General features: G+C 37.7%; 7 protein-coding genes and 1 non-coding gene across 9 annotated transcripts; 3 read left to right on the forward strand and 5 right to left on the reverse strand.

Moving 5' to 3' along the window:
- The first annotated feature begins 3,084 nt into the window (after positions 1-3,084).
- On the forward strand, positions 3,085-5,251 carry LOC137728783 (arabinosyltransferase RRA2-like). Its single transcript, XM_068467548.1, has 2 exons — positions 3,085-3,334; positions 3,920-5,251. Exons 1-2 carry the CDS (start codon positions 3,155-3,157, stop codon positions 5,030-5,032), a joined length of 1,293 nt encoding a protein of 430 aa, XP_068323649.1. The 5' UTR covers positions 3,085-3,154; the 3' UTR covers positions 5,033-5,251.
- A 256-nt stretch (positions 5,252-5,507) lies between these two features.
- LOC137728784 (transcription factor HBP-1a-like) lies at positions 5,508-8,567 on the reverse strand. Its single transcript, XM_068467549.1, has 7 exons — positions 8,517-8,567; positions 7,858-7,954; positions 7,565-7,734; positions 7,433-7,472; positions 6,932-7,009; positions 6,041-6,166; positions 5,508-5,926 (listed from the first exon to the last, which is right to left on the reverse strand). The coding sequence occupies exons 2-7, from the start codon at positions 7,891-7,893 to the stop codon at positions 5,810-5,812; spliced, it is 567 nt and encodes a 188-aa protein (XP_068323650.1). The 5' UTR covers positions 7,894-7,954; positions 8,517-8,567; the 3' UTR covers positions 5,508-5,809.
- A 7,601-nt stretch (positions 8,568-16,168) lies between these two features.
- LOC137729445 (deSI-like protein At4g17486) lies at positions 16,169-19,877 on the forward strand. 2 transcript variants are annotated; one of them, XM_068468393.1, is made up of 5 exons: positions 16,169-16,348; positions 17,920-18,173; positions 18,728-18,786; positions 18,865-19,015; positions 19,364-19,877. In XM_068468393.1, the coding sequence occupies exons 2-5, from the start codon at positions 17,963-17,965 to the stop codon at positions 19,606-19,608; spliced, it is 666 nt and encodes a 221-aa protein (XP_068324494.1). In that variant the 5' UTR covers positions 16,169-16,348; positions 17,920-17,962; the 3' UTR covers positions 19,609-19,877. The 2 variants fall into 2 exon arrangements, with proteins under 2 accessions (XP_068324494.1, XP_068324492.1); XM_068468391.1 differs by having other exon boundaries at positions 18,728-19,015.
- Positions 19,878-20,421: 544 nt separating this feature from the next.
- Positions 20,422-22,527, reverse strand: LOC137729747 (probable NAD(P)H dehydrogenase (quinone) FQR1-like 1). Its single transcript, XM_068468766.1, has 2 exons — positions 21,913-22,527; positions 20,422-20,935 (listed from the first exon to the last, which is right to left on the reverse strand). Exons 1-2 carry the CDS (start codon positions 22,482-22,484, stop codon positions 20,677-20,679), a joined length of 831 nt encoding a protein of 276 aa, XP_068324867.1. The 5' UTR covers positions 22,485-22,527; the 3' UTR covers positions 20,422-20,676.
- Positions 22,528-31,823: 9,296 nt separating this feature from the next.
- On the forward strand, positions 31,824-37,442 carry LOC137729155 (dolichyl-diphosphooligosaccharide--protein glycosyltransferase 48 kDa subunit-like). The gene is made up of 13 exons (XM_068468000.1): positions 31,824-32,215; positions 32,349-32,485; positions 33,271-33,396; positions 33,690-33,743; positions 33,895-34,008; positions 34,650-34,705; positions 34,785-34,826; positions 35,413-35,488; positions 35,694-35,765; positions 35,864-35,989; positions 36,056-36,160; positions 36,687-36,770; positions 37,201-37,442. Exons 1-13 carry the CDS (start codon positions 31,945-31,947, stop codon positions 37,246-37,248), a joined length of 1,311 nt encoding a protein of 436 aa, XP_068324101.1. The 5' UTR covers positions 31,824-31,944; the 3' UTR covers positions 37,249-37,442.
- Positions 37,443-39,144: 1,702 nt separating this feature from the next.
- LOC137728135 (uncharacterized) lies at positions 39,145-39,927 on the reverse strand. The gene has a single exon (XM_068467012.1). It carries the CDS (start codon positions 39,925-39,927, stop codon positions 39,145-39,147), a length of 783 nt encoding a protein of 260 aa, XP_068323113.1.
- Positions 39,928-41,651: 1,724 nt separating this feature from the next.
- On the reverse strand, positions 41,652-41,784 carry LOC137730395 (small nucleolar RNA snoR83). Its single transcript, XR_011068154.1, has one exon. It is a non-coding gene; the product is annotated as a small nucleolar RNA snoR83 (small nucleolar RNA).
- Positions 41,785-45,767: 3,983 nt separating this feature from the next.
- On the reverse strand, positions 45,768-46,088 carry LOC137728136 (putative lipid-transfer protein DIR1). The gene has a single exon (XM_068467013.1). It carries the CDS (start codon positions 46,086-46,088, stop codon positions 45,768-45,770), a length of 321 nt encoding a protein of 106 aa, XP_068323114.1.
- Positions 46,089-70,882: the final 24,794 nt, after the last annotated feature.

Raw genomic sequence — 70,882 nt, forward strand, 5'->3', positions numbered from 1 at the left:
AATCAGGAAGAAAGGAAAGAAGGGGAAATGAGGGAGAAAAGAAAAAGAGAATCGGACCCTCCCCTTAACCCGTGACCCGACCCATTTCTGGGAGATTTTCCGACAATGATAGTCCGTTTTTTCGGCGACTTTCATCAAACCACCACTTGGAAAACCCTTCATGACCTTCCCCCTTCCTGTTACACCCCAAAAATCAAGGGATTTGACCTTGAAATTGGGAGAACCCGCAAGGTGGGGTGCAGCGGTTTTGGGTTCAAATCACCAAAATTTGAAGCTAATCCCATCGACTACCACCCACCAATAGACTCCCCTCAACCCCAGGAACAAAGTCTAAGAAATGGTTGAGGCGTCGGAGCTTGTTTGGAGTTGAATCAAGAACACACATTTCAAGGGTTTTCGGTGGATCGATGTGGATTTCAGGTGTTTCTTGGCCAAATTGGACTTGGCCACATGTAAGAAAATTGTTCCCTTTACTGAGCTCTACTTGTCTGTAAAATTTGGTAATTTTTGGAAATAGTTGATTTTTCCTTCGAGTCAGGGCGGCCCGCCACCTGTAGCGGTGAGTGGGCCGAGACATCCCCTGACCTTCCTAGACTAAATTTAATTACCCTGATTCCATTTGTAAGTCCGATTGACGAAGTTCTGTTGTTTGAACCTAGTTCCATTAAGGTCTGCCACTTGATTAGAATAGTAATTGACGATCCGACCGTTGGATCATCACCAAACTTTAATACATTATAGTACGTAATATTTGAGGACCATAGAAATTTATGGATTGGGAATCCAACACACGGGTCTTTTCGAATTGAATTTGTAAGTTCGTAAAATAAAACGTCGGCCGCCACTTGGTTTTGGCAATTGGTGAAGATCCAACCGTTGGATTGTAATGAAACTTTAGTATGATATTTTAGAAGCATAATGTGGATTCTGGACATTATGAATCGGAAATATGAGGTGCGGATCTTCCAAATCGAGTTAGGGTTGTAGACCCTATATTCAATCTTTGACCGATAGTTGACATTTGGTCAATGGGTCTCAAATCATTCTAGAACGTCCTTGGGGATGTGTTTTATGTAAGTTATGTGTTATATTGATAAGGATTCTGAGATGTGGTTTGATAATTGTTCTAGGTGCCGATCGTTCGTGACACTTCGATGTTTGTGCTAGGGAGTTGTAGCGTGGACTCCAGGTAAGTGGGTCTTCTTCCTTTTTATACTGTGTGTGTATATATATATATATATATATATATATATATATATGCTTTACGGTTTCCAGAAACGTTTTTATATGAACTATGCTTTGAATGCCATGTCGTGAATGAATTATATTTTTAGTATTTCATTACTATTGTTATGCATTATATGAAATGATGCTGCGGAGACTCAGGTAAGCTTCAGGTGAGTTAGTATGTGAATGATTGGTTACATTACATTGTTATGCATAGATACACTTAGAGCTCATTATCCTGCACCCCGATGTTAATTCTCCCGCCGGATACCAGGGCACAGCCTTCACGTGATCATTCACCTCCTGCACCACACGTTCACCTTGGATTGAAGTCTGGTGCCATCCTGTCATATAAACCACAATAGGTGGTTCCGACTCGTAGGTGACACGCGATTCATCACACAGCCTTCACGTGATCATAACACTTGAGCTTACTTATTTACACCCAGCGTGTCGTACAGACCACATTAGGCGGTTTCGACTTGTGTGCAGGCATAGGTTGATAAGCTCTAGGTTCAGCCGTACAGGTCACTTAGGTGACTCTAGCTGGCATATTATTTTACCTTGATTTTCACACGTGGCTTACATATTTCAGTGTTGAAACGTTATGACATGGCATACTTGGTTTTTACTATCTTTGTGCATTGTTTTACGTATATACGTAGTATTATTTTCTAGAAACTATATGGGTTTTATAGCGAGGGGTTATAACGTTTTCAAAAAGTTTTTATTAAAACTTTATTTTTCGCCCCTCCAGGTTTTAGCTACTGAAAGTTCGTATCGACGAGGATTCTTAGCGAATCTCAATATAGATGGCTACCTCTGAGGGTATGATCGTTACCCACACTAATGTAGTTTACTTATGCTCTGACGTCACGTGTGAAATGGGTTCATTCCCACTCACAGCGCACTCTTTTCTTTAGGCACTTTTAGGTTTAAATTTATTCACATTTTCCACATCACTATACTTTATGGCTTCGTCACCTTCTAGGTGTCGGCCAACACAGCTCAATTCGGAGTCCTAGTGGACATTCCGGGTCCGGATGTGTCTGCAATTGACGATGTGCGAATAATAATTTTGAGTTTAAATCTCATAAACAACTACTGTTAATTTCAAAGACATCTATTGAATTAGATAATTTATATTAGGGTTTAGTTCGGATAACTACCCAACGTTTAGGGATGATTCCAAATTGGTCATAATCTTTTAAAACATTCCAAATAACTACCTAAAGTCTTAAAAATGGGTATTTGTTAGGTTCATTAACGTTAAGTGATGACAACTGACAAATATTAAAGCGTGTTTTAACTCTCAAGTTATCTATAAAGTTTCAATCTCCAAATCGACGCATTTTAGCTAAACAAATTTAGCATTAATTAAAAAGATTCGATTTAGGAGATTAAAGCTCTAAAGATGGCGTTAGTGAAAATCAACTTTAGTTTTTGACCATCTCATCATTTAATGGTTTAACGTATTCACTTATGTTACTAAAGTCCTAGCTTAACACCGAAGGTCTAACATATGTCTAATTTTTGCATGTTAGTTAATTATTTAGGTTTTAAGAGGTCTTAGGTTTGATTGTCACCAAAAGCGAATTTGAATCACATTATTGGTAGTTCATTATGAGGCTTAACTCAATCCTCCGATTCCTTAGCATAAATAATATCGTTTGTTAAAAAAAAAATGTTAAATACTAATTTAAAATCAACCCAATATTTAGTTAATTAACTTTGATTAAAAGCCTCAAAATTAATTTAGTTAATTAACTAAGTATCATTTTTCCATTGCTCCAGTCAACCGCTGTTTTTTTTTTTTGGACAAAGTCAACCACCGTCTGAAGTTAAAGTTAAACAACAGCAACTTCCCCTCTCTCTGCTTGTCTCTCTCCTCCCTCTCAAAGCATAGCTGAGAAGAGAAAACAAAGGCATGGCGGTGGTGAGTCGCAGAGAGAAACCGCAGTCTCTCAGAAAATCGAAGGTCGGCGCCGCCATAGCAGTTGGAGTCCTTCTCGGCTGCGTCTTCGCTCTCTGCTTCCCTAGTGGCTTCCTTTCTATTTCCAATCCGGCCGCCATTCTCAATCGCAACTTCGCTAAATCGATCGCCCAGGTTCCTTCTCGTCCTTCTTGGGTTTTTATACTTATCTGTTTGGGTGATTAGTGCTTGAAATTTTTTATAATTTTAAATGAATGGGTGATTAGCGATTGGGATTTAGGCAATTCGATGCGAAATGATGCCCGATGACTTGAGCTTTGGATGCATTTACTTTTGATTCAAACCCAGAAAATGTAATTGATTTGCCTGTGCTCAGAACTTGACAAATGACGGTGTTTGGAAATACTAAAGCTGATAATTTGACATGCTCAAAGTTTTGTTTTTCGTTTAATAAATCGATATCAGATTTGTACGTGTTAGGCATAATGAGGAATAAGCTTGATGTGAACTATGATGCGTGTTTTCAAACCGGCTTTCATTTCCCATTTGGGCATTTGTTTGAAGCTTTGACATGAGGTCGAAATCGTTTGTGCGTACTCTTTAACATAATCGTTGGCGGTTCATATAGCTCTTCTTGCACTACGAAATCAAATAGCTAAGCACATAACAGATGGTTTAATATTTTCGGGTGCAATTTGCGGTTCTTAAAGATGTTGATGTTGATGTTGATATTGATATTTTTAGTTATTTGTGCACTAGGTTGGTTCTTCCCTTTGCGAGTCATCTGAACGGATCAACCTGTTGAAGTCAGAGTTTGTTGCAGCATCTGAGAAAAATGCCGAGTTGAAGAAGCAGGTTAGAGAATTGACTGAAAATATTCGGTTGGCTGAGCAAAGGAAAGATCAGGCAGAGAAACAAGTTCTTGTGTTGGGAGATCAGAAGAAAGCTGGGCCTTTTGGTACCGTCGAAGGCTCACGAACCAACCCCAGCGTTCTTCCTGATGAATCAGTGAATCCGAGGTTAGCAAAGATTTTGGAGAAGGTTGCTGTTAACAGAGAGCTTATAGTTGCTCTTGCAAACTCAAATGTGAAGGAAATGTTGGATTTGTGGTTCACTAATATTAAGAGAGTGGGCATATCTAATTATCTGGTTGTTGCTTTGGATGAAGAAATTGCCAGATACTGCAAATCGAAAGATGTTCCAGTTTACATGAGAGACCCAGACAAAGTCATTGATTCAGTTGCGAGGACCGGAGGTAACCATGCCGTCTCCGGGTTAAAATTTCGTGTTCTGAGGGAGTTTTTGCAGCTCGGGTATAGTGTTCTTCTGTCAGATGTCGATATTGTGTACTTGCAAAACCCTTTTAATCATCTATATCGCGATTCGGATGTAGAGTCCATGACTGATGGTCACAACAATATGACTGCTTATGGTTACAACGACGTCTTTGATGAGCCAGGAATGGGTTGGGCTCGATATGCTCATACAATGCGTATGTGGGTTTATAACTCTGGTTTCTTCTACATTCGACCAACAATTCCTTCAATTGAGCTATTGGATCGTGTGGCCAATCGACTCTCTAAGGAGCAGGCTTGGGACCAGGCAGTGTTCAATGAGGAACTCTTTTTCCCCTCTCATCCCGGGTACGATGGACTTCATGCTTCCAGGAGAACTATGGATTTCTCTCTCTTTATGAACAGCAAGGTCCTCTTCAAGACCGTGAGGAAAGACGCTAAACTGAGGAAGTTAAAGCCGGTGATTGTTCACGTTAATTACCATCCCGATAAGTATCCTAGAATGTTAGCAGTTGTGGAATTTTATGTCAACGGGAAGCAGGATGCACTGAAACCTTTCCCTGATGGTTCAGAGTGATGGAGATTGTTCCCCCTAATCATACATAAACTCAGGACATTTTTACTTTGTGTTCAAAGGAATTGTAACGTAAATGTTCGAAAGTCATACTTTGTGTTCAAAACAATATCCATAGAGTTGTAGGATTTAAGGCCAATTTTTGTATGTTTGAAATCGTTTTAAGAATTGAAATCCTGTGATATCATATTTACGCTTAGTATTTTTCAATATTCTTAAAAATGCCAAGCACTAGTCCGGCGGTGAACAGGGGCTAGTGCCTAGACCTTTGCCCCTAGTGCCTAGACCTTTTTTTTTAATCTAGTTAAGTTTATTATATAACTTATTAATAAGCGTTTACTTATACTTAAAACATACATAGTTGTGTTTAGGATCCATAAATTGCAAAGTAAATATAAATTATAAAGCACTAAAACATATTGAAAACATTGGGAACAAGCATATAACGAATGTTAATTAATTGAAAAATAAAATGTCAAATAAAACTTATCTATTTTCTGACTAGCTGAAAGCTGCGATCTAAGACATTTTGTTAAATAAAGCAAAAAAAGTTGCAAAACTACCCAGCTCGCCTAATCAGGTCTAGGCGTCCTTTCTTATTCTTTTAGACGCCTAGGACTAATCACAGTGGTGCCAAGCCACCCAGCGCTTAGGCAGGAAATTAAAGAACACTGGTGCTACTTCTTTATCCACAAGTAGGAATTTTTCTGGAGCTTTCAACTACATGAAACAACAGCAGAGTGATTACAGACCCGAACTGAGTGATGGAGGATTAGGACTTCAGCTGTCTCTGCTCGGCGTCTTTGGGTCAGTGTCTTTGCATTTACCTTCCAAAGAGTCCTTCACAGCTCTCAGATCAGAAACTGCATCTGCACCATACTTCTTCTCTAGCTCATCCTGTTCCATTGGCAAATCGATGTTGTGAATTCTTTCTTTCTTCCAGAAGAAAAAGGTAAACTGAAGGAAAATAGGGACAGAGGATAAAGAAAAACTAGAGTTTAGATGACTAACAAATATGCTGTCGTTTTCTTCCTTGAGTTTCTCAATTTGCTCAGAAAGCCTCCATATATCGCGTGGGATCTGGGCAATCTCGCTCTCAAGAATCTCTGCGGTTGCTCGTAGTTTCTCACATTCTTGCTGGAATACAAAACCAATATATCATATGAAACACAACAATAATCGAGTGAAAAAGTAACTCCTCTATCAAATGCGAAGAGTCAAAAGTTCATCATCTAAGAAAGAAGAGATACATTACAATCAACGCATGAGAAACGCAGAGTAACAGAGCTTAGAATGTTTGCTAAAACATCTTTCAGCTGAGGTACCAACTCCTGCTGGTCGGGTAAACTAATCTACTTATACGGTACCATAATTTTAAGGCTAACACAGAATTAGATGGAGGAAAGTTTGATTTTTACGGATTAAATTCTACATTAGTTTCTAAATCATGACACCAGGAATGTGAAAGGCGAAAAAGTTCAGGCCTAGGGAACCTTGAATAACAATATGTACTGAACTTATCCGATATCTGAAACTTATCTCATTTCCCTTAAATTTTGAGTCTCCACTCCATGCGTTGTTTACATCCACGATTAAGAGTTCAAACCTAAAAGAAGGTTCTTGCATCGACGGTTAAGACTTCAAACGTCGTTGTACTTCTCATCATCCCCATCAAATCCTTGAGACACATAAGCAAGTTCTTGCATAGAAACCAAGACAGTGTTTTCCTAGAGTGACAATTATTGAATACAGAGATCCAAGTAGTGTTTGACACCTTATATACTGTATCCTACTGATGTCGAAAAAGGTAAGAAAAAAACTCTGTTCACAAAATATCGCACCGTCTACTGCAAGGGAAAAAAGCTAATTAACGAATGAAATTATGAAATCTCTATATATTACCTGTCTGCGTATTCTTGACCTCCTAGCAGCTTCCCTGTTAGCCAGTCTTCTTCTTTCCATTCTCTGTTCATAATCTTCCTGTCAAAACAATAGAAATGAATAGAGGGGAGTACTGCAAGGGAGAGAACAAAAGTTGCATTGGCATATACCAGACACCATAAGTGAATAGCGAGGAGAACAGAAAGGAACCGAAACATTGGAAGTTTCCGAAAATGATAACTAATCCCAAGGATGATAGGTTCAACTGTGCAAATGAAGATGATAAGAGCATCCTCACTTCTTTTGCACATTTGATGTTGTACAAGAAAAAGAAAAGCATTGGCGAGTACGCTGAGCGACATAGTATGCTTGAAACGAGATCATAGCTAGTAAAGGGAACACACCAAAAAGAACTGAAGGATTCATGAAATCAACTGGGAAAATAAGAATGTATCCATTTATTAATGCACATCTCATACAAGCATCAATTTATTGAGCATAAACTTAAGTAGAATGGCATACTCGGTTCTTGTCAGATGAGTCCTCACCCCTGCTTGCAGCACTGACGAAAGGAAACAATGCAAAACATGAATAGACTTGCAAAATAAAAACATGTTACCGAAGGCGTTGATCATAGAGACAAATTAACAATACCTTTGAGAAGCACCATCACAATTATTTCCAGAAATACAAGTTGTCTTTTCGCCTTCAGCAACTCTTTTACCTACGAAATCCGTACCTACTGAGCCTCCCTCGTATATTATCAATGACTCTGTGTACTCATCGAGAATCAGTTCTTGTTTTTGCATTTCGAATGCCACAACCTGGTCATTTAGTTTAATTGGTTACAAAATCAAATGTATTCATCCATCAATATGCAAGTAAGTTGAAGGTGCATAATGATCTGGAGAGAGATGGGGGGAGAGAGATAGGGAGAAAGAGAGCACCTGAGTTGAAGCTGCACTGCTTTCCCTAGTCCCCATTTGTTTGGAAGGTATTGCAAATTTGCAATCCTGCTGGTTATGAACTCCAATAACTAAAAGACTGAAACAAGAAAACAAACCTAAATTAGCAAAAGCATACATCTCCACTTGTTCATCAGAGTTAGAGCTCCATTAAACAAAAACAAGGGGGAGAAAAATGGGTTCTCAATTGAACACAGAGTTCTAAGCAAGGGGCTTGTAACTCAGCTGACTAAGAGTATTTCCACCTGCACCCGAGGTCCGAGTTCGAATCCCCATTTCCCAATATCGATTGTATTAAAAAAAAAAAAAAACACAGATTTCTGAGTTCAAATGCCCATTCTTTATTTATCGGAGGTAACTTTCATAGAATTAATCTTGCAATTTAATTTTAAAATAATTGCTCTAAGAGTTTAAGCTAATCAAAAATAGCAAATAAATAATAAAAATAAATGAAGAATTAATTGAATTAATAACTGCATACATTGGCATCAATTTTCTGACACTAAATTCATGATTCTCAACGGGTAAATTATGACTAAGAAATTCAAGAACCACATACCCAATTGAATTTAATTATAACTAAGAATTTAGCGCCATAATTTAGTTGCAAGAAAGCTAGAGAGAGAGAGAGAGAGAGAGACCTGTGGCTGTTCTAGCTGTGGCGCCAAACGAGAGAGTGCCGTGAGTATGGGTTTTGTTGGTTTGGTTCACACTGTAGACCTTGGGCTTTATACAGTGGACGATATGGGTACTGGAGCTTTCCTATTCGAACATGGTTCAAATACGACGGTTAGGATTTCTTCTGGACGATATCTACGGTTCAGAATAGTTTCGTTTCCACCGTTCTATTTCCTTCTACTTTCCGTATCTTGTCCTGCGATGATTATAAAATACACGTCGCGAGTCCCGCCCTTTTCTTTCGTTTATTCAATTTTTTTTTTTTTTAATGTTGTTTTATTTTTTCGGCTCTCATTCCTTATCTTACAATGTTTCATAATAATTGAACATTTTACATACGCAAAAAATCAATTAACTTGTCACTTAATAATACAGTTAAGCGGTATTCATTTTCACTCATAATGAAAAGTTTTAGATTCGATTTTTTTTAAAGGCGAATTTGAATCATATTATTGCTAACAAATTGTATGGCTTAACCTGCTCCTCTACTCTCTTAGTGCAGATAATATCGTTTGTTTAAAAAAATCAATTAAATTAACAATTGTTTATTAATTGACGGTGTCCAAATTTTAGTTTTTAACTAAATAACATGATTCATCTATTTATTGAATAACTTTAGATGAATAAACGATTTCTTATTTAGTTAATTTCTAACACATTTGATTCTTAAATAGTAACTTTAAAAATAGACGATTATAGTCATCCTACAAAACTTTAGCTTGAAAAGAGAGTCGAAAAGTTAAAACGAAAAGGTTTTTAATGAAGAGTGAGGATCCTCACTGGATCCTCCTTGTGAGGATCCTGGGGATCCTCAATCACATCCGTTCATCGTACATCGTGAGTCAAAATTATTGTAAATTTATTTGTTTCAAATTGAATATAAACAGTACCTGACAAAAACTAGCCGCACGATGTACGATAAGCTAATGTGATTGAATGATTCTCGGGATCCTTACAAAGAGGATCCCGACGAAGATCCTCTCTCTTTAATGAAGAGGTTACTTGAAGAATAGTAATCTATGATGATAAATAGAATATTTAGAAATATTGTTGTCTTCTCAATGTTGTCGTTAAACCATCTCTAATTAATATCTGGGAAATAAGCATATTACATTGTGTCACATTTGTTGATGATATCTCTATAAAGTATGTGCGTATACGTCATGAGGTATAATGATCAAGTCTTAGATAGGTTCCTTAAACGGAAAGTATTGAAACTCAAAGTGGTAGTAAAATCAAAGCTATCATATCTTATAGAGGCAGTTTACGGTTAGAAGGACATCGCATCCTAAGGAGGTGGTGGAACGGTGTTTCAATCCAGAGGAAGCCCGTATTATTTTATGTATGCCGCTTAGTCATTTTGGATGTTCTGACCGTCTCAATTGGCATTATACTCAGGATGGGATATATTCGGTGAAGTCTGGATATTTGGTTGCCCAAGAAATGGACATGAATGGGGAGCTCGGGCGTAGGGGTCAATCAAGCTGCGATGCCACTAAGGATACAATTTGGATGGCAGTATGGTGGTTGAGGGTTCCCCCTAAGTTACGCCATTTTATCTGGAAGGGGTGTAGAAATGTCCTAGTAGTTCAGAATATTTTAAGGAGACGGGGGATTCGATTAGAGACTTACTGTCCTTTATGTGAAGACGAGGAGGAAACACAAGTGCATTTATTTTTCAGGTGTCCGTTCGCACGTGTGTTTTGGTTCAGCTCCCCACTGCAACTGGACGTGGGGACGGTGGAGGGTGGTGACTTTTTGCAGTGTTGGAAAGGATTGTGTAATAAATATGGTGGGGAGAAGGAGTCGGACCAGCTTTTGCGGTGGGTAGTATGTGGACTATGGAGGATATGGAAATGCCGGAATAGTGCAGTTTTTGAGAAAGTGGTTTGTGAATCGCGTGTTGCGTTGGACCTTTTGCATCAGCAATGGAGGGAGATAAAGGACAGTAGATGGGACAGTGAGCAGCACCATTGCAGACAGCAGGTGGTCGAGGGAGAGACGCATAGGAGGTGGGTGAAGCCTCCTTTTTGCACTATTAAGGTGAACTGCGATGGGGCTTGGTGTAAGCAAACGAGTAGGGGTGGCATTGGATGGGTTGCTAGGAATTTTGCTGGGATCTTTCAATGTACTGGAGGTATGGGAGATTTATTATGTGGCTCTAGTTTGATGGCAGAAGCGAAAGCAATGAGATTGGCACTGATGGCTTGTGTGGAAAAGGGATTCGAATTTGTTTAGTTGGAGACGGATTCGAAGGTCTTGGTGGAGATGCTAAATGGAGTCTTGGCTACGGAGGCAGCAATGGAGGGTATCCTATGGGATATTCACCATATTCGACAACCATTGAGTTCTGTTGAGTTTTTATTTACTCCTCGTGCCTGTAATGAGGTTGCGCATCATGTGGCTTCTTTTGTTATGCGTATAGGGGGAATCATTTGTGGAATCGCATTGAGCCGGAACAGTTGTTTAATATTCTGGCTTCTGATGTAAACATTCCAATTTATCTTTAATAATATTTACTCTTCGACAAAAAAAAAAAAAAAAAAAAAAAAAAAAGATCGATGTATGTTGTCTAATTCTAATTTAAGATCTAAATTCTGAGTCGTTTATATTGTTGTGTCATAAATTTACACCTTTAATACCTATGTATGTAATTTATACTTTTGTTTGACTTCGTCTCAGTTAAAGAAATATATTATAAAAAATAAATTGATTTTAGTCTCAGTCAGAGTCATTCTAACTTAATTGATTGAGAACATTTATCTTTGCAAACAAGTTACAAGTTCAGTTCTTCCTTTTTTCCGATATTTGCTTGTGTCAAAATGTATCCATAATTTAGTAATTCATACATGCAAGGTTGATATTATCTATACTAAGTAGGTGTGGGAGTGGATTAAGCCTCATACTTGTTGGGCTAGTCATAATGATGTAGTTTACAAACCGTCTCTTTTTTTTCCTACAAATTTTGATTTGTTTCAATTTTAACACATATTTGTTTAATAATGAAAATTTTTTGCTCACCTTGTAAAAAAATTCTTAAGCTAGTTGATACTGTGAAAAATAAAGTATCAAGTTTCTTTGTTTATAATGATTTAAATCTTTAAGCTAGCCCATCTGGTGAAAAATTCTCAGCTTCTCCATTGCCTTTGACGAAAATCGAACCTAAAACCTCTCACTTACTAGTAAAGAGGAATACCACTAGATTATAGTATTAAGTGGCAATCTATTTAGAATGTTAAATTGTCTCATGCATGCTTAGTCATCAATATAGCGATCAACATGGAAATATTATACATAACATTAATCTAATGATTTGGATGAGTAGAAACAAGTATATATACTTGATGAGTTGATATTAAAACTATATATTTTACCCTATTTTCAGTATTAATTTATTTGTTATTTTGTGTGAACTTTGATGTTTTATTATGTATTTTCAATGTAGGATGTTCGACTTCCTCTAGAACAAAAAGTGATTAAATAGATGAATTTTGGTGATTCTAGTTGGAGGATGTTCACGAGTCTTTCAAAATGATTGTGTCAAAATTCTAGATTTTTCTACCATGCTTTTTGACCGTGGCGATAAAATAAAGGCCCAGTGCGCAGCTTTCCTAAATTGACATTTTTGGACGTTTTGAGTATTTTGAAAGTCAAGATGGCATAGTTTGAGAGAAGATTCATTATGAGGATTTGTTTGGGACATCTCAAGCTTTAAAAAGAGACCTTTTGGGATCAAATCGGAGTTGATTTGGTCAGTCAAAAGTCCGATTTTTTGAGAAGTCTGAATTTCAGTTTAAATAGGAAACCTTTTATTTCCTAGTTATCTTATTCTATTATGTTTCATAGTTTTTAGAAGACCTTTTCTAGGTAGGTTTTATTTTGTAGTAGTATAAATAAGGCTATTTAGCCATTAGGTTTAAGAAAAAAAAATGCACTTTAGAGAGAATGCACTACTTTGGAGAACTCATTTTAGAGAGTTTTTGACGATTGAAGTTTATTTTCAAGGTGTTTTCTATCCATGCTCTTAGTAATATTTTGTTTTATGATTGTTCGTAACTAATCTCGTTTCCTAGAGCGAGACCACGAACCTTAGCAATAATATGTGGTTTTTTTTCAATTTGCTTATGATATTATGAATGCAAATTTTGAATTATTAATCACTGTGTTGAAACTATCTATTTGTCTTAGTGATTGGCTACCAATAGGGTATTTAGAAAAGTAATTTCATGCAATTTTAGCGGAGGGATGTCCCTAATATTGACTAAGGCTTCTTATGGTTAATATGTGTAACTTCTTGGGATAGACGACATGTCGTAAGGGTAATATGGTTTTTCAAAGGTTTTCACAAAACTTAATGAGTCTTGCATGTTCACATTTGATCCAGATATCACAAATGGGTTGCATGTTAGATATACGTTCTATATTGAAGGTTCCAAGTATGATATATTTAGGAAAACCTAACTTTCAAAATATGCATGGGTAATTCATAATTAATTGGAAGAACTACGTAAGATTGTTAAGGTGACGACAGAACCCAAGTGCTTAAATTGATTTTCAAAACTATTTTTTTTTTCTTTACTTTACCAATTTATTTATTTGTTTTTAATTAAATTCGTTTTTACTATTTTAGGTCATAAAATCACCTTTTTCCAAACTTTGTTTTCAAATAATTAATTAAGATTTGGTTATAAATTATTCATTCAATCCATGTGGAGAACGGACTTGCTAGAGTCAAGCTACTATACTACAATTACCTTATACTCTTACAAGTATTTTAAGTATGTTTATCCCTACTTTTGTAAGTAGTAAAAATCTTATCAATACTCCTTACATCAACGCACTGAAGAAAAAACCCTACATAAACGTACATGAATACAAATAGAATAAGTATATATTATTCGTAGTGCAAGGTAGCAATACTACATACACTCATAAATGTAAGTCCATGGCATGGTTGTTTCCGCCACTTTCAGTTTTCCTTCCGTTAGAACCTAAAAAGAGGGCTGTTTAACCATTAGATTTTTGTTTAAAAATCAAGATTTAATGGTTAGAAAGTCCAGAGCATCTTATAAAAAACCCTAAATAAGTAGTCAAACGTAGGCACACCCATAAGCATAAAAATCAAACACATTAGCCCAAAATAAGATACTACCACCATGGGATGCCGCAATAGTTGGAAATGAATTTCAAGCTCCTATTTCATAAGATATGTCATGAGTTCGATTTATGACGTTAGTGAATCGCATGATAATGCCCAAAGAGAGGCTGAAATGTCTCTGTTAATCTTTCCGACTCTCAAAAAGGTAGACTGCCGTAACGCGGCCACTAGTTGGTAGCCTGGTCCCCTTTTTAGGGAAAAAAAAGAAAGAAAAAAAAGATACATCAGTCTTGAAATATTTCTACCAAGATAAAGGAACCGTGATGTTAAAGAAAAAGAAGAGTAATACCAATTAATGTCAATCAGTTGCCAATTCAGTGGCCATATATATATATATATATATATATATATATATATATATGTACTAACTATTAATTAGCTTCCAATAATCCTCTCTTGTTTCTGTGTATTTGCCAAGAAACATGTGTCCACAATTTAGCATGATCATTCACAAATGAAGCAACAGATTTAGAATAACAAAATACCTAATTTTTCTTTACAAATCTAGCTGTCAAGACTAATTCTGGTTGCTAGAACTATTGTGGGACTCACAATTGTAGCCAGCTCGCATGGGATGGGCCTACTCTTAATCAAATACAGCTCATTAGAATAAGACACTACTCTTTTTGGTCAATGTTAAGAAAAAGCTTAACTATGATTTTTATTTGATTATGTAATTTGGACGTAGATGTAAGTTATGTCGGTTAGTTAGGATAATATGTTTGTCTCTTTGCGCTCATGTTCAAAGTTTCATACTGTAAATTATAGAGTAATTTAGAATATTATCTTGCAAAAAAAAAAAAAAGGAAAGGTTTTCTTAGTTTAGGTGAAGTTTCACTTTTCTCACTGCATTTCCAATTTTTGTGATTCTGTTATCTATTTCTATTGAAGGACAATAAATTATCTTCTTTGGTGTTTATTGGTAGGATTCTTGTCCGTTGTGTGCAGTTGCGGCTTTTGCTCATAGTCATTAAAGGCTTTCAAATTTTTGTTTCTCTTAAGAGTTGTCTTAATTAATTTATGTTTCTAATATTTTTCTATTTCTACTTAGGATATCCCTTCATGTCCCCTCTAACTTATTGTACATTTATTTATTTTTCTTCAATATATTTACAAATAATGTCCTTTTTCATTACCGCAATATCGGAATGGAAGTGATATTGTTGTCTTAATTAAAAAAAATAAAAAGAAATTATCTCCTTTAATTTTATGCAACAATAAATTAAGTGGAAATATACACACATTTAAATTGTGACAACTAAAGGCATGTTAGATACTGTTTCTTACTGAGTAGTTTTAGATTAGACTCCTGAGTTCCAAATTATTATGATTGACATATTACTTAAATCTCCTATATCTTAATGTAAATATTGTTGTATTAAATTGAAAATGTTTTTTAACTCATAAGATTAGTTATTAAATTTTTTTTTTTTTTGTTTGAAGAAACGATATTATCTATACTAATAAGGAGGAGATGAGCTTATCTCACAATGAGTTAGTAATAATATGGTTGAAATTCGTCTTTAGCAAGAATTGAACCTAAGACCTCTCATTTACAAGTAAAAAAAATACCACTAAATCAGTGTACTAAATGACAATTTAAAAAAAAAATATTATGTTTTAATAATATCAACGTGTTTTTATTATTCCAAACAAGATATAAAACAAGAAAAACTAAAGTGAAACTTTTTTTTATTTTTTTTTATTCCGGTCAAGAACTTCAATATTTGAAATTTTGATTATTTCAAACCACGACATCAAAAAAGAGAAAACTGCACATGATGGACCATTACTCAGAGAGGAGGACCCAAGGGTTTGCTAAAATTGAAGCACATATTACTCGGTCAGTCAAAAGTGTCCCAAAGTGAAAGACAAGTTTCTTTCACAAATTTCACCTTTATCCACCATTTAACATTTTCTTGTTATTTTATTCAATTTTTAGAGAAACTAGTGAGCATGCCGAAAATTAACAGTTAATCTGTTAGATATTACAATGGTTTAAAGAATCTTTGCAACCTTTAAATTTTGTTTAAAATTCGTTTTTTTTTTTTTCACTAAACGATATTATCCATATTAAGAGAATATGAGAATGGATTAAACCTCATAATGCAATAATGTGGTTAAAATTTGTTTCGGAGAGAATCCAACTTAAAACCTTCCACTTAACAATGGAGATGAATACAACTAGACTGTAGTACTAACTGGTAAAATTTGTACTACTTAATGCTAACTAAGTGCCACTTAATTTTATGATCTAGTGGTATTCCTCTTCGTTCACTTAAATGAGATATTTTAAGTTCGATTTTTGCTACAACTAAATCTGGCCTATTGTGAAATCAAGTTCACTTCCTTTCTTTTAGTATAATATTATTGTTTGTTAAAAAAAAAAAAAATATTGCCACTGCAGCAGGATTCTATTTTATCAGCCATTCTGTAGTCCGCCAGCTTTCATTTTCTGATTTCTGTCAGGAACAGGAGAGAAAGAAGAAGAAAAATAATGTGTGGGTTTCATCCACGCACTCCCCTCTCTTCTCTTCTCTGCTTTGAATTTTGAAAAATACAAAAATGGTTGCTTGGCGTCTCGGTGACGGATGCATTGGCTCCTCCACTCGGTGACGAGTGTCACTCTTCCGAGAGGTTAGTGGGTTTCTCTGGGTTTTCGTTTTTCTCTACTGGGTTTCGATTATTTTCTCAAGTTTTTGCGTTTCTTGATTTGTTTTTCGCATTTCAACTTGCGTTTTTATTTATCGTCGTATTTTTTATGAAGTTTATTAGGTACATTCTTGATTTTCCATCTGTAAATGTTTAATTCCCGGGTTTCCTCATGAATCTGATCTGCTTTGTTTGGAGATTTCTCTGCTTAGAATTTCAGTAGATTTATCTTCAGAATTCTGAGTAAAATTTTCAAACTTTTGAAGAAAAAAGAAGGAACTAAAAATCTGTAAAACGGTTTACGTTTGGCACGATTTTGTTCATGGGTTCTTTCTTACATCTGGAAATTTAAATGTTTATTTGATATTAAGTGCATAACCAGTGTCTCTGGGAGAGAATTAAAACAAAAGAATCAAGGATGTGGACTGACAATGAGAGTTGAGTGAATCTTTCAAGTTTCAACAAATTTCTTTGCCCTTCATTTATATGGAAAGCTTAGAAATTTGGCTTTTTTGTTGGGTTGACAGAGAATTGCAGCATTTAGGATTTTTACATTCCACCTTCGAGGGCCAAACTCCATAGTGTAAAAGATTAAACCCGACATCTGTGAAGCACTGTAGGCAGGGTGTATGATAAATTGATGGCTTAATGAACACTAACATGGTTCAAGTCGATGTGTTTATGGGAATTCAACGATGAGGATTAATGGAAATCAATATGGGTTGATATATTGAGGCCGATATGATGACCGGTGGATGAGTGGTAATCGAACTGGGTTAGTGAGGGACCACATTATTCACTTCAGATACTCTTAGGGCAATAAACAAAAGATGAACAAATTTATACTCTTGATAGTCATAATCCTGAAGAAACTTCCCCAGAAATAATCTTGAGAAGCTTCACAGTTGCTAGTCTGTAAGGTTTTTACAGACAAGACGTTTTCTGGATGGGAAAATTTGCTTTTGCGATCTGATCGCACTTCAGATCCACCAGTACTCCCTTCAAGTTTCAACGGGGATCTCCATCCAGCCACATGAAAGTTCTTGATACCTGTGCAACTTGGGATGTATACACTTAACGTTTCTCACTGCCTGTAACCTTCTACTTAAAACTGCTGAAATACCTAAAGCTGATATATAGGGACTTATTAGGTTTGTTTGTCATGGTGTCCTGAATTTCACTACTTGGTTATATAATAGCAGCAATTTTATAATTGATAAGATTGAACCACGGCAAGATATATCCATTTGCATTTTTGCATTAATGAAAGTTGACATAAATGAAACCAGTATCACCACAGTTTTTGTGCAAACAAGCTATCTTAAAGCTGAGCTGGGTCAGGTAGTCGAAGTTTCTTGTCTCAAGTTTCATAAACTTTGTCAAAGCAAACAGAATTTGTAGACATTATAACACAACTAGATAAGTATGAGTGCCAGTTTGATCTTTTAGGGTATTATGGATACAAAGAGAAACGATAATTAGATATGTCATCTGATATTATTTTTGAAGCCAAAATTCGTATCTTGTTGTAAATTAATTTCTGTTCATTTTTGCAGGTCTGGACAACGCATTTATTGATTCCTGGTTTCACCCTTCAGCATGAAATCAGGACCAAAGGATGGCTGGCACTCTATTATGCCTCTTTGTTTGAGAGGCAAAGCAGCCTCACGTTTTTGCATGTTTCCAAAAGTGAAGGCAGAAGACTACATTCAAGGGAGCGCACCTGTCTATCTTAATGTATATGATTTGACACCGGCAAATGGCTATGTCTATTGGGCAGGCCTTGGCATCTTTCACTCCGGGGTGGAAGGTTAGCATACCTTAATCAATCTATGTTGGTGGTTTCTTTGAAAAGAGTAGTCCCACCATAGTCCCCTGAAATTTAGTGGTTATGTTTGATTCTTGATTGTAAGATCAATTGCTGATTAATCAATTTAAACTGTTGTCTAACTTTTACCTTGATATTGCTCGTCTTAAGCCAGTTAAACCTTAATGACAAACTCAACCCACGCAGATTCAGCTGGATAAGACTTTGCCTAAACTTTATTGTGCAATATGCATGTTCACCATTATAGCCACTTCAACGACCAACGTTTTGTGTAAGAGTAAAACTCTCTAAATTAGTTTGGTCTTGCAGCGTCATTCCTCTTAGAAAGTATTTACCTTACCTCCTCCTGTTCCTTCCACTGGGCTGAATAGCTATTCTCCCTGGTCGGACATATTTGAAGGAAATTACATTTACTTGGAGTCTTGGATATAAAATTTCCAAACATTATCTCCATTGAAATAATTTATGTTGCATCCTGAGTATTAGGTTTCTCAAGATGGTGCAAATTTTTATCGATCATGTTTTCATGCCTACAGTTCATGGGGTGGAATATGCCTTTGGAGCCCATGAGTACTCATCAAGCGGTGTCTTTGAGGTTGAACCTCGACAATGCCCTGGCTTCAAGTTTAGAAGGTCAATTTTCATTGGCATGACATGCTTGGATCCTTTCCAGGTTAGAGAGTTCATGGAGCGTCAATCTGCCATCTACATTGGTGACTCGTACCACTTGATTGTCAAGAACTGCAACCATTTCTGTGAAGATATATGTTATAAGCTGACTGGGAAGCGAATACCCAACTGGGTCAATCGACTCGCAAGAATAGGTATATGACACATGTCTTTCTGAACCCCTTTTTCTTCTCAAGCTATTGATGAGGACCACACACATTAATTTCATGTAGATTTACCTTCCACGCTTGCAACTGTTTAGAGCACTAGCCTTTCATGATTTCTCAACTATGCCATGAGGCTCACCTTACTATAGTGAAGAAAATATCTATATGATTTCCTGTCAACTAACACATTAAGTGACGCAAAACGTGCCTCCCTTTCTAGAAATGTTCAGTTGCAAGCTTTAAGAGTATTTTAGTTTTGGAATAATTCTTTTTTCTTCATTTTCTTAAGTATTATGGTCAATTCGTTCTGAAATCATAGAATCTGCTTCCTTTTAGGTTCTCTATGCAACTGTATACTCCCAGACGCCCTAAAGACGACCACTATTCCTCATGACCCCAATTTCAAAGGATGCGAAAGTGAAAAAAAGAGACTAAGAAGTGCCTTCACTTGCTTGTCGTCAATGTCGCTGCCACAGAGGGAAGTATCAATGTCGTCATTGTTCCTACATTCTCACTATAAAGGCTGCCTACCACCATGGGAATTTAAAAGGTCTAGAAATGGCTCATTGAAGGAAGGTTGATAAAAACTGAAATCCATCATCGGTTTCTACACTGCCGACCAACCATCGGTCTGCAAATGCTGAGCCAGTGGGGGGATGTCACCTTCATCCTTGGCGAGTCCTAGGAGGGCGAATATGTTGTTGTTTTGAGATTGGAGTGTAAAATCACTGGGTTAGTGCTCGTCTATGCTAACTGGTGTTTGTGAAGTTTCCGTGTTGTATTTGTACGATTGTATTGTAAAATCTCAGATATTAGAGTTATTGATATGCAGTCATATAATTGTAGGAGAGCCTCCATTTTTACCAAAAGTATATTAAGCTTCATGTTCTTCTGAAACAGTAACATTTGTTTTAAACCAAAAAAAAAAAAAGAAAAAAAGAAAGGATGACTTTTTAGTCAAAATGGTCCCTGAGATTTGCATAACACATAACTTTGGTCTCTGAGATTTAAAATCAATAGAAGTGGTTCCTGAGATTGTCCACTATCCATTATTTTAGTCATTCTGTTAAAAAACTCCGTTAAGTTGAGGGTATAAAAAGCTCATGGACCACTTAACGGAGTTTTTTAATGGAATGACCAAAATAATAGATGATGGACAATCTCATGGACCACTTCTATTGATTTTCAATCTCAGGACTAAAGTTATGTGTTATGAAAATCTTAAAGACCATTTTGGCTAAAAGACCAGAAAAGAATTCATGAATATGTCTGTCTAAAATTCATCAGAAAATTTAGTAGTATACTACATTCCAACTGATCGTTTAAAACAAATTATCGAAACATATATAATGTATTCGTGTATGGAAAGAAATCTGGAAAAACTTTGTAAACAAGAACACGAACCACAATTTTATTGACGATCATAATGTTTCAATGAACATATACAACTAAAACGTATGAACGAGCAATGGTCGAAACCATCAACCATGAGAACTACTAATTATACAATTTTTGAAAGCACAAATCTCTCAGCTATCTAAACACTATCAACACCATTTACCAAAAATCGAATTTCTATTAACACCCGTATCAGAAGATCCCATCACAAACAAAGTATGCAAATGCACAAGAATGTCGGTTAATCAGAACTAGTCCAGTCCATGACCTGGCCGATGAAGAGAAGGCTGTGCAAATCTCTGCACTATTCCAGCCATGTATTTTCCATGATGCTCTGCAAAAGCCAGCTCCGTTTCACTTGGTTTCCTGGTGCCATCACCAGAAAAGACACCGGCACCATATGGAGACCCTCCTCTAAGGGAGTCCATTTCGAACATTCCAGCACCGAATGTGTAACCGATAGGAACATAGACCATTCCATGGTGAGCTAACTGAGTTATTGCCGTCCAACTGCAGAAAATTCATATATATTAACATGTTTACAGGTAAATGAGATTGATCATATAAAGATGTTCATTTAATTGACAGAGAGATGGACACAAACCAACACACATCTTAATTTAATTCACTAAATATTTATTAGTTGTACATTTGCAAATTAAATCGGGAAGAAGAAATCTTTTAGACCCAAGTTAGGAATTTGGAATGCATTATTTCTGTAGTAAAATTCCTTAGGTTATCAACTTTGACAAGCCAATGTATCAAGCTGGTTTTATGATCATATGCATCAATCTCAATATTGTTAAATAAGATAGAATATATTAAAGTGTCTGATCAAGAAGTTCATTAAAGTGTCACATATGGGGGCTGATTAAGTCCAACAGTGACGAAATTTGCACAGTGTTCCTCGTTCTGGATGTAATTCTTGGACAATTCTGGACTATCTTCAACAGGTTTCACACCCCCACAGAGATGTTTCGGAAACGGGATGAAAGTTGAAAATTCCTTCATTCCCGGTTTTCCCCCTATTGATAAACTGTATGAGAGAGTTAACACCCAACCCCATTCTCACTAATATTAAGGTTTAAATAAGCAACTCAAAAGACCAACTACCCCACACTAAAATGCACACTTCATCATCTTCATGTGACATTTTTCATGAAATCTGAAAATTCTAGAGCCAGTATGGGTTTCCCACAAAGGTTTCTGCACTCCCAAAGTTATCGAATTTCTCCTCTGGTCTCTGAAATGGAGTCGGAACTACATTCTCTAAACTTGCAAAGCCACCGATCACCATTTCTACTACAAGCCATATGATTAAATGCCAATTCTGTTCCCGCAATTTACACATAGCAACAAGAAACTAATATATTTTTTTCTTGAAACCAAAGGGTGTCTTACTCAAATCAACATACCAACAAAATTCACCAAAACTAATATGAAGAATGTAAAGCACAATTCTTGAAACCAAAGGGTGTCTTACTTACGCCGTGGTTTCTTGTCCGCCACCCTGAGTGCCAGTACTGACAAAGAAGCCAGCAGGCATACCAGCAAGCCTCTGCTCCCTCCACAACTGTCCCGTAGAGTCGAAAAACGCCTTCATCTGCGCAGCCATGGACCCATACCGGGTCGGAAACCCGAATAACAGCCCATCAGCCTCCGCCAACCTCTCAGGTAATATCACAGGCACCTCATCTGCGTTACCATCTTTCTTCTTGGGCACCTTCATCTGCTCCAAAACTTCCGGAGACAGCGTCTCCGGAACCCGGAACAGAAACCCTTCAACCCCATCAATGGAATCAACCCCTTTTTTAATCCTCCTGGCCAAAATCTCCACGTGTCCGTACATTGAGTAAAACACTATGAAAACCTTCAGCTTCCTTTGTGCTTGCTGTTCATGTGGTGGGACCCCAATATCTATTGGGTTTTGTTCTGGTGTGATTTGGGATAGGTTCTGGTCTGAAACAGGGCCATCGCTTTCTGGGTTCGGAAGATCTTGATCGGAAACGCCTTTGGGTGGCTTGTTCTTGCTTGGCACGCAGCCACCTCCTTTACCCATAAAATTTAGAAAATGGATAAGCAAGCTGTGATCACGGATTGTGAATTGTATATTACCAAATGAAGCAAAAACGAGTAATGAAGAAGAATTGGATTTTGGAGTTGGCAGAAATGAGGTCGGAGTTTCGTTGACTTCAATCCCGAGCTGTCTGGACAGACTGGACTAAAACTAGAGACTCTGATGATTCTCTTGACTCCAAATCTTCGCTTGCATTTTGGTTAAGCATATTAATAAAAATAACTTCAAAATTTTAAATTTAGGTTAATTTTAGTTTATCACCCTAAATTTTTTTAGTTTTCAATATTTCATATATCAAATTTTTTTGTCCCATTCCAATACTTTAAGTCATAATTTTTGGACATTTTCATACATATGTTAAGTTTTTCGTCAAAACCTTCAGTAACTGATGACTTGACACCTATGGTACCGTTTGGTACGTGGGACGGGACGGAACAGAGTGGGACAAGGCGTTCCGTCCCACGTTTGGTGCACCTAAAACGGATGGAACGAGCTGTTCCACGGGATGAGTTTTGGGTGAATTTTCGTTCCACCTCACCCCCTGGAACAACTCGTTCCACATCCGTGGAACACAAAATTATAACCTCTCCGTCTCCTTCTTCTTCCTCCTTGTTTCCATCCGAGGGCATCTTTGCTCCCGCTCCATTCCTTCCGTCCTGTCCCGTCGCGTCCCGTCCCATTCCGTTTCGTCCCGTCTCGTCCCATTCCGTTCCGTCCCGTCCCGTCTGCATACCAAAACAATACCTATGTGAACAATTAATTAATGTCACATCTTAATGTGGGTCCATGTGGATATTAAAAAATTTTAAACCTCCAATTCCGAGCCTCCACATTTAGCGCTCGTTTAGAAGTATTTTTAATATGAAAAAAGACTTTTCATGAAAATGTTTTTAGAAATCCTTAGAAAGAATGCAATTGAGTGCTAAAAAAAAACCGTAAGTGCTTCATGCAAGAAACACCAATTATGTGTTTTTTAAATGAACCACTTCAAGTATTTTTGAAACCCAAAATCATTTTCTCTAAAAGTATTTTTAGTCATTTTAAAAGTACTTCCAAACAAACATTTTTTAATTATGCATTTATTCGCATTTCGCTATATTTATACAATTCAAATGATCTAACTGCTTAAGACATGACACATAAGTTAATATAGAATTTAATTAGCTATATTCTTTTTTATTTCTTCCGAAATTTTATTCCACATTATTTTTGTAAATTTTAATTATTTTCCAACTGACCCATTAAAAGTTTTTTTATTTTTTATTATTAATTTTTTTTTTTAACAAACGGCACTAAAGGCAATTAAAATTTTAGATAAGAATAAGAGTACATTTATTTGGCTTTACTAACCTGGACTTGACTGAATTGGACTAGTTTTTAGTGTAATCCTTTGTCTGTTGGCTACTAGGACTATAAAGGTGCGTTTGTTGCATCGGACTATCTCGGACTGGACTAGCTCCAGGGACTAAACTGGACTGGCTTAGCTTGGACTAGATAGTATAAGAATAATGAAGTGTTTAGTACAGCATCAGACTAAACTATAGACTAAAATATTTTCAGGACCCAAATTAAATTTTTGTCATTTTTAATTTACTTTTACCTTTAAAAAACAAAAAAAAAAACAAATATTGTTATGTCATTCCATAAAAAACTATCTTCCACCATTGCAAGAAGAGAACCGACTCACAAACCAACCACATTTCTCAAACTTCTGGAATCCCTTTTCTTTTGTCAATCTCTCTCTCACCTTTCAATTCCTCTCACAATCAACTACACCCACTTCAAATCCCAAGGCAAGCTCATCCCACTTGCCACTGACAATCAACATCACCCACTTCACATCCCACGACAAACTAAACTTGTGCAGAGGCTTTGTCTTCTTGGTACCTATCGCCATGGACTTTGCTGCCTCTATTTCTCACGCCTCAGAATTTTTTGGGAAGAGGGAAGAATTTTTATTGGGATTGTTGTTTTCGTTTTGCTTTTTTGTTTCGGATATGGGCATGGGTGGGTTGGGTTTCAAATCTGGGTTTAAGATCTGGGCATGGAGGCAAATGGAGTTGAAGAAAGGCATGCTTGTAGACGACACTGTTGCACACAACGCAAGTTCAGAGACGAGATTAGCAATCCCAAATGTTTTGAGGGGTCTCGCTAAGACCATGCAGTGAAGGATTTATTTGGCATGAGTCCAATTTAGTCCCATTAAATTTTGTCCCGCTTACACCAAACACTGGACTAGTAAGCCAGTCTAGTCCAGTGAAACTTAAGAAGGTCAAACAAACGGGCCCTAATGGTATTAAGTGGGACTTGCTCTCACTAACTCCTTTGTTAGGTGGTCTTAGAGCAAGTCTAGCGGGGCCTTTAGCCTGATGGACCGTGGACAGAACATGACCAAATCGCTGGGGCGATCAAGTCCAGCCCATGCGGGCTTCAATGCAGGAGGGGGCCCGAGCAACAAGCCCAGCACAAATTGCTGGCCCAAGAGCCCGAGCTGGAGATGATGCAACGCTGACTCAACCACGTTTCTGTTTTTTTTGTGTCAGACGCGTGCACTTCAAGCGCCCATGGGGGCGCATCTCTGATATGTTTCCAGACGTGGGGCTCGCAGCGCAGATTTTGAAAGGTTATCGTTGACTGGGACACGTGACACCTTCGTGTCCGTTGGGTTTCCATGGTTACTTTTTATAGACCGTTGGATTTCCAACGGTAAAAAAAAAAATTCAAACTTTCTTTAATTTCAGCCGTTGGATTTGAGATCAAACGGTCCACGTTATTTGCCTTTATAAATTAAAAAAAAATAGTAAAAAAATCTGAAATTTTACCGTTGTGCCATGTGGCACAATCTGGAAAGTTGAATTTCAATTTTTTTTAATCCAACGGCAGAAATTAATTATGTGAATAAAAAAATGTTAAAAATTAATAAAAAAAAATCCAAAAAAAATTGATTTTACTTTTCTATAAATATCTTCTCATTATCTTCTACCTTACACCACAATTTCATATTTTCTCAAATACTTTCAACCATATTCCAATCTTTCTCTCAAAGTTTCAATCCAATTGGTTTCCAACAAAATGACTACTGATGCATATACGAATTGGACGCTTATTGAAGATGTTACATTGTGTTCTAGTTGGGTTGAAGTTACTCATGATCCGATTACGAATAATGAGATGCAGTTGCCCCAAAATCGATGTCCAGTCGTTGGAGAATACTCAGCCAATCGTTTAGTATGTGGAGAGACGCCTTGGCACAAGCTAGTAGTAATCTTAGAAGTGTGGAAAATTTAGCGGATCAGGTAACAATATATTATTTATTTCTTTGTACCATACCCAAATTTACATTAGCTACTTTGTTTATAATTATTTCTTCTCCCGCATTGTGTAGACACTTCGAGTACAAGCTTGGTATAATGCCATAACCAAAAACAAAAACAAATCATTCAATCGGTGGGAATGTTGGAATATTGTCAAAGATTGTCCTAATTTCAGAGTTGTGCTTATCAGTCCAGAAGTTGTCATGAGCAACACTCCTCTACATTCTAAGCCCGATCATGCCTCGCTTCCAAAATGATACTTTTTGCTCCTTTACAGTCCTCATAAGCTCCTTGTCATGCACTTGGACAGTTTTTCTAGGACCAATGCATACAGTCGATGCTTCCAATCATCCTAAGAAAACCTCGTATCTCAGCCTTCTTCAGAAGCTTTTGCAAGTTCATCTCAGTAGGTTTTCGAAGGTACTTTACAGTGTAGAGAGATTCAATTGCGGAGCAAAACCTTATCAGGGACTCAAGATTGGTTGATTTTCCCATCCTCGCTATCTCATCCACTTGGTCTGCAGATGCTCCATATGCAAATATCCACAAGGCAGCAATAATTTTTTGCTCAGGAATGAGACCCATAACACCAAAAGCATCATTCTTTTGCACAAAGTAAGAATCATGGTTGCAAACAACAATCATGATTTTGTTGAACAAATGTCGTTTCATTCTAAAACGACGTCTAAAGTATGTATTAGAGAATGCACTGTTACAGACAAAATAATCATTCAAGAGATCTGTACCTCGTCGTTGCCTGCTTCTATCAAGGTTTGTGGAATGCCTGGGCCTGCAGATCTGAGCCACAGCTTGGATGACTCGACGGGAATGTGAGACTTTTTGGCTTCTTGCTTCGTCATCTCTCGTTCTATGCTCCTCATCCTCTTCGTCTTCCATCTCATTTTAGGCCACATGGAGATTGAACATTTCTTCCCCTTACTTAAACAATTCTTTCTCTTGCTCCTCGATTTCACACAACATCCTTGAAGAAAAAGATAAGAGGGAAGCAGAAACTATGAATAATGATAGAGATTTTGATTTTGGTGAAGAAGAAAGCAGAAACTATGAAAATGATAAAGATTTTGATTTTGGTGAAGAAGGAAGCAGAAACTATGAATAATGATAGAGATTTTGATTTTGGTGTGTGATTTCTGGTTCTAGATGGTGGGTTATATAAAGGAAAAAGAAAGGATTAGGTTGTAGATAATGCCACGTGGCATGCCGTCATTCGTTAAAAATCTGATCGAAATCTATCCTCAAAGATTGTCTTCAGATTGTGACACGTGGCATGACATGATTGGTTAAAAATCTTATCGGAAATCTATCCTCAATGATTCTGAAAAGGCAACGACACGTGACATGAAGGCATTGGATAAATATCTTATCGAAATCTATCACCAAAAATTGTCTTCTCGGATAATGACACGTGGCGCAACGAGAACGATTAAAAATTTTATCTGAAATTACAAATAAAATTATTTTTGTATTATTTTATAAAATAAAAAAATACTAATATTTTATTGCCTATTGCCATGGCTATTTAGTGTAGGGGTGGAAATGCAAAAGGCAGTTACTGTTCATTGGAGGCTGTTCAATAATGGCTTGCCCTAAGGGGCCTTTAGCAACACTGAAGTTTCTCTTAGCGAGACTAAGTTTGTTGGCTCCCAGGGGTCCAGGACTCAGTTTAACGGTATTAAGTGGGACTCGCTTTCACTAACTCCTTCGTTAGGTGGTCTTAGAGCAGTTCCACCAAGGGCTATTGCCCGATGGACTGGCTTTGGTACAGGGCCAGATAGCCCAAGGGAGATGGTCCAGTGTGTGTTGGCAATGGAGCGCGAGCGGGCCCAAATGAGAGGCCCGGCACGAGTTGCTTGCTCGAGAGCCCGAAGGCAACGTGACAGAAGGCTGACATCAGGGCGACGTCATCCATCATCTCTTCTACATTTCTGGGCCTCAACCTTACAGCTACTCGACCTCTTTCGTCCTTGGAAGCAGCCGAGAAGATCCTATCCGGACCTAAACCCATCAGAGCCTCTAAATCCGTTTTCTTTAAAGGCCAAGTCGGCATTGTGGGTTTTCCCGGAGTCGGCGTCATGCTTTCCCGAAGCCGGCGTCATGACTTCCTCGAAGATGGTTGTCGGAGAAGATGCAGAAAATGCATAATTAAAGAAGAAGTTTTCCGATAAACAAACAAAAAAGGAAGAAGGAAGTGAAGAAGAAGATGCATAATTGAAGAAGAAGAATTGAAGAAGAAGCAAAACCAAATCTGCAGAGAAGAAGGAAGAAGAAGGAGGATTTGGAGATAAATTAATAATATAATATTAATTTATACAAAGTAAATAATATAATATTAATTATAAATAAAAAAAATTCTAATATTTTATGGCTTATTGGCAGGGCTATTCAGTGTAGGGGTGGAGATGCAAAAGGCAGTTATGTTCATTAATGGCAGTTACTATTCACTGAGTGGATTAAATAGTGAATAGCCCCGGGGGGGCCTTTGCAACGGTGGAGTTACTCTTAGCGAGACCCCCCAAATACGAGCGAACTAACTAAGACCGTCATCGTCCTCTTGCTCGCTCGCCTCTTCGTGTTCGTTCAGTTCGTCCTGCTCGCCCTACTCGCCATGCTCGTCTTGATCATCCTGATCGCTCGACTAACTACATTGGCCACGCTCGCTCACTTGAGCAGGCAAGAAATCGTCAGTCTCTCTCTCACTCATCATTTACAAATTCCATTTGTTGTTTTGATTATGTAAAATCTGGATTCCCTCGATTATGTGAAATTTGGATTGCTTTGATTCTGTGAAATTTGGGTTGGTCTTATGCTGTGAAATTGCTTGTTCTTCAATGATTTCTGCTTCGGGGTATTTTATGATGTAGTTGTTCGGATTTGATTTCCCCTTCTGGGTATTTATTATCAGTTGTGATTGTATATTTATTTCGGTTCTCTTATGCTGAAAATTGGTGGACATTTGGTCCCCTTAAATTTCTTTCCTTTTCTGCAGCCAAAGGAGAGAACTTTGTGCAATGGCTTGATTCAGAATTCTCATCCGGTAAGAATTATCAAAACCTGGATATCGTAGCTAATTGAATTCTCAAACTTTAAACCAAATAAGTTGTAGTATCTATTTATATGGGTCCCTGTTTCATGACAAGTTAAGCATAGAGAAGATATCTCCAGGCACGAACATTTTCTAATTTGTAACTTTCTTTTATTTCAAGGTTTTAGGCAAACTTGTGTTGTTTTACCTGCTTTATGTTAATATAATCGGAAGTAGGCTTGCTAGTTATTGATATAGATTTTGTTCATCTAATTTGCAATGCAGTGGAAGGATACGGTGATCTTAAAACGAACTGATACTCTTGCTACTTTTCATTATGTTGATGCCAATAATTATATTTCTCAATCCATCTACTTGGATCAAATGCTACAGCTGCCAGCTCTATATATAATAATAATTTAGTACTTTGTTTTATTGAATCAAATTGAAAGTATATACGGCTGGTGCCTCTAACTTGGAAATCGCTAGGGAACATTGTAGTCTAAAGGGGAGATTATGGACCAATGATGTTGATACTTCAAATAGTGGTGAAGTCATGGTTCATTCGTTTAGTTGTTACTGCTCCTGTTCTTACTTTTAACTTAATGGCTGATGCCAATTCAAATTTGAATCAAGTTGTAGCTAATGGAATGACTAAAGATCTTGAACTTTGTGATACTGCATTTGCTAATCGGTAACATCTTGTTGTTGTATTGAACTTCGATATCACCAACCAGTAGGGAATATTGAAATCTGATGCCAATGGCCGGCTTTGTAAAATACTTTGCTAATTTGGGCATTGATTCTAATAGTCTGCCAAGTTTCTTATTATGTTGGTTTTTTTATTGACCAGACAAGTATCAAAATAGCATAGTTTTGAGTTTATTTGTTTGGTGAGCTATATTGTAAATACCTTTACTTACAATTGTATGTAAACAGTGGGATGAATGAATATGGTGTTATTCATGAATTTTGGGATGCTGTGAAGAAGAAATCCAAATTTTCTTCCTTCAAATCTGTGGTCTGATGAGTTTGAGTTTTTAACAATTTTGGGACATTTGGGTTGCTGAACATTTCAATGTTTATAGATTTCTCAATTTTATAGACTTAGAGGGATTTCAGACCGAAACTCGCTGTTTGTTTTTGCAAATTGCAATGCTACAATGCACAAAAACTCAATATTTTCTTTCGTTTCCAAGCAATTGCCATTGAGTTTAATGTAATTATATCATTTGATTTGACTGTGTGTATTTTGCAGTTGAGATGGATGTAATTCTATCGTTAAATTTTGCAATTTCACTATTTTTCATTATCCTGGTCTTTAGTCCGAAACTGCACCAAACGCTTCATTAAATCAGTCCAGCTTAATCTATTCTAAGCCAGTCCAGCTTATTTCCTGAAGCTAGTCCAGTCCGAAATAATCATGTGCAATAAACACACCCTAAAAGAGACCCAATATTCTAGCAAATATCTTACAAATCTCACAAATTAATCCTATAACAAAATTGATTTTATTGGTTTGAGGTTATAAAAACCTAGCTACCATCTCACCCAAAACCCAATATCCATACCAAAAAGATTGTAGACAATCAAAACTATTACTTTTCGAGAAAGAGAGAGCGATCCTCGTTTTTTGGGTTTTTGCTTAATATGGTTTCATCATATCAGTTTATGAATTTGGCGACCATTCCTTGACAGAGGTTGCCATTGGTAACGTCGAAATAGAAAAGAATGAAACTAATTCAATTCAATATCGTTCAAGTGAATCGAATATGACGTATTGTCTAATTAGGTGGAGACAAAACCATTAGACAAAATACTTTTTTTTTTAAATTTTTATTTATTTATTACAAGTGATATTACTACATAAAGATACTAGGTAGTGAGTTAAAGAGCAAAGTCGTATCAACCAAGATAATTCATTACTACTTTATCCTTTTCTATTTTGATTTTCACTTAACTCGTAGCAACTCTTCCTTATCCTTATGCTTATGTATTAGATTGGAATAGATAACTTTCTAATTAAAAAAATATGTTGAGGGGAGAAATGAAAAAGGCATCCAACTCCAAGGTTAAAGATGGATTACTAATGGATAAAAAAAAAATAATAAAAAAAAAATAAATAAATAAAAAAAAAAAAAAACTTACCTATCCAATCCTTTTCAAAATGGTAGGGCTAAAAGAAATGCACTTCTTCTGTCTAATCCTCTTCTAATGCCCTCAAAGTGCTCTAATGGAATATGTCACTACTAAATTGCTACATGTTTTTGTTTTGATATATGTAAAAGCATTCGACTTTAGGATGCGGTTGAATATCGTGTCTCACAGGAACAAACCGGGCTAAGAGTCTGTGACCAAATCATGCCAAGCTATAGGCTTAAGACTTGAGTCTTATTTTATTTTGCTTTTTTTTTTTTTTTATACTAAGGATATAATTTTACTGAGGTGGTAATAAATTTAGGCCAAATCTCACAATAAGTCAAACAAAAAGTCTCTAACCTAAGAAAAACTAATAATAATGTAAATGTGAGGTCTCATTTTCAGTTATTCAAATCAAAACAACACAATTCACAAGTGGATTTTCCTTTAATATTTTTTATTTAATATATATATATATATATATATTTTAACAAAAAATAATATCTACACTAATATTTTTTTATTTTTAAACCCTTATAAAGAGAAAGAATAATTGCATCTCTTATGAGGAAAATGCACGTCATTTTTTTTGTAGGAATGGTTTTGAAACAAAAATTAAGAAACTGAACATGTTTAAATCTTCTGATTAAGAAATTTATACGACAAAAATTATTCATAAATGGTGAAATATGACATGAACACAAGTATTATTCTAAAAGAAATTGCCAGTCTAAGGAAAAAGTTTATTTAAATATAAAATAGGGTGAACATGTGAAATTACTTTTTGCAAGTGTAGGAAAAATAAAGAATATTTTGAACGAAATTAGTGAAGAAGAGCCAGTCAACCCCTCCTCCACACTTACAGTTTCGCACTAGTTTTGCGATCTGAGAGAGTTCGCTCGCATTTCTTCTCCGCGGTCCCTCCCCTCCCCAAACCCAACCAACCATGTCGAAGCTCCTCGGCGTCCTTGCCTTCCTAACCCTAACCCTCCCATTTCTAGCCCACTCCTTCTCACCGGACCACCCCACCGACCGCCGCGTCCTCGTCCTACTCGACGACCTCGCCGTCAAATCCTCCCACTCCTTGTTCTTCAAATCCCTCCAGTCTCGAGGCTTCGAGCTCGATTTCAAGCTCGCCGACGATCCCAAGATCTCCTTGCAGCGATACGGCCTCTACAGCTACGACGCCTTGATCCTCTTTTCTCCTTCCGTCGATCGTAAGTCTCTCAGTTGAATTTTGTGATTGTTTCTGTCTTGTGATTTGGGAGAAAGTTGTGGAATTTAGGAGCTTTTGATCGGTTGAAATGGAGGATCAATTTATTCAGAAATTGTGTTTGTCGTGTATTATAGGTTTTGGAGGATCCATTGACCTGGCTGCTATACTGGATTTCGTGGATAGCGGTCATGATTTGATCATTGCAGCTGATACCAATGCATCTGATTTGATCCGGCAGATCGCGGTTGAGTGCGGAGTTGATTTCGATGAGGTTGGTTCAAGCATCGAAGCATTTTCACTGGTTGCTGCGTTGATTATATGTTTGCAAGCTTGTCAGAATTTCCTCTAAATTGAATTATGTCCAATATGCATGCATTGCTTCATGATATCCTCTACCACCCGAAGAAATTACTTTTCTCTGAAGAATTGATTGTCCAATTTGTTTGAGGATAACAGAAATAAGCATAATTGCTAAGGTGCAGGTCCTTATGAATGTAGCCAATTCGAATAAAATTTAAACCAAAAGGGTGTAGAAGAGAGTAAAATGCATTCTTAACAACGGCAGGGTCATCATATTGTGTTATGAACCATCAATACCCTTGAGCTCTTTATGAACTTTGTAGAGGTTAATTTGGGCATCTTCCCAGTTACTACCTTCTATGATTTAAGTACACATCAATAATAAAAAACCACTGTCATGTACTACACTGATGTGATTGCGAGGTTGGAAAAAATCATTCTTTTATCTGCTTATACAATGCAAAGAATATATTTTCCATTTTTACAGAGAAAATCTTAAAATCCTTGGGTTTGTATACCTTTCCTGGAATTATGAATTCATAGGAAGCATTTTGGCAGCCTCTGTTGGAATAGCTGTGTTCTGGATATATGTTCTTCTGCTCCCTTCATCTCATACAGTATTCTACAGGGCTTATTGATACCCAATATTCTTATCTTTACCTTGAATTCTTACAAGTTTATATAGGTCTTACTCCAGCGTTTGGAGCATGGTTATGGAATTGATGTGTTTGGGTAAATTATTTATTATGGATACAGGATCCTGGTGCTATGGTCATAGATCACACAAGCTATGCAGTTTCAGACACTGAAGGAGATCATACAGTGATTGCTAGTGATGATTTCATCAAGTCTGATGTAATCTTGGGTAGCGAGAAAATTGAGGCAAGTTCTATTCTGATAATATTTGTGGCCCAGTTTAGAAAATCGTACATTGTATCTTCAGTTAAGTAATATGGGTACTGGTCAGGCCACATATTGTCACATTTTTCCTCGAGCCATTCATTTTTTATGTCCTTGTATCCAGTAGTAGCTTAAGCAAAGTATTTTGAGAATATATAATCGTAGAAATATCAAGGGATGCACTTAGAGACTGTTCCATGCACACTACTACTAAATGGTGATGGTAATTGTTGTCTTTGTCTCTGATATTGTTTCCATCGGTGGTTCTGCCACAGGCTCCTGTACTTTTCCAAGGGATTGGCCATGCAGTAAACTCTGAAAATAGCCTGGTAAGAATTTCCAGTTATCCATATTCAATGCGCTGCAACAAACAAGAGAATCAGCCTTTGTGCCAATTAAAGTTATTCAACTTTGATTGTTCATTTGTTTTTCTTTAAAAATTGTTATAACCCTCTTTAATGTCAATTTATAAACATTTAGGTTTTGAAAGTTCTCTCAGCTTCACCTTCCGCATATTCTGCTAACCCCAAAAGCAAGCTGTCAAATCCTCCTTCGCTCACTGGATCTGCTATATCTTTAGTTTCAGTTGTGCAGGTATGTTAAATTTTCATGGCCTGTTGTCTGCTCTTCTTTTACTTCATTGCCGTGTCTATATTTTGAAATACATATACGGTTTCCTTTGTTTATGTGTTTGTTCATGCTTTAATTGGAAAAATCATGCCTATCTGGTCCATGATAACGAAATGATATTGTAGGTCGTATTAGTTTGCAGCTTTCTGTTGGCTTCATATTGGCTTCTTGTTAAGCATAGGAATACCTCTCTCTTTCTCAGTCTCTCTATTGTTTAATTTTTTTGGGAGGAAACATTGGACTAATTGCAATAACATATCTACTAACAGAGAACTGTTCTAGAGCATCCTACCTTTTTTACCATTACATTTCATATTATTTTTCACGTCCTCTTTTGCCTATGGGGGCGGTGACTTTTTTCTCAAAATCCTGCCACACCTTTGGAAACGGACCTTAATGTTTGATTCTTCAGTGTCACGATATAGCTCCCTATTGTCTGGTTCCAGATGTTTGCAGTCATAAATATTACTAAGTAGTGAGTTCTCCGGGTGGACTGGTCTGTAAATGAAATAAAGTTTCTTTGATGCTTTTTAGCGAATGAATGTGCATGCATCTATTTTACGCATTGTATTTTCTTTAAAGGTTTTCTTGTGTTTGTTGCACAGGCAAGAAACAATGCTCGGGTTTTGATCTCTGGTTCGTTGAGTTTGTTCAGCGACAGGTATGTGATAATTTCCGGCTAAATTACGTTCTCTTATTTTTTGAATGTTTCCATTGACAGGATTTGGTTTTGTTTATAGGTTTTTCAGATCCAAGGTGCAGAAGGCTGGGAGCTCAAAGAAGTGAGTGATGCTGTGACTTGTAATTTGATTTCCTTGCCATATGTGTTACATTGATATTTTAGGACATCTCCTTTTCTAACTGCCATATAAACTATGAACTTACATAATCGAAGAGGATAAATTATCTTATTAGTGGAGATACAGCTTGCCTGTTGGGAATTAACTTATAGCTATATGTCACTTATTGTGAAGTGGTCTGGTTGTAGCTTTGTGCCCACGTTAACTGATATATTGTATATGATGCAATTCAGTTGTTGATTGTTTAAAAACTAATAAAAAGTTGTAGGCTATGGCGCCTGTTTTGAGGCAGGGATGTGCTTTACGACTTAATGATGAGCTATGATTCATGCAGAGATTAGGCTAGACATGTAGACATAAATGGAAATATGCATCTTGGAGAAGTAAAGGGTTTACACTAGCAGTTTATAAGATATTATTTTCCTAATGTAGCTGTACAAAATGACTACTCACGAATAAAATATGCATTTTTGAATGAGTTTGTCGAAGATATCTCTTAATGATGCAGAATACTTTTGCAGTTTAAAAGAAGAAATTTATGAGAAACATTTTTTTTTTTTTATAACAGACATGAGAAATCGTCAAATGAGCAGTTTCTGACTGAACTTAGCAAATGGGTCTTCCATGAAAGAGGTCATCTCAAGGTGAGGCAAAAATTATTTTCTTCTTGTCAGAATATTGTTTGTTTAATTAGGCCTGAACAAAATAAAGAAAAGAAAATGAGAAAAGCAAAAGAGAAGTGACGGTGGCTGGTTTAAGTCATCTAATTGTTTCATTATAGCTATCTCTATAAGCAGTGTTTTTGGGTTTCTTAAATGCTCACCTTGTTAATCATGTTTTGGCCTGTAGGCTGTTAATGTAAAACACAACAGAGTTGGGGAAGCAGATGAACCTGCAATGTACAGGATCAACGATGACCTGGTAATTTTATTTGCTTACAGTGTTAGTAAAAATCCCAATGAAAAAGGGTTAAAAAAACCTAAAGATTTTGGCATCTGACATTGAAATTACAATTGAAGCAATATTCGGTCGAGATTTATGAATGGCATGGACAACGATGGGAACCATATGTTGCTGATGATGTCCAAGTGCAGTTTTACATGATGAGTCCCTATGTTCTGAAAACCTTGTCGACTGATCAGAAGGTAATGCACGTTATTCACTGCAGATTTTTCGTAAACATCCTTGCTTAATATTCTTCTGTATTGCAGGGTCGTTACTTTACAGATTTTAAGGTTCCAGATGTTTATGGGGTTTTCCAATTCAAGGTTGAGTACCAGAGGCTTGGCTACACAAGTTTGTCTCTCTCAAAGCAGGTAATAAATATTTCTATAAATGGTGTCGGTGCATCTCTAACTTGTTAAGAGAAGATCTTTCAATAAAACCAAGAAAGTTTTGTATGCATTTTATGCTTGTGCGAAATGGATGTCATCATGGACTTGATAAATTTGGACCTCCGTAATATAGTATTGAAGCTTTTTTATTGATTGAAAATCTGTGGTTACATTAATAAAATTCAATTCATTACAATTAATACCCAACTGCAGAATGCGTTAAATTTCAATTTGCCGCTATTTCTTATTGAATGTTGATAAAAAAAATAAAAGACTAATTCTTATATCTACCTTTGAACAACCATCCCACTTATGTTTTGCACCTGGAATGGCGCACACTTCAACTTCGAGTAATGAATATTCTCAAGTACCAAAACCTTGTACTGTGACTAAATGTGCTATTTTATTGATTTATATTAATTCTTGCTTTGTATGAGTGAGTCAGGTTCTCTTTTTTAATGTAATGTTCCTTTAACACTGCCTCAATGGAAATCATATTGAATTGCAGATCCCTGTTCGACCATTTAGACACAATGAATACGAAAGATTTATACCAGCAGCTTACCCCTATTATGGAGCAGCATTTTCAATGGTAACTCTCTTTTGTTCTCTTGAATTGGTCTCTGTTACATTATACACTCGTTCACACACACACACACACACACACAATGAATGCGAAAGATACCAGCAGCTACACAGAATGAGCGTTTAAGACAGGATACCTTGCCATCCAAACTGCCCTTCATTTTCTTATATTTACTTACAAAGATTTTCGATCTGTCATCTTGTCCAACGCTGGTTTAATGGCCTGAAGAGCATCTCATCTTTCATGGCCATGTCAGTGGTGTTAGCCGCCCTATTTCAAGTTACATTGAGCTAAAGCTTAACTCTATGAACTATGTATGTTTGAAGTTCCCCGGACATGGGAAATAAGCGCGAGATTCTCATATATTGGTGCCATAAGCTATTTTTACATTAGCTTGAAACTATTTTGATAACATTATCTTGGTATTGTGATGCAGATGACAGGTTTCTTCGTCTTCACAGTCGTCCACCTATACAACAAGTAGATGTAGAACAATTGTAGGGGAAGTTGTAATGCGGTGACTAAGAGCTGATTAGGAACGGAAATTTTGATTACGCAGACTATAAATGCATACTATATTGTTAAGTAGTTGAAGAAGAAGATGCCGTCCGGAGGTTGTGCATGTTAAACATCATCCGTACAATCAAATCCCCTTGGATTACACCTTGGTTTGAAAGAGCATCTTATATTTACCATTAGAAAAGGGCAGTTATTAATACATATACAAAGAATAGGAACTGAAATAATTTTGATTCTCTTAGACCTTCTACAAATCTGGGCTATTTGCTAAATTTCCCCTCAAACACCACTCAACCCAAGCTAAAACATTGGGCTAAAAGTCAAATGTAGACCATCTTTAACTGTTGGGCTAAAAGCCAAATTTTTTAGTTCGGAAAATTTGTCTTTTAACCCAGAAATAGCTTTTCTGCTCCAACTATTTTGGTTTAAAATTTTAGCCTGAGATTATTAAAGAATGAACTTAGGCTAATTTTTTTTAAAATCAATTTTTCTTTTAAAACAAATAAATATGTAGACTATTGTAAATTAATTTTATGAACATTTTGATCAAAAAAAATTTTAATTCAGATAAAAATTGAAAAATTACTAAATTTTTCACAAAGCAAGCCTTAGACTTTCACCAATCTTTCAATTTTCACCAATCGTTCAACACCCAACTTTCAACTTTTACCAACCGTTCAACACCAAACTTTAAACTTTCACTAACTCTTCATCAATCATCCTCTATATAAAAACAGGTCCAATATTGGTTGATCACACAATCTTTCAACCTTCAATCATCCTCTATATTCACCAATCCTTCAACTTTCAAAGAGTTTTTGTTTTCTAAAAATCCTCAATATATCATCAATGGGTGATAGAAGAAGGCGTAGCAGGGCAATGCAGATGACACAATACCAAGCAAGGCTTGACATTGAAGATGCATAATTGATCAACGCCGAAGCTGTACTTGTAAACTTGTTTATGCAATATGAGCACCATGACAAATTTAGCCATCGTGGTTCTGTCACGGGGTGTTCATTCGTGCAACGTGAAAGAGAAGAATGTCATGACCAAATGATGAAAGATTATTTCATCGAGCGCCCAAGATTTCCTGCTCATGATTTTTGGAGGCAGTTTCGGATGAGGAGAGAGCTTTTTGAAAGTATCTTGAACGCATTTGTCAATCATGACCACTACTTTGCAAAGAAGATAGATGTCGTAAGCTGACAAAGTCTATCACCTTATTAGAAGCTCACATCTGCATTTCGGATGCTAGCTAATGGGTGCTTTGCTGACTCAACTGACGAGTATTGTCGACTTGCGGATAGTACTGCTATTGAGAACCTGAAGCGCTTCTGTTAGGCAATTCAAGCCATATATGGAGCCACATACCTCCACAAAGCCAAATTGTGAAGACTTGAAAAGGCTTCTACGCAAGGCAGACAAAAGAGGCTTTCTTGGCATGATAGGAAGTCCTGATTGTATGCATTGGGAGTGGAAGAATTCTCCTACTGGTTGGGCTGGCTAATTCAAGGGCCGTCATAACAAGCCAACCATCGTGTTGGAAGTTGTGGCGTCTTACGACACATGGATTTGACATGCATTCTTCAGCGTTCCCGGATCAAACAACCATATCAATGTTCTTTGGTCTTCTCCTCTGTTCGATGATGTTGTGAATGGATGAGCACAAGAATTTCAGTATAAGGTAAATGGTAATAGGTATGAGCTAGGTTATTACATAACTGATGATATTTATCCTAGTTGGTCTATCTTTGTGAAAAGTTTTTCTTATCCCGATAGTGCAAAGACTTTTGACAGACTTTTCTCAAAAGTTCATCTTTGCACTATCGGGATGAGAAAAACTTTTGACAAAGGTAGATTAACTCGGATAAATACCATCAGTTAGGTAGTAACCTAGCTCATACCTATTACCATTTACCTTATACCGAAATTTTGGTGCCCATCTATTCACAACATCATCGAACATAGGAGAAGACCAAAGAACGTTGATATCGTTGTTTAATCCGGGAACGCCGAAGAATGCATGCCAAATCCATGTGTCATAAGACGCCATAACCTTCAGCACGATGGTTGGCTTGTTATGACGGCCCTTGAATTGGCCAGCCCAACCAGTATGACAATTCTTCCATTCCCAATGCATACAATCGAGACTTCCTATCATGCTAGGGAAGCCTCTTTTGTCTGCCTTGCGTAGAAGCCTTTTCAAGTCTTCACGATTTGGCTTGCAGAGGTATGTGGCTCTATATATGGCTTGAATTGCCTGACAGAAGCTCTTCAGGTTCTCAATAGTAGTACTCTCCGCAAGTCGGCAATACTCGTCAGTTGAGTCAGCAGAGCACCCATTAGCTAGCATCCGAAATGCAGATGTGAGCTTCTGATGAGGTGATAAACTTCGTCGGTCTATGATATTTATCTTCCTTACAAAGCAGTGGTCATGATTGACATCTGCATTTAAGATGCTTTCAAAAAGCTCTCTCCTCATCCGAAACCACCTCCGAAAATCATGAGTAGGAAATCTCGGGTGCTCGATGAAATAATCTTTCATCATTTGGTCATAACATTCTTCTCTATCAGGTTGCACAAATGAACGCCCCGTGACAGAATCACGATGGCTAGATTCGCCATGGTGCTCATATTGCATAAACAAGTTTACAAGTTTAGCTTGGCGTTGATAGGTTCTACATCCTCAATGTCAAGCTTTGCTTGTTATTGTGTCATCTGCATTGCCCTGCTACGCCTTCTTCTGGCACCCATTGATGAGATATTGAGGATTTTTAGGAAACAAAAACTCTTTGAAAGTTGAAAGATTGGTGAATATAGAGGATGATTGAAGGTTGAAAGATTGTGTGATCAACTAATATTGGACCTGTGTTTATATAAAGGATGATTGATGAACGGTTGGTGAAAGTTGAAAGTTTGGTGTTGAAAAGTTGGTGGAAGTGGTGAAAGTTGAAAGTTTGGTGTTGAACGGTTAGTGAAAGTTGAAAGGTTGGTGAAAGTTGAAAGCTTGCTTTGTGAAAAATTTAGTGATTTTTAAATTTTTATTGGAATTTAAATTTTTTTAGATTAAAATATTCATAAAATTAATTTACTACATATTTATTTATTTTTTTAAAAAAGTTTGATTTAAGAAAAAATATTAGCCTAAGTTTATTCTTTAATAATTCTGGACTAAAATTTTAGGCCAGAAGGGTTGGAGCAGAAAAACCATTTCTAGGCTAAAAGCCAAATTTTCCGGGCTAAAAAATTTGGCTTTTAGCCCAAGGGTTGGAGATGGTAGTGTCTAGGGTTGGACCAGGAGGGATCTTTTTAACGCCTTCATTTTTCTTTCTTATTGGAGTTATTTCACATAGACTTGCCATGGTAAGGAAGTAGGGAGGAATAAGCACACTTGGGGAGTGCAGTAAATCAGAGTTGTATGCTGGGTTTTGGAATGATGAATCGGTCCAATCGAGCACGTCTGGGATATTTTTCACAATAACGGAATCGTTATACTTGATTCCATTGTGTTCATCGTCATAGAACTTGATGGGGGTCTTGAAAAACAAGTAATTTACGTTGGGCCTTTATTTCTTTTGTTAGGTTCATTAGGGTTTTTATTGGTTGGAAGATTGGAATACCTACCTAGTTATTTTGGTTGGAATTTATATCTCTATTTCCTTCTCAGCAAATAATTTTATTTTTCACCAGGTTTCGTTGGAATTGATCAATATATCTTGAAACAAACAAAAAGGAAACAAAAGACAAAACATAAATGACCAACTAAGCCATGCCGCCCATAGTGTCTGTGTTTTACTAAAATTTGGGTAAGGGAATCATGTCATTCAACTATTTTTTTAGTCTACTTACACGCAAAGAATCTGAAAAGTGCAAGTTTTATCTTAAAATTCGTAATCAAATACCAAAAAAACAACAGATATTGAATCAACTAGGGGGAACTAGTTTTGAATTCATTTTCTTCTCCTTTTTTTAGGCTTTTTGATTCGTTCATTTTCTCATTTTGATTAAGTGAACATACCCCTCTCTTCTACTTGTAAGTGTTCGCTTATAAAACGTACCAGGACGTAAAAAGTAATGTTTGCCTACTTTTATTTTTTCAACAAGTAGCAATTTGCCGCATTCAAAAAGACTGCAGAGGAATGTATAATTAATTTTATGAATAACATAATGATTTTTGGAGTTTCAAACAAAATTATTGAAAACTTGGTCCTCATTGTTAATTGAAATAGAATTATCAGAAAACGAGTGCCGGAAATAAAACCTACTGTCCACCAGATGGAGCGGCATAAACAGAAACAAGATACTAAAAAAAAAAAAAAAAAAAAAAGGTTTGGATTGGATTGGATTGGATTGGATAGAAGAAAAAAATGTGTGGAAAGTTACTAGTAAACGCCGTGTGATGATTAAAAACAGGCATTTATCAGCGAAACCCTCCACAGACTTTGTTATTGGCCTCCTATGAATCAGATAAAGCACCTTTTCTCTGCTTTTCTGGGATTAATGAAGGCACCAACCACGACCACAACACAACACAATTTCTACCCTTTTCTGCGATTAATGAGGGCACCCCAAACCCACAAAATTATTTAACAAGAAACGAAAAACCTGAAGAAAAAACCGAGAGAGATAAGCAGGAGCTTTGAGGTTTGAAGTGACCAGGCGTCTTGTTTTTTGTTTACTTGGCTGCCTCCAAAGTGTGTTTTTATAGTCGAGGCTCGAGGGAGATGAAACCCTAAAAACGTTTGTTGAATTTTCTATTACGCTTTCGGCCCTTCAACTTTGTTGTTTTCCTTTATATGCGCCTCACTGTTATGGACAATTGCAATTGGGCTTACAATGGCAATCACCCTGCGTTTATCCAACTCTAGTAGGTATGGGTTGGCCCGCCAAATTAGAGTCCAATACAATTCCAGAATATTATTAGAACTGTAAAATTTTAAGAAAATTAATGACAAAGACCTCACAATAATAATAATTTTTTTTTTCTTTTTAACACATAACGTTAGATTTTGTTAGATTAGAAGTTAGATTAACCACTAACAGGGTTTGAACCCATGCTGTCATGCAAAGGCTCACACATTTCCACCACTATGGTAAATGGCCACTTGCAAAGATTTCACAAACTTTAATTTTACAAAAAATGCTTTTCTTACTATATATTTATACCTCATTTATATCATCTCTCTAATAGAGATGAGATCCATATGCGGTGGCAAACCTACCTCTATTAGAGATGGTACAATTACAAATAGGTGGTAAGTGTAGCATTATTCTTAGTTTTAACCAAAAGCCAACTAAATGAGAAGCAATTTTAACCAAAAGCCAACTAATTTAGAGCTTCTCATTGGATATGCTTTTTTTTTTTTTTTTTTTTTTTGGGAAAAAGGCTTCTTCACATATAATACAACTAAAAGATACACAAAAGGAAACCCAAGGCCCAAACATCACACATAAACAAGCAAAACACGGGCCAAAAAAGACAAACTACAAAGGGCCAACTAGTAGTTAAAGCCCAAAACACACAAAAGAGGTTACAGACACCAGACAAATCTACTACTTTCGCCGCTGTTCTTGATCCGACCAAGTCTTTGTCCACAGCCAAGCATTGCTAGATCAATTGCAACAACGCACATTGATTAACATCTCGAGCACAGCCACAAATAAAGGATAGCCAGCAAGTGATCGGAAGAAGCCAACTATCAGCATGAAGTTCATGGCAACCCACGAACAACATTGCCGGAAAAGGCAGAGACAGTGAGAAGGTGGTGGTGTTGAACACCTGAGCCGGTGGGAACACCGGAACTCTACACACCATCTCAAAGTCCCACAACAAGTTGCGGTTTGGAAGCGGTTGCAAATGGAACAAAGAGGAGTAGGAAGGAACGCCGCTAGGGGTAGGAAGCAATGGCCAAATCGGAAAGGAGAGCAGGGGAAAAAAAAAGGAAGAAGCATCGAGATAAGCAAAAAGAAAAGAAGAAGAAGAACATAAGAAAGAGGACAAGGCATAGAAGGGGAGAAGAAGAGAAAATAGGAGGAGGAAGAGAAGAGTGGCAATCGACTCCAGCCAAAGCCCGAGTCGGCGCCTAAGAAGGTGGGCAAGATGAAGACCCTCACCAAAAGGAAGGGAGGAAACTCTCACAGAAGGAGAGAAGGGCTCTCACAGAAGGAGATAATTGATTGACCTTTTTTCCTCATCAGATATGCTTATTTGACACTTTACCTTCAACTTTTATCTTGTTCAAAATTTTATCCCTCAAAAACCATGAAGCACGCAAATAGTTAAAACGTATATTAATAAGAATTAGGCGTAAGTGGTGGATTATCCTGATGGTTAGAGTTTTCCTCTTTAATCTACTGTGTCACAAGTTCAAAATTTCCCCATTTTCTTAGCATAATAAATTAGTGTAAAGGATCCCTTATAAATTTATAAAAATAAAAAATTAGGTAGGTCACATTGCACAACATTGCCAATTCAAATTGCATTGTAACCTCATCCATTAAGATTTAAAAGTGGTGTTGTCATTGATGTCAAGGCAAAGTAAGTTTGCCTTACTTGTCTCCTTCGCACGAGATGCTCTTAAATGATAACTAGTTTCGGCTGAACTCTATATCCCCCTTTTGACATCTCAATGCCAATGGCAATGCAGATTACTCTTGTAATGTAGAATATCCCTTGTGGTACAAACTAGGCCTCTCAATTTTCTAAAATTGTTAGAATATACTAATGTATAACATACATTGTTGAATTTAATAATTGAATGTCGGCTAAAGAGTTCAAAAATATTTTAACAGGTGAGTCTAAGATTCTTAAAAGCAATGTGGGCCATAATAGAAGGACTCATTTTGTATTGTCGCTTTCATTCTTTTTTACTTCTGGTACAACTGATGCTTAGGTGGAGTCATTAAAGGAAGAGATTTTTCAGTGTGATGTGTGTGTTAAAAAGTTAATAACTTTAAAAATAAAATTTCTAACTATTTATGTAAAAACACGTGATGTACCACTCGTGTTCCGGCCATAATGAAAAATTTCTTCACTAAAGGAGAAATAACTTCGTGTGCCATAGGTACACCACTATTGTGTGTCCTGTGCCAATCACACATGATGCTATATAATTGGCGTGGAACGCCCTGATGACGGCTTACCCGTGTCATAAAAACCTTTTTTTTTTTTTTTTCTTTGGCATGTTAGGGTAGTTTGACTTTGACATGAATGCAATAGCGGATCAAGGCCATAGCTTAAAGGGTGTCAAGGCCAGAATTTATTTTTCTTTCACTAGATTTCAGTTGTTTTGTCCCTTTGATTCTTGATAATGTCTAAAAGAAGCAACTTAGTTAAGTGAACGATTTTAGTTTGGTAAGTTTATTTATGAGGTTTTTGATGCTTATATGATGAATTTGTTGCGATTTGAGAAGTAAGAGAAGAGTTACTTGTTGTGTAACTTCGAAGTATGATCTTTCAACTAAAAAGTAAACGAAAAACACATGCGGGGTCGGTATCCAACTGATAAAGATAATGTGACAATGACATGAATTAAACTTGCTTAAAAAACAAGTTTATGGATTAAACAAGAAAGATAGTGTGGCAATGATATGAAAGAGAGCAAAAAGTCAGAAGATAAGGACACTCAACTCACAATATAAAAGAAACTTAAAGTTCTGCATCCTATCTTTTCTAACTTCTTTTTGTAATTCATCACGTTTGCAATTTTATTTATGTTATAAGCTCTAATACATTACATGTAGTATTGATTTCCTGTAAGAAAACTTCATTTGAAGGCACTTCAACTGCTAGCAAGAACTTGCCCAAATAGGTCCTGATCTTTTGTATTTTGCCTTTCTTTTTGAGTTATTAGTTTATTGTTGGATATTTAATAAGTACTTAACGTCATTTCTTTTCTGTCTTTCATTTTCATATAGTTTGTCCTACATTTCGTGAGTATATTTATGTGAGGATTGTAAATCTGAGTTGAACCAAGATCCAACCAATTTGTGATTATCATTTGGCATACACAAAGAAAATATTTAAAGTCCTTTACAGACAAGGCATAGAAAAGAACTTAACATAGATTTTAACCTCATCTATAGCACAATTTTTTGATTAGAAGTTCAGTTTACTTGTGGTGCAAGTTTACAATCTAACAATAACTTCATTAGATTTTTTTGTTGGTATTAACTACAATGGCACGCCTGACATAAACCAACAACTCATTTTAAAAAACTTAGATGTCTTCTTAAGGCGTTGAAAGGCATTTTAAACTGATAAGAGTTACCAAGGAGAATTGTATCGTAAACACAAATATAACTTTAGAACACATAATCCAAAAAAAAAAAGAAAAGATAAGATAAAGCTTGATAAAACAAAACACAACGACAGAAATTAACTGAACAGAAGCGTACAAGCTAGCCACAACCAACAAAAACAAATTAAGGAGAAACTAAAACAGATGGACATATCATTCCATGCAACACATGCATGCACTTTTAGCAACGGATAGGCTGGCGAAGGTTGCATCTGGCAGGAAGCTGCATGGCAAGGTTTGGGTCGATTCCGTAGGCACTGAGAAAGTTTGAGTACTTCTTGAAAAGACAAAGGCATCCGAAGTCCGCGTACGAAAGAGCCGAGCAACACAGAGCTGAGGGAGGCGGAGGGTTCGCCCCGCTCACTGAAGGGGCGCATGCATTCAGACCTTCTTTTGTCATGCGGCAAAAACTCTCGTCGCTGTTGGCCATCAAGGCGTCGGAGCCAATGGCTACTGCCAAAAGCAATGCCACAAGAACAATAAGCTTTCTGTATGCTTCCATGTCTCTCTCTATTTCTCTCACTCACTAATACTATCTTGGATTTCTAGGTGTAGCGATGAACTATGTGAAAGATGGTTTGTGGGATTGGTTATTATATAGCTAGAAGGCAAAGGTATATGGGAAATTGGGAATGGTGGGTTGTCTTACTCTTGCCCACTTGTAAATATAAATGGGTATAGATTTGTCACAAACCTCCATACCCTCTTTTGTGTCTCTTCCCATTATCGCTTGTAAATATAAAAAGAAAATTATCATGCCATAATCAGATATATATTATGTTAATATTGAGATTTGTAGAATGTTTATTTGCCATACTATCCCCACATTGAGAATTTGAACGATTGATCAAGTTGGTTCTTGCTTGAATGTGTGACTATGATTAACAATTAATTTGACATAATCAACATTTGTAGCAGAATATAGGTTTGGTATCAAAACATTAGCTAGTCATCCATCACACTAGGTTTAATTGTATTTGTAATATGCATCTTAAATACAAAACCTGACTTAAAAACACTTGACTCCACATAAAATAAATCATTTTGTAGTTAATATATAGAAACGCATCGAATAGAACCTGTAATTGTGGCATATTATAATTAGCAGCATGCATGCATTGCAATGTTAGAACTCGTGACGCAGAGTTGGCGTATTGGGATTACTGTGGGCTCACAGGGCTGTATAGATCACGGAGGTGCATTGGTGATTGGTCTTTTATGGGGAAGCATTATCCAAATTAATCAATTGTTTACTACCATAATTAAATTAAGGAATGTGATTGTTAATTTGGTGACATGTGACTTCATATGCATTTGTTATTCTTGATGGGGATGGAGGTGGAAAAGTCATCAATCAACATGAGTTTATAGGATAATAAGAGCATCTTTAATAGAAGACACAAAATGTATCGGATATAAAATATATATCATAATTAAAAATTGTAGATAAAAATTCTAATTTACACATTTTCTATTAAAGTAGAAAGCACTATGTCTCATGTCTCACTATCGATCAGTATCAATGCCGTTGTAAAGAAAACTTCAAGGAATATCACGTTTTTTTACCACATTCATGAACGATATGATGTGGCAAATGAGGTGTAATTGTCAAATCAATGAATAAGTTTATCTCATTGGATTTTGGTACATGTGTCATTGGCCACGTCAACGTTACACATGAATATGTCAAAAAATATGATCTCCCATTTATAATGGTTCATTAACTTCATATTGTATCCAATTTTGATTTGTAGCGGACCATTTCAAAAGAAATATTTCAATTGCCATTTATTTTCGTTGCTTTATTTCACCTTCTTACGTTATAGTCGTTGAATTTGAGGGTATTCAAGTAGTGATTAATAGTCCAACGGGTAACTCTACTTAGTCTCATGTATTTCAATTACCCCAGAGCTTCCACGCTCAGTGAACACACACACACACACACACACACACACACACACACTCTTTTACAGTTTTACTTTTCGAGTGAATCACCTTTCTCCTCTCCTCCATTGATTCATCATATTCTTTTAAAGTGTTATTAACACCTTAGGTCAAAGCTAATAGCCTCACGCGCCCACGATGAATGTGTTGGTTGGGGGGGGGGGGAGGGGCTTTGGTCGAAGAACCTCGGATGCCAAAGTTAGAATTTTGAGAAAAAGTGTTTCGAGAATTTTGAGTATTTAGCAAGAGTGTAGACCTAGGTTTTTAGAGAAAATTGAGTAGTATATATAGGGCATGGCGAGCCTCCTTGGGGAAGAAGGTGTCCGGCCCTTGGTGGTGTTTTTGAGTGTATTTTGTAGTTAATTGGTAGTTTAATTAGCCATTAATAGATTAATTGGGTAATAAATCTATTAATTAGCTAATGAACATAATTTAAAAGGAATGTTTTGGGGGTTACCTTGTGGAGAAGATGGATGAAATAGGTTTTGAATAAATACCTATTTTTGGGCACTTTTGACTTGATTGTGGGATGATTGTCTACTGCTCGCGCATGGGAATTTCTGTGCTCCTTAAGGGTAATTTTGTCCTTTCTGCCAAAAAATCCACATGCCGTCTCTTGATTATTTTTGGCTCCACAAATGCCCCACACCTGCTGGGCTGCTCGCAGGAAAGGGCAACAGGTGTAGAGATCTCTAACTTTGATGTAGATTCTCTCTTGGACTTGGAATTAGATTCTTCTAGGAAAGGGAAATAAATCGCCTCCAAAGCCTATTTAAGCCTACCTTAAGTAGGGGATTAAATCAATTTTGGAGGGCAATTATTTATACTTACAAGAAAGAGAGAAAGCTAGAGGATATCTGTTCCCCCTTGCCTAGCACTCTTTTTTGCTTGCCTGTGCAAAGAACCGTTTTTCGTTGATTTCTTTGTCTTCTTTGTGTTGCACTGATGTAAGAAAAACTTAATTCTCCTATCTTTTTCTTGGGAGGTGCTGCCACGGGGTAGCCGTCAGGGGTAAGGCACGTCGGCTGGCAGGAGCCATGAGTCGACTTGGCATAGGCTAATGAGGTGGTGTGGCAGGGGCCATTGCTTATGCTGCTCAGCTTGATTGATGCCAAAGATTGGCTCGGCATGTGTCAAGGAAATGGCGTGGCATGGGCAACGGTTTGGCGCTGCCATGTCTGGGCTGCTTGCTAAAAATGAGGAAACTGCTTGAGTTTGATTTATGAGCTGCTATAGATGGAGTAGTCAAGGATGAAGCTACTAAGATCGGAGCTGCTGAAGATGAAGTGTCGGATGAGTGAACTGTTAAGTGCAAAAGTGGCTGCTGCCCCTTGACCATTTGCTACCTAGTTGATCTTTAAGCATTCAATCTTTTGAGCTATATGGCTTTCTCACACTGGAGAGCTTACACAGATGGGTGTTGAGGAATTAGTTTACCCTCTCGCACTGGAGAGCAATTAGTTTATCCTCTCGCACTAGAAAGCATACCTATATCGGTGTCGGGGAATTGGTTTACCCATTTGCACTGGAGGGCAATTAGTTTACCCTATCGCACTATAAAGCAATTAGTTTATCCTTTCGCATTGGAGAGCAGACACATATGGGTGTCGGGGAATTGGTTTACCCTCTCACACTGAAGAGCAATTAGTTTATCCTCTCGCACTAGAGAGCAGACCCAGAAAGGGTTTTGAGCAGTTGTTGTGGACAGTAGTTGAGCCAGGCTTATGAGTAACTTCTTGAATCTTCGTTGAGAGTAAAGAAATAAATCAACTGTGCTGGAAGGTAGAAACTGCATAACAAACTAGATAATCTTCGACTTGCGAGGCCTTGTTCGTCGAGATGCTTAAGACTTCAAACTTATTTAGAAAAGCCCAAACGGGGTTCATGGGGTGATGGAGGCTTCCCCTACTTGTGTAAGCCGTTTCGTTGACTTGTCAAGATATTAGTCACATCGGCCCTCATTTGTCAGCTTCTCAAGATATTGCTTCCACTTCAGGAAGCCGTTGGTAGTATGGCCCGATACTTGATGGAATGCGCAATACTTTGTATGATCCAGCCTAGTAAGATTGCTTTTCATGGGTGGCGGCAATTCGAACCAAGGTTCGTTCTTAAGCTTGCGGAGAATTTGGCCGATTGGAACTGTGAACTTGGTGAATGTTTCAGGCTTTGAGTCTTCTTTGGTAGGGAATGTTCCATGTGCTTTTTTTTTTCTTTTTCCGACTCATTTTTGTTAGATTGCTTGGCCTCGTCCTATAGTGCATGCTTTTCTACCAAAGCATACGAAGCTGTTAGGGTCAGTTCTTCTCCTATGATCAGTTTTCTGAATAAAGGGTGTTTGGTGGGAAGCCTATTTCTAAATGCTACCATTGCTATGTCTTTTTTTGCAGCCAACAATCTTGGCCTTCTCCACTTTGAACCTCTTGACATAGTCGCGAATTGTCTCCCAAGGGTCTTTTACGATGTTGAAGAGATGGTCAGATGTCCTTTTGATTGAGCGGTTAGACGAATACTCCTTAATGAAAAGAAAGGAAAATTCGTTGAAACTCTGGATTGACTGCAGTAGTAGAGTGTGAAACCAGTCTTGCAACTTGCCTTGCAAAGTTGCGGCAAAAATTTTGCACATAAGCGCATCATTGTTCCTGTAGAGGATCATGGTACTGCGGTAGTGCTTGAGATGTTGATCCGGATCTTTTTCTCCTTTGTATGGAGTGAAGTGAGGCATAGTGATCCCGCAAGGTGGATCTGTCCGATCGATCTCATTCGTGAATGGTGACATGCTTATGTTGGTCATGTCTCATCGAAATACATCGTCAGCAACCTCGTTACGTTGGAAATTGCACAATCGTTCAGTTATGAGCCTTTCAACTTCTTCTTGAATTTGCCTCTGCTGGGGTAGTGGAACTTTCGGTTGCCCTCGGTCGCTACCTATAGGTTTGGGCCGTTCTTCCCTATGCTCGACTCGTCTATGTCGCAATTGTGGTGTATGTGGCATGTTCCTGGCAGGCGAACGGGCTGCTCGCAGGCTGCCAGTTGAACTTGAGTCAGATTGAGTGACTGCTTCTCTCCGTCTGCCATGCTACCCACTCTGATGTGAGGTGGAGGATACTTCTTACGACCTAGTTGTGAATGAACACTTCGCCTGGAAGGTTGTCCATGTTGATAATCAGAGGGTGACCTCAACCGTGAACGTATACTCGTCCGTGGGCTTGATCGGGAATGTAAGCTCATCCGCATGCTAAGATAAGAGTATACGCTATCCCAATGACCCAGGCGGGAGTGTAAACTACCAGAACGCTTGGATCGTGGCTGGTTGATGGGCTGCTTGCGAAGATGCTGGTGGAGAGGTTCATCTGCCCTTGTTCTACTTCTAGACACCTCGTCCGGGGCACATTGGATCTCAGTGCGTTGCAAGATTTGATTCACTAAGGTTGTCTGTTGTGCAGGGCACTCGTCAACTCTATGACTTGTTGAGACAAGTGTTGTTCACCATTTGGATTAGAAGAGCTTGGTCCTTGAGTAGTGGAAGTGTAGTAGGCTTCGGGCGCGAGATTTGAATTAGGAAATGTCGAATTCAAGGAGAAACGTGATGAAAATACCCTCGGTTCAATCGTAGGCCCATAAATTTAAAGCTGGGATGGTTGAACTACTCTTGGACCGATTTGGGCTGCTTGGAATGCCACAGGAGCATGTTGGGTGACGGGAGCAGGCTAGGTTGCCAGAGCAGGCTAGGCCACGGGAGTGGGCTGCTTGGCGTGTGGTGCACGCGGGTGCGAGGCTTGGGCTCTACTTGGTAACACGTTGGGCGTGGAGTGACTTGGCTTGGGTCGTGACCTTGGTGTCATGGGTCTTGGATGGCATGGCTTGGGTTTACCTAGATGGCATGGCTCCCGTGGTGGAAACTCGCGGTGGTGGTGCTGCTCCACTTATTGTCACATTTAACCTCGTGGATCGTCGTGGTCCCATCTCTTGAATATTGGAATTTTCACTTGTTGAATTTTCTAAATTTCTTGGATGTGAGAGTCTTCTACGAGTGTGGGACTCAACTCTCAATGAAAGCACCAATTTGTGGATGCAAATTTCTTCCTCCTTGTTCATGGACAAAATTGCACCTACAAAACAAATAACACCTTAGGTCAAGGCCAATAGCCTGACACGCCCATAATGATTTTTTTGGGGGGGGGGGGGTGTGGTGCTTTGGCCGAAGAATCTCCGATGCCAAAGTTAGAATTTTGAGGAAAAAATGTTTGGAGATTTTTGAATATTTAGCAAGAGTGTAGACCTAGGTTTTTAGAGAAAATGGAGTAGTATATATAGGGCATGGCGGGCTTCCTTGGGGGAGAAGGTGGCCGGCCCTTGGTGGTGTTTTTGAGTGTATTTTGTAGTTAACTGGTAATTTAATTAGCCATTAATAGATTAATTAGGTAATAAATCTATTAATTAGGTAATTAACATAATTTAAAAAGAATGTTTTGGGGGTTACCTTGTGGAGAAGATGGATGAAATAGGTTTTGAATAAATACCTATTTTGGGCACTTTTGACTTGATTGTGGGATGATTGTCCACTGCTCGTGCGTGAGAATTTCGGTGCTCCTCAAGGGTAGTTTTGTTCTTTCTGCCCAAAAATCCACGTGTCGTCTCTTGATTATTTTTGGCTCCACAATTATATTCGACACTTATATGTACCAAAGAAAAGAATCGAGATGTTCATTCGATCCAAGCACTAAGAGTGTACACATTGAAACATTGTCTCCGATTGGGTAGAACCAATTCTTGAGGACACACTAATGAAGCATTGACGAAGAACAATTTCTACACTCTAAAATACAAGTATTTTTTGGTTATTTTGTTGATTTTATTTAATTAATTGTGGCAATAAAAAATTTCGTATGCTAATATTTATCTTATGTGATTTGTTATCGGAAAAGTAGCATCCACATCGCTAATTTTTTTCAATAAAAAAGGGTGAAACCACTATTAAGAGAAGTTGCACTCATAATGTATCAATGAGAAAACGTCTAGATGGCTCCAAGATGTGGACTTGCAACAATTGCAAGTGCTCGTATACAATTTTATACATTTGTGAGGTACCACACAAATTATTATTCATAAATTGGGTGAATAATTTAATTTACTTTTATTTAATTTTTCAATTTTAAAATGTTTTTTGGTTTGAGAATATGAAGGTAAAAGAGTTCATATTGGTAAAAAGAGAAACCTTGCAAGAGCTTGTAAGAGGTTGGGCCACTCCCCATGTTGCCAATTGGTTTTACGGTGGAACCTCAACTTTCTTCATGATATTAGAGCAGGTTGTCTCATATGTGAGCCAAATGGCCACATGCACTCCAGGTCACCCTGTTGTGTTGTCCATGTGTTAGGCTTGAAACTTCGCCACACGCGACGGGGCGTGTTGATAATGAAGGTAAATGAGCCTAACATTGGTGAAAGGGAAAACCTTGAAAAAGCTTATAAGAGATTGGGTTACTCCCCGTATTGCTATTTGGTTTTATGATAAAACTTCAACCTTCTTCACTTGGTTCTAAACCCAGAAAAGAGTATATATTGCTCAATGTGAATCATTTTTAGGAAATTTTCTAGCACTTCAAAATTTGAGATAGAGAGTAGTTGAGGCAAGACAATGGTGTTTCTTAGTCTCTTAAACTTCTAAATTGATGACGAATCAAACACCAAGGACGGATTCCTCAATTGCATATGCATTCCAAACTTTGACAAGAGAGATGGTTGACATGAAGATGATGTAGATGATAGAAATTAGGTAGTTCACAGGATTAAAAATGGATGTCGTCTAGACTATCGATCATAATATGGTGTGAAGGATATGAATAGAGAGTGAGAATGAAATTGAATGAATCTGACAGAAAGGGATTTGACAAATATATACAGATGGAAATAACCTTTCTGGAGAAGTTGTATTCTTCAGAGGAAGTCATAACTTTTTACGTTGAAATACAACTGTTCATATCTTTTTAGAATTCTTTTTCTTGAAAATATCCTTTTAGAATTAATTAATTAATTAATTATAGTATTTCCTTTATTAATTAATTAACTTATTTCACTACAATCATATGTATATTAGTACACCAATGTTATGGTGTACCTTCACACATGATTACACATATTGTAAAAACCATGTTATCATAATCATATTCCAACATCTCCCACTTGATTACGATGACATAAATTGTTTCCTATTATGATTTGTTTCTTAAGAGTCTTACTCATAAACAAATTGAATGTAACATAGATATGTGGCTTCTTTACCTGGTGCGCACCATTCCATTGTATTTGATAACATTTTACTCTTTAGTAAAATGACATCATATCCAAGTAACTAGGAAAAATAATCCATACCCAGTTACAAATGATGACTTAGTCCCGCACTATAAACCACGGTGTTATATAAATTATTTCTTAAAGCTTATTACGGATTTTACTTTCAAGTGATTTATTATAACTTGGTTACCTTGTTAGTGCCCTCTATCTTTAATCGACCAAGTACTAAAGAACCAGATAGAGTCACATCTACTTGTGGATGTTTCAGGTGTCCTTGAAGCCATACAATGATGCCTGCCGCATGTCTTACACTACAACACATCTAGATGTTTTGCAAACCCATTGTAGTCACATGCTCTTTGAATTTTTTCAGAGACAATCCATTGGTCATTGGATTAGCCACCATCTCTTCGGAGGGTATGTAGTCAACCTTTACCTCTCATCTCTTCACTATATCTTGTATATAGTGATATTTACTATCAATTTGTTTTCCCTTGGAACTATTTGCTTTACTCTTTATTAGAAAGATGACGGACTTACTATCACAAAACACATTGATGGGCTTCTTAGGTATACTTATATTTCAATTATCGATAAATCGTTTAGCCATACTGCAGTACTTATTGCTATGCTACAAGATATATATTCTGCTTCTATGGTAGACTTTGCAACACACCCTTGTTTTTTACTTAACCAAGAAACAACTGTTCCACCAAACAAGACAATGTTACCACTTGTTGATTTTCTGTCGTCCAAGTCGCCTGCAAAATCTGCATTGCAATAACAAACTAAATCCAGATCATTTAATCAGAAACAAAATTTCATACTTGGGTGCCTTTTAGATATCTAATAATTCTCTTTATTGCCATCCAATGTTGATTTCCAGGGTTGGATTGATATATACTTACCAATCCAATTGCATGACATATGTCAGGTTTTGTGATAGTCATAGCATACATCAAACTTCCAACTGCTTGGGCATAAGGAATATTTTGCATATCAATGATGTCTTGCTTCTGTACTAGACACATATTTTTGGAAAGCATCATTCCTTTACAAATAAGTATACTAGATAACTGGCTTGCAATCTTGCATATTAAATCTTTTAAATATTTTATTCAGATAATTTTGTTGATCTAAATAGAGCATTTTGGCATCTCTATCCCTAGTAATTTTAATTCCTAGAACATAAGATGCTTCTCCCATATCTTTCATTTCAAATTTAGACCTAAACCCTAAAGACCTTAACATAAGTAACTTAGTGCTTCATAATACAAAGTACGTTTGGAAGGGTTTTGGTCTAGTTGGGTTCGAATCCCATTCCCTTCTTGTGGCTCGTGTTAAACTTGGTGTCAATCAGCTTTGATGAAACAAATTGTGTCTAGACTGTGTGCTATTGTAAGAAGATCAAAAAAAAAATTTCGAGCTAGGTATGCTCTCCTGCTTTTCTATTACTTTCGATGAGTAGGCTCGTAGTCAGAATTTGTATAAGTATTCTTTATAATTATATAATTTAAAAAAAAATTTAAAATGGAAATTTTTATACCATTTTTCAAGCAATAGCTTTCTCTATTTCCTAGAACCAGGGGTCTCCAAGCTGGGTCGAAGACTGGTTACCTGCAAGTAAGATGTCATCTACATATAGTGACAACATACAAAAATTATCTTGGCACTTCCAAGAGTAAACACAATGATCCAATGGATTTAATTTATAGCCCATTTGCATAATGACTTGGTGGAACTTTAAATACCATCGTCTTGATGATTGTTTAAGGTCGTACAATGACTTTCTTAATTTATAGACTTTTTTCATGTCCTTTGATATGATATCCTTCGGGTTGAATCATATAGATGTCTTACTTCAAATATCCATTTAAGAATGTTGTTTTGACATCTAACTAGTGAAGTTCTAAATCCATTCTAGCAACAATTGCCATAAGAATACGAATGGATGTAAACTTCGCAACTGGAGAGTAAGTGTCCACAAAATCTATACTGGATTTTTGAGTATAACCCTTAGCTACAAGTTGAGCCTTAAACTTAGCTAGGGTACCATATGATTTATACTTCTTATGAAGGGCTCACTTACAACCGATGGGCTTTCTTCCATCAGGTAGATCAAATAAATTCCCAAACTTCATTTTTCTTTATGGAATCGAGTTCTTCATTCATGGCTTGTTGCCATTGTTCAGACTCAACACTATTAATTGCTTCTTTATAGTTCCATGGGTCTGGATCTCCCACTAAATGATCCACCTACTCAAGATTGAAAATAAAGTGATTTTTCAATCTTCTAGATGGTTCCCTTTTTCTTTTACTCCCACTGATTTTATCATTTCTCCCACTATTTATATCTTCCATGATAATATCATGATTATCATCCATGTGTGTGTCATGATGGATATTGTTATGATCACCCATGTTTATGTCTCCCACTTGATCATTGTTAATGTCATGATCATGAGACGAGTCTAAATCAAGATGGAAATCTTGATCTTCTGTAAGGGAATTTCTTCTTCTTCCAAAGATTCCAATTTTTGTATTGTATGAACCAAATCAGTAGTTTCAATAAAATTAGCATCTCTACTTTCGATCAATCTTTTCTCAAGATGATAAAACCTATATCTGACACTATTATCAATATATCCTATAATTTACATTCCAAAGTCTTTGCTTGTAATTTATCTCTTAATGGCTTTGGAATGAGGACATGCACCTTACAACCCCAAACTTTTAAGTTTAATAAATCTAGTTTTTGCGCATGCCATAATTCATATGGAGTCAATGGTTTTGCTTTTGTATGAACTCTATTCAATATAGAAGCCCCAAAAATGTAGAGGTAAGTCAGCATAAGACATCATAGATTGCATTATATCTATTAGAGTTCGATTTCTTCTTTCTGCGATTCCATTTTGTTGCGGTGTATAAGGTATAGTATAATTATGCCTTATACCATTCTCTTTGCAGAAATCATTGAAGGCTTCAAATTCTCCACCTCTATCACTATTAAGGGTCTTTATGGATCTTCCCAATTGGTTCTCTAATTCTTCCTTGAACTCTTTAAATTTGTGTAAGGCTTCATTTTTATGCTGCAAGAAGGAGACATGTCCATAATGGGAATAATTATCGATGAAAGTCACAAAATATTTCATTCCCTTATGGGTTTTAGTTCTCATTGGTCCACATAAATCTGTAAGCTCTATCTCAAGTAAATTTGTAGAAGTCCAATGCTGAGAAAATGGTTTTCTAGCCATTTTTCCTTTAATACATGATTCACGTGTATCAAAATCATGTGCATTTACTTGAGGCAACATTCCATTTTTACTCATGCATATCATTTTATTTTTATTTATGTGACCTAAACGTAAATGCCATAAATATAACAAATTTTGAACAGTAGAGACAGAGGCATACTCGGAAGAAATACTTTTATTAATACAAACTGAGTACATATCATCGACTCTTATTCCCTTTACATAAATATAACCCTTTTTCCCAATAGTGAGAGGACCATTCATGAACCTTGTCTCAAAACCTTTATTTTCTAGGACAGAGACAAGATTCCTTCTTATATTTGGTGAAAACAGAACATTTTTAAGCACAATGGTAGATTTACTATTGTTGATCTTGCAATCTCCTTCACCCAAAACATCGACATAAGTATTGTTGCCCATGTAGAGACGATGTTCTCCTAGTGCTTTCTCCTTGAAATTGATGAAGTAACTTTTGTCCTTGCATACATGACGAGTTGCTCCTGAGTCTATCCACTATTATCCTTGATCTTTAGCAATGAGTGCTTCGGAGACAGTCAAAATCAGTTACCTAGGATTTTTGTTGTTCTTGCATCGTTTTGGGCACTTGTACCTATAATGACCAGTCTCTTCACAGTTGTAACATGCACTCTCCTTTCCTTTGAACTTGTTCTGGTTGCGGTGTCTAAACTTTTTAAAGTTTGGACGCTTGTTACTATTATGTGGCTTGTGCATGCATTGCTTGTTTTTCTAAGAATCTTCCACTATGAGAAGGTTGGTTCTACCTTGTCCAATTTCCTTTTCCTATAAGTTTTACGAACTTCTTCAATAACCAATGTTCATACCATACTTGACCAATCCTGAAACTACTGAGCACCGATCAACGTTATATCGTCAAGGACCCACAAGAGTTTCCCTCTAACCAAGAGGCTAATCACAATGCGACACATGTCAATGTCAGAGGCCAATTACAGCGTGATACATGTCAACATTAGAGGCCAATCACAGCACGACACGTGTCAAATTCAGAATAAAGCTAGAAACTCTCTTCTATAAAAGGAGATCATTCACTAGAACTCACTAAAGGAGAACTTGAAACTATGTATTTATGTAAACCCTTCACAATTAATGAGAACCCTTCAACTCCGTGGACGTAGCCATTTTGGGTGAACCATGTACATCTTGTGTTTGCTTCCCTATCTCTGTCCATTTACATACTTATCCACACTAGTGATCGGAGAAATCTAGCGAAGGTCACAAACTTGACACTTTCTATTGTACTAAAGTCCTCACCGATTTTATGCATCAACATTTGGCGCCATATGTGGGAAACATACTTATTCCTACTCTCTCCAGCTTTGTCAAACTGGTTTTCACCATTCGTACACTCTCTTTTGACCAGGCATCCCTCTCCAACATGGCGAGTGAAGGAAGCCACAACACGCAAAATGACACCCCTTTCGCGCCTAATGCAAAACAACGAAAGAAGTTTGCTCTTCAGGCTAAAGTCGATGAGCTGGAGGCTCAGAACAACAAGATAGCGATAAAGAATGAGATCTTCCAGGAGCAGTATGAGAAGGTTTTCGAGATGCTCCACAAGGCTAGACATACTCAAACACACGAGCTCATTGCCTTTATGGATGTCAACCATTGTTCGGGTACCCCCCAACACGGAGGGTCATCGATATTCAACATGGGAATTCCTGATGAGGAGCGAGCTACGAACTAATGTGTTGATCAACATGAAACTTTTCTCAACCTAGCTTCTTCGACCTGAAGTAGGAGAAGTGGAGGAAGGCACCTCCTCGCAGAGGGAGTGGAGGATCGAAAGCTGTTTATCGCGACTGTCGGGACTTCCTGAGGCAACGTCGAGAGAACCCTATCTACATAAGCTCAAGGATCAATGATCCAAGGGTTTCTAAAAGGCTCAGTCCCTTACTAAGGCCTAGGCTAGCTACTAATCTAGGGAAGGAGCGACATATCCTAAAAGAACATGAAGGTATGGAGGACTAGGAAGTATTCTAACAACCACACCCTGGGAGCCAATACAGTGAGTCCAAGGAAAAACCACATGCCCTTGACCAAACTTCCCTACTTCCAAGAGGCGATGGAGACTTATGGAAGAAGACTCCAATGGTACATGACTCCATTCAGTACCCCTTATCCTACAGCTCCTTGAGGAAGTAAACAAGTTAAAGGCCGAACGTCAAGCCGAGATACCTGACTGAAACCAACCCAGGCCTGACCCTCTTACAAGGAGGATCCTCAACACCTCATCCAAGTGAAGACAAAGTAGAAGTTTGGCTTACAACTCTATACTGGAACAGAGGACCCGATTGAACACCTCAACTTTTTTTGAGTTCACTATGGCATACATGATGCACACCGATGAAGAGCAATGCCTTCTCTTTTTCTCCACCCTCTCTGGCAAATCTCTAAACTGGTATTACCGTTTTCCACCTGAGACAGTAGACTCATTTGAGGAATTGAGGAAACTGTTTGTCTCTCAACACATCTTCTAGACCGATTGCTTGCATTCTGCAGATGACTTGTACACTATTCGCCAGAAGCCGGACGAAGCACTACGACAGTATGTCGTCCGCTTTAGCCATGAGTATTCTCATTGCGTTGAGGCGGATGACAAGACCGCCCTCAAGGCCTTCACGGTAAGCCTATATGACTGTTTCTTCAAGTACATGATCAATGCTAACACTTGGAAGACTTACTCTAAGGTGATGGCACATGCTTACAACCATGCATCTGCCGAAGCAAGGACATATCAAGGGAAACCCCTTACAGCCATCCCTTATCAGCAAGTGGGGAGTGGAAGCCAAATCCAACCAAATGAGAAGACCTCAACCTTCCCAACGGTAGCGGCGCGTCCCCTTGCCTTACCTAATGCTTCACCAAGTCAACAGACTTATCAATCTCAAGGCAAAAGGAAAGATTTCCATCCTCACCAGTCTCATTTTAGTAAACAGAGTAAAGGGCACTATCGTAATAACCAAGGGTATCGCCACGATAATGCCCGCCCCTAGGCAGTCAATGCAGTGGGCCAAACACGTGTCAAGACAGGCCCTACCCCGAGGTATGAGACATACACGCCTTTGAATGCCACATGCTTGACCATTTACCCCAGTATAGTTCACCTAATACCGAAGCCAAAGCCGAGGCAGCCGGATTACAAGTCTATGAAGAACATGGGCATGTTTTGTTGTTATCACGAGTATAACGGTTGAGAAGTGTATCATCCTCCATGACCATATCGAAGCTTTGGCACGTGAAGGAAAAATTGATCAATTCCTCCTTCACCCTCCAAGGGATAACCGTAGCCAACGCCAAATAAATGTGATGTATTCCATAAAGGGTGGTACACCCATGTCTGAATCTTCTAATAGGGCCATGAAACATAATGAACAAACTTTGAGGCCTGGCCATCAAGTGTTTAACGTGGAAAACGTCAGGGGAGGCAAGTTTTGAAAACCTAACTAGGATCCAATATGCTTTTACCCTGATGAAGAAAGAGGTATCATTTACATTCACAACAACCCACTGATCGTGGAGGCTAACATAGCTAACTTTGATGTACGACGAATCCTTGTAGACACGGGGGCTTCAGTAAATATCATGTTCACTGAATCTTTCAGGGCACTTAATGTAGCTGAAAACTTGCTCGACCACTCGGTTTCTCCTTTGATAAGCTTCTTTGGTGATATCGTGCAACCTTTAGGAAGCATACACTTACCCTTCACCATTGGTACAGGCTCTTATACAGTCACCATTACCACTAACTTCCTGGTGGTTGACTGCCCAACGACATACAATGTCATCTTTGGGCACGTAGACATCAATGATCTCAAGGCCATGGTATCTACACATATGTTGTTGATGAAATTTCCAACCCCCTCTGACAATGGTTACATCAGAGGAGATCAACTTAGTGCACAATCATGTTACAACATTTTAGTCAAGCAACAACACCTGCCTGTGCCCAAGGAAACCCTTTTTATACATGACCAAGTCATAAAGACCAACACGGATGAAGCCAACTTGGGTCTTCATGATGGCAACAGTCAACCTGACAATCTTCGAGATGATTTTTTCACCTCGTAAGCACAACCTGTTGAAGAGTTAAAGAATGTCTCTATCTTAAAAGATTATCTAAATCGCATAATGAAGATTGGCACCACCTTGTCACAACCCCTTGGGTTGACATTGATTTCCTTTTTGCAAGAGACCACTGAGGTCTTCGCCTGGTCATACAAAAACATGCCAGGCATCTCTCCCGATATCATCTACCATTGCTTGAGTATTAACCCCAAGACCAAGCCGGTGAGGCAGAAACGAAGATCTTATGACGCTGAACGATACGAGGCAATGAAGGCAGAAGTCGAAAAACTCAAAGACATAGGCTTCGTCCGTGAAGTCAATTATCCAACATGGGTAGAAAATGTGGTCCTTGTTAAGAAAAATCCGACTAAGGAAAGTCTCTTGCTTCAAAAGATATTGTGGATAATGTGTGTCGACTACATCGACCTAAATAAAAGATGCCCAAAGGATAGCTTTCCCCTTCCTCTCATTGATAGACTTATAGACTCTACAGTAGGGTGTGAACTCTTGAGCTTCATGGATGCTTACTCAGGGTACAACCAAATCCTTATAAACCCTCAGGACCAAGAACACACAACCTTCACTATTGACAGAAGACTATGTTGCCATAAAGTCATGCTATTCGGCCTAAAGAATGCAGGGGTAACTTATCAGAAACTGGTCAATTCAATGTTCGCTGAACAGATTGGGAAGAGCATGAAAGTTTATGTTGATGATATACTAGTTAAAAGCAAACATGCTGACCAACACATCACCAACCTGTCTGAAACCTTCACCATTCTAAAGAGGTATCGAATGAGGTTGAATCCCAACAAATGCGCCTTCGACGTGGGCTCTGGAAAATTCTTGGGCTTCATGATTAGCCAACGAGGCATTAAAGCTAACCCCGAGAAAATTAAAGCAACCATTGACATGAAAGAACCCGTAACTTCAAAAAACATCCAGAGCCATAATGGTAGGGTGGTAGCCTTAACCAGGTTTATCTCTAAGGTCACAGATGATGCGAGAATTACTTGACACTCAAATTAAACCCTCGTTTGACAATTGTAGTAGAATGGATAAGTGAGGGATCGTTCTAGACCGGGGATTAGGAGGGCTTGCTAAAACCTTCTAAATTGACTTAAAAACATAAAAACTAAATTAAAATACTCTTAACAAGACTACTATGACTCAGAATGGCTTTGAAAAACTCAAATTGTCTAAAACAATCAAATTGACTCAAATAGAAGCTAGAACTTGATTTAGACGAATTTGCAATTGTTTATGACTCCAAAAGCTTAAAGATACAAAAATAAAACAAATACGAATGATTAAGACTTAACAAAATAGGGGGGGAATTGTGGTTGGACGATATTAAATTAAAAAGACAGAATATAATTAAAGGCAAAATGTAAATATGAATGTGATAAAAATATGGATGATGGAATAGCCAAGGGGTTCTTCTCCACACATGTTACACTTGCAAACAAAATTGATTCTCAGTTGGTCTTTCGATAAGTTGTGAAACTCAATGCTCCAAGTTAATTAGATCCGCTTAGATTAACTTTCAGATTTCCCTAAATTCGTTGGATTGAATGGAATACGCATTACAACCAAATTATTCTTAATCAAAGTCCCTAACTATGGAATACGCATGATAGAGACATTTAACCAAGATCATTAAGTTCAACGGAAATCATAAACATCGACGAGGCATTCGTTACTATGGAATACGCATGAAACTTATGCCAAGAATTCGTTTAACGCGATTGTTTATAAGCAACCTCTACTACTTGTGAATATAAGTTCATAACGATTAGGTGAAATTCACTTATATTCTAGCGTCATATTTATGCATGAAAATTAAGCTTGCAATCTCAATGAACATACATAAATAAGTTATCAATCAAACAGTTAAACGAATTGAATCCACAACTTATGAAATTCCAACCAAACGTAATCAATTCAAAATGCAAATATAAACATAGTTTCGAATCACCCCCTAGCTAAAGGGGGTTTAGTTCCTCATAACTTTGAAATCAAAGAAACACCTAAACATTCCAACAACTCAAACGTGAATTGTATGAACGTTTAGGCACTCTTCTCTTCCCTTCTCATACGTACAAAACAAAGAGAATTAAATTTAAACTTTGAAATCAAAGAAACACCTAAACATTCCAACAACTCAAACTTGAATTGTATGAACGTTTAAGCACTCTTTTCTTCCTCGTTGTTGTAGCACAAGGTCTAAGGTGAGCTTTGGGGATTATGTGAAGTGTTTTGGAGGGATGGGAAGTGGTTGGATAGTGGCTGCAATGAAGGAGAAAAACTGCACAGAAAATGGAAGTGTTTGTAACTGAAAATGTGTATGGAAGAGTGAATGAATTTTGAGGAGTGTTGGATGCTTATTTATAGGTGAAATGGGGGAACAAAAGAGGGAATATTGCAGCTAGGAGGGGATGAATGATTATGGGTGCATGTGTTTGGAATAATGAAGGGGGAATGTATGTAATAAAACAACTAGGAAAAGTTATGGAAAGTTGGAAATGGGAGTGGGAACTCACGGCATTGTTGGGTTGTTTATGGGAGAATAAATGTATGATAATGGCTAAATAATTAAAGGGAATGAATGGGAGTGACACTAGGTTGGTTATGCATGTGAATGCAAGGAGGAAAGCTGAAAATGCAAGGGAAGCTCACGGCACAATGTTGTTTTGCTTCTTGAAATGCATGTGAATGCATTTGAGTGTAATATGAAAAGAATGACTAATTAATGTATGTAGGGTTGATATGCATGTGAATTAGGTTGGAAAGAGGTGGAAGTGGAATGTTATGCAATGATAATGTCTTGTAAAGATGCTAATAAATAATGCATGTAGGGTTAGCTAGGTTGGCTTTGTTTGGGTGCATGTATGTTAATGGTGGTTTTGCATGTGAATTGATGGATTGTTTTTGATGGAATGGATGGTTCTTTGCATGGCTATAAGGGATAGAATAAGAGAGAATGGGCTAGGCCCTTTGTTTTATGTCCAAAGTGAAAATAAGGCCTTCAAATTCGTCCAAACTTTGGCTCCATGGATAAGCTATCCAATCCATGCCCAAAAATGCTCCAAATGGCCTCAAAATGCACTTTCTTGCTCCCTAAGCCCTTAGAACCTGAAAACACACAAAAGAAGCATAAAGAACTAAAATAACTAAAGAAACATAACGTAAATGTACGAGAACAAGCCATTTAAGTCGCATGAATATGCTCCTATCAAATACCCCCACACTTAGCTTTTGCTAGTCCTCGAGCAAAACAGAATAAAAACAAATAAACAAAACGACACTAAACACGTAAAACACAACCTAAACCTTCCAACAACCGTCTTAGGGATTTCCAATGCACATGACATGTTAAAAATCATCATTCTCACAGATTTTTAGTCATCTTCACACTTAAGTACATTCTTAATCATAGTCACCATATACTAGTTCACAATTAAGCATTTAAAACCATGTTTTGAATGTAGTAACATGCCTTAGAGAATTTGCTCAATTCCTTACAAGATATGCACTCGATTTTCACTCAGAATTTCTAACTACACACCCTAATCTAGTCATATGTGAGAAGATTGATGTAAACATGAAAACGAACACTCACATATATGTATCATAAAGAGAGCAATTTCTGGAGTTAATAAGCATGTTTAGGTATGATCTCATGAATGGAATGCTACTACTTAGAATGAGAACCAGTGATTCCATAAGCTCATATCAATTTCAAACTCCGCAAATTGAAACACATAACACTCAAGATAGAAGTTGAGGGAGGTAACGGGGCTAAGGGTAATGGTTTAACAAAGAAAGGTAGAGTACACAAACGTTCTTAAAGCAATAGTGAGCAAAGTATTGAATTAGGCACTTAGAATTCCCTTTAGAACGCAGAAGTTAACTTTGAACACCCAAGGGGAAGTCACAACACTTAGGGCCATATTCAAACTTTTTGGGCCCTTTCATCAACAATCACACTTGTGAGTCCATTCTCACTTATTTTCACTCTTTTTCTTTTCTTTTCTTTTCTTTTTTTTTTTTTTTTTTTTTTTTTTTTTTTCCCGTGCCTCCTTTAAGACTTAGGCACATACATACACACAAAAATCCCTTCCCCCACACTTATTTTCTGCAACATATTAATAAAAAGGAATTCAATTAAGTCATGCTCACTATCCTTTAAGAACAAGGGTATAGGAAAGTCCTACTCTAGGCTAGGTAAGGGGTGATGTGGGTTAACAAAGAATAAAGGCTAAACGAGGCTCAACGGGGTTAAAACTTACAATAAATACGAAATATGGGAAGTAAGGCTATTTGGTTATGGTGGCAACTACACAACTTCATCTTGATATATGTTATGCAATTCAATGTCATGCTTTGAATGAAACGGATATAAGTTCTAGCATTTAGTTCTATCATGATACAATTGCATTCTAAGTAGTAACCAAGCAAGGAATAATGAGATCATGCAACAACTTTAGAAAACAAAGAATCACAGAAAATAACTCTCCAAAGAAGGTAATGGCTCGAGTCTCACAGGGTTGTAGCGTTTGTTTGAGTTCCTTCCTTCAAGCATGTTACAAAAACGAATTTTTCTTTTATGATTGCATGTGAAGTCATATATTATAACCATAACTAAGCATAAACCAAGAGTAAATCAAACTTTTCTCTATGTTTATAACTCTTTCTAACCGTCATGCAATTATAAACCAAATCCTTAACATTGTGTTGGAAGGTATCCTAAGACACAAACTCACAAAAACGACTCAAAACACTCTTTTTAGGCTTTTCAAAACAGTTTTTCAAATTTTTATGTGCTTTTCGGAGTTATAAAACAACACACACTAAAATAGTTTTAAAACAGTGAGAAACAACATGTGAAGTGATAGGTGATAAAATCCAACGAATTTGCATCAAATATACTTAGTTACCCCCCCACACTTAAATCAAACATTGTCCTCAATGTTTTAAGCATAGATTCACACAAAGCATAAGTAAATACACAAAAAGCACTTAAACATACTAAACATGGCAAAATGTAATTAACAAAGAGAAGAGTTTAGGGACGCAAATCTGGTTATGGAGTGTAAATTCCATCTTCTCTTTGTTGATTGCAATGAGGCTTGATCTTGATGATCCACAGGCTTACTCTCGAACTGGTTTCCGCCCATCATTGATTTTCCTTTGTGCTACTGGGCTGGAGGATTCTTTTGGTCTTCCCCGAAGGTCTGAGCTTATCCCTTTTGTCTGTTTCTTTGTTCAATCTGTGCAGGAGTGGTCCCTTCTCTGGAAGTGTATCAACCGTTGAAGATGACTACTCGAGAGCAACGCTAGGTAAGCAATCAGGAATAGGTTCCAGGCAGTTGGCTCCAGATCGGAAGACTGACTCCAAGTGCCGGCTGATTGCTTCTTTCACTTTGCCATGCGAGTAAGAACAAGGACAAAGAAAAAGACAGGGAGAGAGCATGATATGAGATACTTTTGCTTTTGACCTTGATGATATGAGATACCTTTGCTTTTGAAGAAGCGGTGAAGGAATCAGCGCATGTATTTCCTCCTGGGTCATATGTACTCCAGGTATCTGGTATCATCTTTGGGGAAGAAGAAAATTTTGAGTAATTCAAAAGGCTTTGCTGGGAGTGCGCCCTCAGAGGTGAGAGAGAGTTGGGCATTTTTCTTCAGGTTTACCCTGCCATAAAAGACGAAGGTCGACATATATAGAGATAATATCAAGTGGTGGTACTTTTTACCTTCGTCGACAAACGTTTTGATCCCGCAAATCCGGCTTTTTGAAATAATGGCGCCTCTTCGATCTCTGAACACGCCTCTTCGATTTCTGAGCAGGCGCCCCTTCGAGTGCTGAACGACACGTGGTAGTGCAGATGCGGCTCCTTTTGACAAAGCTGCACGCGTCTTCTGAAAAGCTGAGAAAGTGTCGCCGAACTTTGCGCTTGTCGGCTAAAGACGTGTAATTGAGATGATGGCCTCCACGTGTTATCAGCTTTGTCAGATATCTTTTGACAAAGCTGAACGCGTTTTCTGAAAAACCGCGAAAGCGTCGTCGAAATTTGCGGAGGAAAATCCGGATCTCTGAATCGGTGGACGCGTCGCCATGGCTTTTTATGGAGCTATCGATCACCCCAACAAATACACTCTGAAGAAATCCCATTCTTGAAAAATCGACTCCGGCCCTTTGAGAATTAACTCCAACCACCCCTTCTTTCTGAACACTTTTGAAAAATGGCAAACTCATCGAACCTTAGCTTGGAATTGAGCCTTAGCAGTGATACGGGCGCGCCGCGTCAAGGTAACGTATGGCGCCCTTCTTTCTTTTCTTCTAACGGTCCTCTCACAGGTGAAGACTCCGTGATGCAGGACGCCACAACAGCTACAATAGTAGCTAGGAACCTCCTCACTCCGAAAGATAGTAGGCTGCTGTCAGGACGGTCCGATGAGCTGGCCGTTCAAGAGTCCCTCGCACTTAGTGTTCAGTGTGCGAGTTCTGTGTCCAACATGGGCCAACGCCTGCTTGCCCGCTCCCGTCAGGTGGAATCATTGATGGCAGAGGTGGAAAGTCTCAAGCAGGAGATCCAGCAGCTGAAGTATGAGAATAGAAGTTTGCACGTGCTTGCAAACAACTATTCGACGGGCATGAAGAGGAAGCTTGATGAGCTGCAAGAGTCTGAAGGTCGGATTCACAGTGACCGTCAAAGGTTCTCGTCTTTCCTCCAGAGGCAACTTTTTCCTGGCTCATCCAGCGCTTGGCCAAGTATTGAGGCCTGGAATGCTCTATCTTCGATGCCTTCTGCTCCTATGCCTTCTGTTCCAACGCCTTCTGTTCCTACGCCTTCCGCTCCGATGCCTTCTGCTCCTACGCCTTCCGCTTCAAGAGTAAAGCCACGTAGTGGGGCCTCAAGCAAACACCCTTTGTGAAGCACCATCTTTCTTTGTTTAGCAGTGCCTATCAATAAATCAAACATTTTCTCAATGTTACAATCATAGACTCACATAATTAATAAACAAACAAACAATAACAACTAAACAACCTAAGTAGCGCTAAGACACAAACAAACACCAAAATGACTCAAATGACTCTAAAAACACATATTTTTGGGTTTTTCAAAAGATCTTTATTTTTTTTATTTTTTTTATTTTTTTTTTTTTTTATCAAATTTTCGAAGTTTTATACCAAGACACTATAAAACACTCTAAAAACGCTTAAAACAGCAAGAAACAACATTCTAAGTGATAGGTGAATAAATCCCACGAAATTCATGCAAATACAAATTGTTTACCCCCCCACACTTAAATCAAACCTTGTCCTCAATGTTTTAAGCAGAAAGTCACAACAGAGCAAGCAAATAAACAAATACGAGAAAGAAAGCAAAGTAAGGCAGTAAAGAAAAAGAAAGGAATAAAAATAAGTCTCTTAAAGGGGTTTTCCAAGTTCTTCTCTATTCGGATGCATGGGTTGCCTCCCAAGTAGCGCTTTCTTTTACGTCTTGCAGCCGGACGGTACCTCCGTTTAAGCTTGACTAGGTTCCACGACATGGAGGGGTACCTCCTCCACGACATGCTCCTCAAACATCTCGTAATAGGGCTTCAATCGATGCCCATTCACTTTGAATTCTTGCTGCGTCCTTGAACTTTTGATTTGCACTGCACCATGAGGGAAAACATTAGTAACAACAAACGGGCCAATCCATTTAGAACGCAACTTACCAGGAAACAACCGTAGGCGAGAGTTGAAAAGTAACACTTTCTGCCCAACTGTGAAGGTCTTGGTTCGAATCATTTTATCATGGAATGCTTTGGTCTTGGTTTTGTACATCCGGGCATTCTCATAGGCTTCATTCCGAATCTCCTCAAGTTCATTCAATTGGAGCTTCCTATGAACTCCCGCTGCATCTATGTCCATGTTGAAAATCTTCACGGCCCAATGTGCCTTGTGCTCTAACTCTACGGGCAAATGACATGGCTTACCATAGACGAGCCGAAAAGGTGACATCCCAATGGGTGTTTTGTATGCCGTACGATATGCCCACAGTGCATCATCTAAACGTAAGCTCCAATCCCTCCTTGTTGGTCCAACGGTCTTCTCCAAAATTTGTTTGATTTCTCGGTTAGACACCTCGGCTTGGCCATTTGTTTGAGGATGGTAAGGTGTGGAGACCTTATGGTTGACATGGTACTTTCTTAGCAACGCCTCAATGGTCCGATTGCAAAAGTGAGACCCTCCATCACTTATGATTACTCTCGGCATTCCAAACCTAGCAAAAATGTTAGTTTTCACGAAATCTGCAACCACCTTAGAATTGTTAGTACGGGTGGCTTTTGCTTCCACCCATTTTGAAACATAATCAACGGCTAGCAAGATATAAGTGAAACCATAAGATGGAGGAAAAGGCCCCATGAAATCAATGCCCCAAACATCAAAAATTTCAACATTAAAGACAGGGGTTTGCATCATTTGGTCCTTGGTACCTATGTTACCCATTCGTTGGCAACGATCACAAGACATACAAAAGGTTCTAGCATCCCCAAATATAGTCGGCCAATAAAAACCACACTCTAGAACCTTGAGGGCAGTGCGTTGTGTGCCAAAATGACCACCACATGCATATGTGTGACAAAAGTTTAGAATAGAGTGAAATTCAGAATCATGCACACATCTACGTACAATTTGATCTGAGCAATACTTCCACAAATAAGGGTCATCCCAAACATAGAAACGTGCATCATTTTTAAGCTTATCACGTTGGTGCTTGTTTAGTTCATTTGGAATTTGTTTAGCCACCAAGTAATTCACTAAATCTGCATACCATGGTTCACTTACCTCAATGGATAGCAGCTGCTCATCGGGAAAAGTTTCAGGGATAGGCACGGCATGTTCATGCTCCTCGTGGATCATTCGGCTTAAATGGTCAGCCACTACATTCTCGCTTCCTTTCTTATCCCGGATTTCAATATCAAATTCTTGAAGAAGAAGAATCCAACGGATAAGCCTCGGCTTTGCTTCTTTTTTTGTGAGCAAGTACCTCAAAGCTGCATGATCAGAATAAACGATTACTTTAGTACCAATTAAATATGAACGGAATTTATCTAAAGCAAAAACCACAGCTAGAAGTTCTTTTTCCGTCGTGGAGTAGTTCAATTGGGCATCATTGAGAGTCCGAGAGGCATAGTATATGACATGCGGCCGCTTGTCTCTTCTTTGTCCTAGAACAGCTCCTAATGCATAGTCGGATGCATCGCACATGAGCTCGAACGGAAGGCTCCAATCTGGAGGTACAATAATGGGGGCCGAGACTAGCTTCTCCTTGAGTTGGTTAAATGCCGAATTACACTCTTCATCAAACTTGAATGGCACATCTTTTTGAAGCAATCGGCAAAGAGGGTTGGACATCTTGGAGAAGTCTTTGATAAAACGCCTATAGAACCCTGCATGGCCAAGAAACGAACGTACCTCTCTAACCGAAGTAGGAGAGGGTAAGTGACGTACAAGGTCTATTTTCGATTTATCTACTGCAATTCCTTTTTCTGAAACAATATGTCCTAAAACTATACCTTGTTTCACCATAAAGTGACATTTCTCCCAATTCAAGACAAGGTTAGTTTCAACACATCGTTTCAAAATTAAGGTCAGATTATCCAAGCAATTATCAAATGAACTCCCAAATACACTGAAATC

Source organism: Pyrus communis, chromosome 3 (assembly GCF_963583255.1).
Source record: "Pyrus communis chromosome 3, drPyrComm1.1, whole genome shotgun sequence".
Lineage (NCBI taxonomy): Eukaryota > Viridiplantae > Streptophyta > Magnoliopsida > Rosales > Rosaceae > Pyrus > Pyrus communis.

Coding starts and splice junctions, on each gene's coding strand:
- LOC137728783 (XM_068467548.1), top strand. CDS start 3,155: ATGGCGGTGGTGAGTCGCAGAGAGAAACCGCAGTCTCTCAGAAAATCG. Junction 3,335..3,919: donor TCGCTAAATCGATCGCCCAG/GTTCCTTCTCGT, acceptor TTTGTGCACTAG/GTTGGTTCTTCCCTTTGCGA.
- LOC137728135 (XM_068467012.1), bottom strand. CDS start 39,927: ATGCAATATGAGCACCATGGCGAATCTAGCCATCGTGATTCTGTCACG.
- LOC137728784 (XM_068467549.1), bottom strand. CDS start 7,893: ATGGGGACTAGGGAAAGCAGTGCAGCTTCAACTCAG. Junction 7,473..7,564: donor TGTGATGGTGCTTCTCAAAG/GTATTGTTAATT, acceptor TCCTTTCGTCAG/TGCTGCAAGCAGGGGTGAGG. Junction 5,927..6,040: donor AAGAAAACGACAGCATATTT/GTTAGTCATCTA, acceptor CCAATGGAACAG/GATGAGCTAGAGAAGAAGTA.
- LOC137729445 (XM_068468391.1), top strand. CDS start 17,963: ATGAAATCAGGACCAAAGGATGGCTGGCACTCTATTATGCCTCTTTGT. Junction 18,174..18,727: donor CTTTCACTCCGGGGTGGAAG/GTTAGCATACCT, acceptor TCATGCCTACAG/TTCATGGGGTGGAATATGCC. Junction 19,016..19,363: donor CAATCGACTCGCAAGAATAG/GTATATGACACA, acceptor GCTTCCTTTTAG/GTTCTCTATGCAACTGTATA.
- LOC137729747 (XM_068468766.1), bottom strand. CDS start 22,484: ATGGGTAAAGGAGGTGGCTGCGTGCCAAGCAAGAACAAGCCACCCAAA. Junction 20,936..21,912: donor GGCGGACAAGAAACCACGGC/GTAAGTAAGACA, acceptor AATTTTCTGCAG/TTGGACGGCAATAACTCAGT.
- LOC137729155 (XM_068468000.1), top strand. CDS start 31,945: ATGTCGAAGCTCCTCGGCGTCCTTGCCTTCCTAACCCTAACCCTCCCA. Junction 33,744..33,894: donor TAAACTCTGAAAATAGCCTG/GTAAGAATTTCC, acceptor ATAAACATTTAG/GTTTTGAAAGTTCTCTCAGC. Junction 34,706..34,784: donor TTGAGTTTGTTCAGCGACAG/GTATGTGATAAT, acceptor TTTTGTTTATAG/GTTTTTCAGATCCAAGGTGC.
- LOC137728136 (XM_068467013.1), bottom strand. CDS start 46,088: ATGGAAGCATACAGAAAGCTTATTGTTCTTGTGGCATTGCTTTTGGCA.